Source organism: Mixophyes fleayi, chromosome 7 (genome assembly GCF_038048845.1).
Source record: "Mixophyes fleayi isolate aMixFle1 chromosome 7, aMixFle1.hap1, whole genome shotgun sequence".
Classification (NCBI taxonomy): domain Eukaryota; kingdom Metazoa; phylum Chordata; class Amphibia; order Anura; family Limnodynastidae; genus Mixophyes; species Mixophyes fleayi.
The window spans coordinates 6,638,822-6,707,011 of record NC_134408.1 but is presented as its reverse complement, the minus strand read 5'-3'; the positions used below and the strand labels follow the sequence as shown (position 1 = coordinate 6,707,011).

Below are 68,190 nucleotides of genomic sequence, written 5' to 3'. Positions count from 1 at the left end.
GTCCCAAGTCCGTAGAAGAACTTAAGAAGCGGCAAGACTTACAAATTTCATACTGCTGCAAAGTTAACGTTTGATTATGTTTCCAAAATCCTGTACCCTCTAGAGGTTCCAGCCACCTCATTATTTAAAACAGACGAGAAAACAATTATTACTATCTTCAGAGAATGTATCTGCATAGTAAAACACACTAAATTAGTTTCATTTTATTAGGAAAAAACTAAAACAGAAGGAATAATAAATTCACAGGATCAAGAGGTCATCTGTTGCTACAAAAAATACTGGATTTCTAAGTAAGTTACATAAGCAAATTTGTAATTAGAAAAGCAACATTGCTAGAAATTCTATGCTTCAGTACCAGGAACCTGGTACTGAATTCAAAAACAGGTTTATTTACCAGATCTGTCAAAGTAAAGAATATATACATATTACATGTGGGTATCACTCTCAAACAAGTTTTCTGCATTATGATTATTTTAACACAATAGTTCTACTTTGTATTTAACGACATAAGCAAGTTTTTAACATAGGATAAAAAGTTATGACTTTAACCAGTAGATGGCAGTAGAACCCTATCTAACAAAAAACAAATGTCTTAAAAAAAAAGATATACTAGTAAAGGTTATAAAGTCATGGCTCCATATAGTTATAATAAAAAAGAAAACAGAAACTTGTGTTATACATCCAACTTGTACCAGCTTCAAAGCCAATTAACAAAAATTATCTTGTACATCTAATTTCAGAAATTCTTTGAATATGAGGCAGTTACTTTTCTGCTTAACATCATCGTTAACATTTATTTCCTTCTGGGTGCTCCGGTTTCCTTCCAACCTCCAAAAACATACTGGTAGATTAATTGGCTGCTATTAAATTGACCTTAGTCTCTGTGTGTGTGTGTGTGTGTGTGTCTGTGTGTGTGTGTATATTAGGGAATTTAGACTGTAAGCTCCAATGGGGCAGGGACTGATGTGAGTGAGTTCTCTGTACAGCACTGCGGAATTAGTGGCGCTATATAAATAAATGGTGGTGATGATGATTGTTCTTCTCTAACCATCAAACCATGACTGACACTCAGAGGATATTTCTCATTTATTTTTCTCAGGACAACCTACCAGATTGGCAACAGAAAACAAGACCTACATCAACCACATGCAGCAAACCGTGCAAACTCCATAATCTAATATGCTGCATGATTTTTAACAATGTGTGGAGAGGGGTAGAAAGAGGAGAAAAAGGAGGGGTATGGAGTAAAATAATGGGGTAGGGGAGTATCCCATAGGCTGCATTTTAACTATCATTTTGTTTTGTTTTTTGCTGAATTCCATATAAAATTCTTCTACTAAACATACAAGGCCGTCAGGAAATCAGCACCAACATATATCTCCTCCCTTGTCTCAGAATATCTCCCAACTCGACACCTCCGTTTTGACAAGATCTGCGTCTCTCTTCCACTCTCATTACCTGCTCCCATTCCCGGTCACAGGACTTTTCTCAGGTTGCACCCACTCTGTGGAATTCTCTCCCTCATGCAATAAAACTTTTCCACTAGCTTCCAAACATTGTCCCTGACAACTCACCCCTTCAGACGAGCTTATGAAATTCCCGAACCGCCCTCTTATACTGCCTCGGATATTTTACCTGATCATAATTAACTCAACTTTACATTTATTCTCCATCTGTACTCAAGCGAAGATCTAAACCCCAAACTAAAATTGCTGTCTATGACGACATATAGCCCCACTAAGCACTGTTACCCAGGGTAGTCTGGCTGGACCAATATGCGCTATATGGAGCTTAAACTCATATATCAAATTTTATTTCTGTGATTGTTCCAAATTTTAAAGCACTGAGAACTATGCTGGCACTAAATAAATAATTGTTAATAAATTATAAATACATTAATTATTTAATTATTGCAACCCATGTAATCTTCTGCCCCCAGACCGAACATATACACATTCATTTCCTGAGTAGTCGGTAGTACAAAACAACTGTCAGCAAGAAGGTGTGCTACATATAAACACTGCAGAGTCCAAAGCTTGTAACAGAAGAAAGAAAAAAAGAAAAGTGTTCTGATCGGGGCACTGTTAGATTCTGCTCCAAATAACTGCTCTTGTGTATATATATATATATATATATATATATATATATATATATATATATATATATAGTAGTCTGCCAGGATTAGGGTTTAATCTGGTTTTAGTCTTCAGAGCACACAGTCCTATGATGTTTTTATTAAGGGGATGTACTTGTTAAAGCAATTTCTTTTATCCTTCACATTTACGAAAGTCTCTATAGAACTATATAATTTTTGTACCCAGACACATCTAATATGTCAGACACAAAAATGTATCTCCAAGGGAAACCATAGTAACCTAATATCTCACTAATAAATGTATATTTTATAGTGATGTTTAATATCTACATGTAGGTAAATGTATAATCTGATGATTGCATGTATTATTATGATTCTGCGATGTTCAAGAAGAAACTCATGGCTTGTATAGGAATTTCTGGAATATATTTCAATAGGCCATGTTTCACACCCAGGTATGAAGTTCAACTCTATTAGTATATACACTGCCTTTCTGAAGTGACCTCATAGGGAGGGTGGCTGTGGGGGGAATCTGATCTTTTAAAACCACTTTGAGGTTAAAGCATCTTTATTCATTTTACCTGGAGAATAATTCAGATATGGGGATATGATTCATATTTCTTATTTATCCTGCAACACAGTTATCATCACAATCATCATCATTTATTTATATAGCGCCACTAATTCCGCAGCACTGTACAGAGAACTCACTCACATCAGTCCCTGCCCCAATTACCCTACTAGTATGTTTTTGGTGTGTGCAAGGAAACCAAAGCACCTGAAGGAAACCCACGCAAACACAGGGAGAACATACAAACTCCTCACAGATAAGGCCTTGGTTGGGAATCGAACTCATGACCCCAGTGCTGTGAGGCAGAAGTGCTAACCACTGAGCCACCGTGCTCTCCTGTTATGAAATTGAGTAAGTATTCCTGTTTCTTTATTTTCAATTTTAAGAATCTATTTTTCCATCAGAACTTTGGATAACCAGCTAATGACAGACTTTCCAAAAGAACAAACTTAACAGTAGTATTATACAAGTACCAAAAAGCATGTTTTATGTGCCCTCAGCCTCAAATCATTACTGATTATACTGCATATATGCAGGGGGGGGAAACATTTTTTGAAGGAAAATTTCTTGGCTTTCCTCGCTAATTCTAAAACCTCTCAGGGTCACTGGGCACAGCCTCTTATCTCATGGTGCATTTTAGATTTCTAACACTGAAAGAGGAGGATGGTGCTAAATATATGGACTTCTATAAACACAATTATGCATCACAGTACAGTTGGTTGCACATAAAAATTAACTGCACGGTGGCGAGTAGTGCTAGGGATGGAAAGTTATAAAAGACAAAGAAGCTTCACGTAAAATGCTCGTGCTTGGCAGACACTACATTTTTTAAATACATCCACAGAAATACAATCTATACAGAAAGCATGTAATGTGCGACTTGTGATTTGAGACTTGCAGAGACGTGCAGAGAAACGGAGTATACAGTTATGTCCTACAAGTAGAGGCAGCTCTCTGCTGGATCAGCAGATAGAAAGGCACCTGTGTGAGGTGCTACAGCCATAGATGACAAATCACCAGATAACTATCTGATCTAACTGTGGGAAAAGCTGATCTGTAGGGTGAGATAGTGCTCTCTAACGGCCACAATTATTGGAATGTGTCCAACATCATCGCCATCGTTGATATATAGGACGTCACAGATTCTGAAGTGCTGGAAAGTCGTCATACAAATATAACATACATGACAAATAGGGAATGAGCGATGTGGGAACAATTACAGATACGGGCACGAATTCCGCTCGTGTGGGCATAGCGCTCACGATTGACGAAGGACAAACCAGGTAGATGGGCATTGGATGGACATAAGGCATAAGGTAGGGAGAAACTTGCCTGTGAGATCTTACATTACAGATGAACCCTTTCTGGTCTATTAAACTAAGGTGTCAATGATCCTTGCCTTTATTTTGGTGTTGTCTATGATGTTTAAACTTAATGTAAGCAGCGATTGTTTGACATATTTTCACAATATTTATGTTTTCTAAACAGGTTACATTCTGATCATTCAACATGGTATGTTTCAAAATCAAATTGTAAAAGAATTAACAGGTGCGGGTGATAATGAATCCAGTACTATCATCTTGGGTACAAGGTTTTAATCCAATAGTCATCGGATAAAAGCTGATTGGAGTGTGTGTCTTGTAATTGTGCAATTAAAGAATAATGTGTGTCAAACAATAATTATTATTTCATGAATGTTTCATAGTATATTATAACTGGGGTCTAATACAGTTGCCTCAATCGTGTATTTTTGTGATTGTAGAGGGATGCAATGGTTTGTTCAGAATCATATAGAGGTGCATTTGACACTGTTTTCCTGCACCAATATGATTGCAGTCTCACAGCACTATTTACCAGGCAAATGTATGAGATTTGATTGTGAAATAATGTTGAAAATAGAGATGTGTGGCTCTGAATCTATTGAATCTGACAATTCTGAGTTTTAACAATCCAAGTCAGAATTACCTGCTCACCTTGGCAAACCATCACTTTTGTGTGACATCGAACTGTCGCAAGCTTTGCAATCAATTTTATAGCAGAAGGAGTCTTCCAGATTAGTAATTTAGCTCCAATCTGTATAATTTTGCAATAAACTATCTAATAGGTGGAAAAGATAAGTGTGGAATACACCATATGATTTTAAACCGGGACTGAGAATAATGTTAGATAATAAAATAATTAAGGGACTATGTCACGAACAGCTAACCCACCTGAGCCTGCATGACATGTTTGCAGCAAAGAGTTTATCACAGCTCGCCCACCTGGGCTGTCTAACAATGATTAAAAATATATTTTCATATCACATGCTCATTTTTAATTCCAGAATTCTGCCACCGCCAAGGTTTGTTTCAAGAGCAGAACTCTTACTGGAAGCATTTGGTTACTCTCTGATCTATTTCAAACTACAATCATAACTTAAATCAATCAGAGTTATCAGTAACTAAATTATACTCTATGTTTCAGTTATGTAGTATTGAAATGACCAAGCTTAGCTAGCACATGAATTTGTTAAGAACACAAACACAGAATATTAGTATTTGAAAAATTTAGTTTGTGCCAATCATGAGCAATTTAAGTGAAACTTCTTTGCCTTTTGTAACTTTCCGTCCCTAGGTCACTACTCACCAACATCCAGGTCAGTTAAGTCTTATATGCAACCATTCGAGCACTGCACGGCATGATTGCGTTTCTAGAAGTTCACATATATTGTACCATCCTCCTCTTTCAGTGGTAAAAATATTAAATCCACCATGAGGTAACAGACTGTGCCTTGTGATCCTGAGTCGAGGTTTTAGAATTATTGGCAAAAGTTAAGAAATTCACCAAACCATTTTCGTTCCCCCCTCTCCAGAAGCTTTGGATGGATAGCCAGCTAGTGACAGACTTGCCAAATAAATAAACTGTACTTAATGGTAGTATCATGTAAGTACCATGATCATCATCAGCTATTAATATAGTGCTACTAATTCTGCAGCGCTGTACAGATAACTCACTCACATCAGCCCCTGCCCCATTGGAGCTTACAGTCTAAATTCCCTAACACACACAGACACAGACAGAGAAACTAGGGTCAATTTGATAGCAGCCAATTAACCTACTAGTATGTTTTTGGAGTGTGGGAGGAAACCGGAGCACCCAGAGGAAACCCACGCAAACAAGGGGAGAACATACAAACTCCACACAGATAAGGCCATGGTCGGGAATCGAACTTATGACCCCAGTGATGTGAGGCAGAAGTGCTAACCACTAAGCCACCGTGCTGCACCAAAAGCATATATATGCCTTCAGCCTCAAATTCTCTATTGATTATACTGTATATATGCATTTAGTATGTGCACTGTAAACAGCAGATTATTTTGTGATGCATATTACTAAGTAAGGTTATATGAGACTAGATACAGCACACTTTCATGTGGGCACATTTCATGAGATCTATAAACAACAAGTATCACTTCTCCCAGTACAGAACCTGCCCAGTCATCACTACCTAGGAATAATAATGTTCTTCACCAGCAGAAAGGAGGCTGCAATATGTCTGCATTCCTTTTATAAATGGGCAAACTAATGTCCAGGTGACCAGAAGTAAAACAATTCCATGTTCGCAAAGACAGTGATAAATAAATAACATGTCAATCTAGTAACATTGTTCCCCACAAGAACTATAAGTCACTTATCACTGAGTACATATAAAACACGCATGTTGTCATTGGTTTCACCCAAGCTTAACACAGGTCTGTAAATTGTGTTGTCCCCTGCACCTCACACACTTCCCAGAGATGATTACATGTCACAAAACCCAAACATACAGACTCATCAATCTGCTCCCAACTCAAAGATATAATCACAGAGAGCAGCGAAGTGGCCCAAGTGACAGCACTTTTACTTATGCTTAATGTTGAAAGCATTTGTTGGAAATAAAATAAATGGTTAAAAACATGGGCGCAAGGGGACGTAAGTATGTGTGATGTACGCCTGGCATAAACCAGACACATATGCTTCTGTCGCTGACAGGCAATTGTGGTGTCTTTTAATGAACCTGCAGTTTGATCTGCAATTGCGGCCAAATCTGCATAAGCGCCTTTGTATTTAATAGAGAGTGGGAGATATATTTGGGGGGATTTTAGACAGACCAGGTGGATTTATTTAATCAACCATTTCACTCATGCCCGATGGGTCTTGTTGTGACAGCATCAAAGAACAATCCTTTGAGACTTTGCAGAAACTTCTTGCACTGCTCACAGGAGATACAGAGATGGGGAAAGAGGCTCCGGGGAACCCAACATGTCTCTAATAAATAACAGCCCATCCGGACAGTTTTCTCAGATAATGGGGCATTCCTACACCATGTGATGCAAGGAGACTTTATCTCAGGTACACTGGTGAAACATTATATCCCAATACCTTTAGCTGGACTGTTACAAAAATGGTGAACCCACATCAACTTTTACTGAGTCTAGTGATAAAAGAACAGTCTTAGACTAATTCACTCTGAGACCCGAGATCCAGATACATTTCTCCATCTGATCATACAGAAAGTCTCAGAATCCCAGAACGTGCACCGTCTACATAGGAAGCAGGCAGAGGAGTTTGCCTCCAACAGCAATTCAGCTCTACAGATCATACAAGTGTAGTGGGAGGTGATGGGGTCAGCTTATGCTATCTACTAAGGCTCGTTCAGTGACTGGGAAGGAGCCATTCAGGGTTACCACGTTGGGTTAAGTATGGTCATGGTAGTCAGCATCGATATGCTGACTACCACTGAAGGAACTAGCTCAGAGGGTGTTTAAGGCAGAACGTGATGTAAGGGAACAACTTATTGATCCTGGTGCTTGTAGACTTCTACTGTTCAGGTGTTAGAAGCTGTGGGTCAATTCCAAATACTAGAATATCAAACATGTATCGTATTCCGTGGTTCGGACTTCTAATACAGTTCATCTACCCAGCAGCAGTGTGCAGATATCAAGGTCCATAATCAGGGGAGCGTTGGCAAATTTCAGCCCGGGGGGAAAGACTTGACTCAGCAGCCTACTTTAAAGGAAAAAAATGCAGGTGGCCCAGTGACCCAGTCCAAGGTAGCCCATTATGGGATTGGCCCGGGGGTAGATTCCCCCCTGCCCCACAGCCCATCCTGCCCCTGTCCATAATGACAGAGAGGGTGGAGGTATTTGTCCAATATTCAGAGTGGTTTGCTCTCATTGGGGGGTCATGTAGAGTCAGACTTAAGACTAACTCTTAAGTGCAAAATTCATTTTTGTTTACAGCACATGCACCGTATCTCCTCCTAAGTGCAGAGAGGTGGAACAGGGGAGAAAATTAATGGGCAAGCGCAGTGCAGTAAGGGAGTGTTAACGCGAAGAGGGGGAAGTAGCCCAAGCTGCGCCTCTAGGAAACGGATCTGATAAAGCTATTATCGCCCGGTGCAGGATCTGTGCTAATGATGTTGACCATCAGCAAGAACCTACATGTATGTTAAAAATTTTATTTTTTTAAAAAAAAGTGCCCCCCCCCTCCAAAAAAAGCATAAACAGCCCGAGTGCTGCCAACCTAGGCTGGCACTGGCAAAATTGGTGGGACAAAAAGCATTGGGTCCCCCTGCCATAGTGACCAGCAGCCCCAGGCTGGATTTACTAGGTGAATCGGGCCGGCAACAAAAATGTTGGCCCCATTCCCCCTTCAGTCCTGTGCTGAATATGTACAAAATAGATCTCAATAAGCATTTTATTCATGGAGCACCACGGGATTCCCCTGGGGAACCCCACCAAGATTTCACTGGGGACGTTTATTTCTCATACTCTGCTACATATTTTGGACCTCACCATGAATTTACTAATTTCCAAACTATTGTGGACCATGTTTTGCTATATTATGTCACAATGTATATTATACCGCACACTTTACCATGCATCTAAAGCACCTTCTTTACATCTCATTATCTGATACTTCTTTATGGGGATTGTTTCCATATCCAGGAGGAAAGATCTCCACGGATATCTCCAATGTATATTCCCCATCCCCCTCTAATTCTTACCCATATCACCGCACTCCTTATATGTCATTTCCATTACACTTTATACCAGTGACGGGACACATAGTAACCTTATCCTCCTTAATAAGTAAAACAAAAATAATTTAGTTAAAAAAATGAGCATCTATCTGTAATAACACATCAGCAGCATTATAAACAAGTGTTACAACCTATAACAAACACATCTGACAACACAGCAGGACGGAGCTGGGGCCGCAGGTGAAGGCTCAGAGGGCCACATGTGTCCTTGGTGCCGCCTGCTGCTCCTCTCTGCTTTAGATTGTAAGCTCATAAGGACAGGACCCTATGTACCGCTATATACCTTGTCTCTATGCCTACAATTTGCTACTGCAATTTCTCCATATTGTAAAGTCTGGCATGATATGTCAGTGTGATATAAATACTGCTTTATACATAATATTAATACCAGAGGTAAATGGCAGAAATTCCTATTCTTGGTTTTCCAGAAAGAAATTTCCATTTTCATTCAACATTGTCTTAGATGTCCCCTACTCTCAAACCTGGAAATCCCAGAGAGCTGCCCTGCGAGGCGAGATTAGGGGTTTGAGTGGGTTCCAGAATATCAAAGTACTGCCAAATCTTGTTATGAACCGGGCAAAAATATAAATCAGGCCATGCTATTCTATTATTCGCACAATGCAGCCCTGATAGTGAGATCTATGGGTGACCCTCCTCCATCTGAGGTGCACAGTGGTTTTATTTAGAGATGCTCAGGCTCAGTTCCCCGAGAGCCGAACACACCTGAACTTAGCAGATACGAGTACCGAGCCGGCTCGGTACTATCGCGCGCCCTCGGAAAACGAGGCAAAACGTCATCGTTGTGTCGTCGGATCTCGCAAGTTTTGGATTCTATAAGTACCGCCCTCCACGGCGATTCAGAGCCATTTCACAGAGGGACACAGAAGGGGTAGCACAGTTCTTGACAGTCTGTAGAGCAGTTGGGCAGCGTCATAGGTAGAATAGAAAGAGGAGGGGGTAGCAGTGTTCTTCAAAGTCTACAGTGTGACATTCAGGAGAGCTCCATTGCTCTATTGCTAATTGTCATTTCTGAAATACAAATAATAGGTCTGGCAGGATTGGTCTTCTAAATCTGCAGTCATATTGTACTGTGTTATATAGGTAACACACAAAGAGGAGAGCTCCATTGCTCCATTGCTAGTGGTCATTGCTGAAATACAAATAATAGGTCTGGCAGTTTTGGTGTAAATCTGAAGTCTTTGTTTGAAAGTGTATGAAAATAATATTGTGACCTGTAAGGTTGTCAAAATTGACTGCAAATTACTTGAAATAAGTGTTATTGAGGTTAATAATAATAATATGGGGGGGGAGCAAAAAATTGTGATTTTAGCAACAAAGAAATAGGGATTTTAGAAAAAAAAATTGGGATCCAAAACACAAAGTTAATACAGATCCAAAACCAAAACCAGAACACGGGGGTCAGTGAACATCTCTAGTCTTATTACATGTTCTACCTAACCCACACTAACAGTGTTATCATTCCTGTCTCCAATTACTGTTTACAGCCCATTAACGGTCATGATAAATCCACAGATAACATGTTCTAACACAGGACACCTACAGGCGCTCAGTCGGAGGGACCTCCGAGCTGTCAATTTACATTTATTTTCAAATAAATGTTATGATTCAAATTATTAATGTTCTGGGAGGGGTCTGTCTTATGCATCTATTAGAAAAACATACTGGGGCATTTTCTGGTCTCATTCTCTTGCATTTGTGTCCTCTCAGATGAAGATCAGACTCGGAGGATTCCTGCTGACACTGTGACGAGAACCTGAGGTAAATGGAGAGCTATGTACAGTATTATATATCCAGGATCAGAGGCCAGAACACAGCTCCAGTTAGGAATAATGTGCAGGAAATGAATGGATGTTTAATCTGTATAGGGACAACATTATACGGGGTTTGTAACAATTCCTTGTCTCTAAGCAGATGAGGATCTCTAAGTAAACATATAGAGCCTGATACATTTAGGAAAGTAAGGCAAAAAAAATGTTTTTTTCCTGGACAAAACCATGATACAATACAAGGGGTGCACACTAGTTTATTATTTTGCACATAAGGTAAATACTGTCTGCTTTTTCATGTAGCACACAAATACTTCATAGTTTTATTTTTACACTGAAATGTAAAGTTGATCTAGGACATGCCCTATCCCAGCTATAAATCTGCCCCCACATTTTAAATTTACCTCCCCATCCAATGCAACATGGTTTAGCCCAGGTGCAAAGTTACTCTTTGTTTTGCTTTATTTTTCTTAATGAATCGGACTCATAATCTTCAAGTTATGAATATAGAAAGTGATAAGAAGGGAACTATGAGGCTATTAATTATATATATTTATATGGTCATCAAACTAATACGGTCAATGCGAGGAAATGATGTATTCTCTGTGTATACTGTCTGTATCTCACTCACGTATACATTCATCCCCATACGTGAAGGAATTGTATGTCTTTGCTATCAGTAGTCTATGTCATCTCATATAACTGTGTTGTAGGATACATCTGTCTGTATTACTCTAGTTTATTAGTATTTATGCTACGTGTTGTATGTTTTGTGATATGACTCTGGGTAATGAATACGATAGGAGATGTAGGATGGAATTGGTGAACCAGTTATTGATGACTCTATTAGTCCGTATTTGAAGGTGGTACATTATGTACAGTACCTCTTCCTGCATACAGAACACGTATGGCTTCACCCACATGGATGCATTGTATAGCCAGCTAATCATGTATACATGAATTGTCACCTATGTGCTAACATACAGTCCTACAAAAAGTATTGTCAAGTACTGGTTCCATTTCATACATGTCATTTTTCATGTCTTAGATATGGGAGATACCTTAATCCATCATGCCAAACACATTTGCATTTTATTTAATGATTCAGTGTAACGACTCTGCATAAAAAATACTGCATATAAGAGACATCCACTGATGTCTGTGAGGGTGAAGGATCATTAATATGAATTATGACTTTTATTTATTTAAAATTTACTTAAATCTTTTCTGACTGCGGTCTGCAATGATGATTTTTTTTTGGGGGGGGGTTATCTAAAAGCAAACGGCTAAAAATTAGCATACACTGAAGCTGCTAACAGGGCAGTTTACATACATTGACTATGTTGGTGACCTTAGGATGAAGATAATAACCCCTTTTTCCATGCAGGAGGAGATGTATTGTAATTCTCACCTTAGTCCTTTTTACTTTGACAATTAATTCCTTTTTATTTTGGTGGGTTTACAATGTTATGATCTACCCAAGAAGCAGACAACCTATGTCTCTTCAGCTGTTGTGGAACTACAAGTCCCATGGGAAGGTACAGGACAAGCTGCTCTATTATGTCTTTAGAGTAGACTAACGAGTTAGCAAATTCCCAGCGCACCAATTCTCAGTTAAATTTCTCCGGTAGTTTGTAAGCTCAACCTCTCTGCATCTACATAGATAGTGTTATAGGATCAGCAGCTAGATCAGCACACATGGGGTTTATGTCTGTGGGATCTTAGCAGATTGATAACGAATCTCTGTAGTTTGTGCTATCAGCCTGCAGCTCTCTATGCTAATTTACCCATCTGGCTGCCAAAATATTCTGGGAACATTACACCTGGGGTCGTCTATATAAGACTGGACTGTTTCTAGCTGGGAAAGAGGTTTTTAGTTCTGTGAGTCAAGGAATGTATATGTTAGTCACACATATCATAAGACTGAGTGGTGATCCGGTCACTTGTAGAGACGCAGAAAGGGTGATTCACTGATCATTGCCCAAAGGAGCAAATCTGCATTAAAATCTCAGCAAACAATCAGACATAGGCTCTCACTAGACCAGTGTTGACTAACCTGTGACACTCCAGGTGTTGTCAAACTACAAGTCCCAGCATACCCTTCCAATAAGCTGCAATAAGCTGCTATATATTGGCAAAGCATGCTGGGACTTGTAGTTTCACAACACCTGGGGGTAAATGTATGAAGCTCCGGGTTCTTCAACACCTGCAAGTTCGGCGTCTTCAGCGCTTAAATTTAAAGCGGCGCTGCCTTGTAAAGGGTGCTGAAGAACCCGGAGCTTCATACATTTACCCCCTGGAGTGTCACAGGTTAGCCAACACTGCACTAGACAGATAGGGTCTGATTCATATCCGGGCACAACCCGCACACAACAAGCGTTTTTTAAAAAGAGCAGAGAACTTGTGTATGTCCGACATATTCAAATCCAAACGTATCTCAAGATATGTTTTGATGTGAATCGGGTGTAAGTACTCTCTGCCTAAACGCTACTGCCGTATATAGATACACACAAGAAACTGCAGTATACGAACAAACGTCTGATCACTAAAATTCACAATAGAACACACCAAAAAAAGTTTATAAAATAAATGAACAACGCTTAACAGTATTATCAGTAATTAAACTATGGATTCATTTTTATTTTTATTTTAACATTAAATACATGAATTAAGAAGTTTCTAACATGTGCTGTACGTACAATGGATTTGTACAGTCTGTCTTACGTCCTTACACATGTTCTGTGCTAGCTAGTGGCACACACATGTAGTTTGTAATACGAAGACGATGCCGTGTCCATCACTATCAGTCGGCACTTTGTAGTGGGTGCAAGGGATGCGGCTGAAACCAGGCGCAGGACTTGAATCAGCTGCATCTATGTTGGCATACCCTTGGGACGCCCTTACTGTGTGTGGCGTACGTTCATCCGACCCTTCCCTCCCCCGTTCCATCTCTCAAGTCATAGGCTGTAGGAAGTGTCATTTGTATATGGAATTGCGTTCTTTGACGTAAGATCCGTTTCTGAGCACACGCTGACCTATTTCAAGCAAGATATGGCACGCAGCATAGGCAAACCGAGGGGGGTTTCCTAGTGCCTGGAAACCCCCTCCAAGCCTGGGAAACTGTATAATTGAGGTGGCTGGACCCTGCTCCCGCTTCACACGGCTCTGCTTGAAAAGAGAGAACTGCGTGCACCTAACAGTAGCGCACGCAGCATTGCCCATGTACATTATGGGGATAGGAAGAGTATGAGTGCAGCCAAGCACTGTCTAATATTATAGCCACGCTCCCATGCATGCTGGTCACGCCCACTGGTGGCGTGGTGTGGAAACCCCCCTCTACAAATTCTGTGTTTGCCCCTGCGCAGACTTACATCAGGGCCATAATATCTAAGTATTGATTGTATTTAGTGCATATTTGGAATAAATAACCCTTTCTGGAGCTACACATGCAGCCATTATAAAGGACTAAAGCAACGAGTAAAACATTAAGTAGATTTACTAAAACCTCTAGTAAGAAAAAGATTCTGCTATCATTTATGTAGAACATTCTAATCTAGACAACAATAGCTGGAATCTGATTGGTTGCTATGGGCAACACCTCCACTTTTTTTCTTTTTTAGATGCTTTAGTAAATCTATCCCTAAGAGACCATTAGATGTTACATCCAACTCGTGTAAAACAGAGACTGATAACATGTGCAATCATATAACTCCCCAATACCATACAATTACATCATTAGATATGTATTAGATGGTAACATCTGCTGTGCAGTTTTGTTTAGGATTTTGTTCTCTTATCAGCAGTTTGTAGTGTTCATCATACTTGTCTACTGTCCGACTCTCCCGGATGGGGAGTCATGTGGCAGTGCAGTGGGAGGGGGGGGCGTGGTGCTGCCAATCATTTCCCGGCACCACAAGCCAAGGTCATGGGCAAGATGCGGGAGGGTGATCCTTGAGAGTGGGCAAGTATGACATTGGTTTATTAATCAGGGCCATCTTAACAACATTGTGGGCCCCCGGGCAAAGAATGGCACCGGGGCCCTTATCTGTGTGTTATTCTAATTAAGAGCCCTGCCTATCATCATCATCATCATCATCATCATTTATTTATATAGCGCCAACATATTCCGTAGCGCTTTACAATTGGGGACAAACGTAATAAACTAATAAACAAACTGGGTAAAACAGACAAAGAGGTGAGAAGGCCCTGCTCGCAAGCTTACAATCTATGGGACAATGGGAGATTGACACATGAGGTTAAGTATACATTTTGCATCTTGGCCCAGCCAGACTGCAAAGGTAGGGTGACTCATAAGCTAAATGATCCTGTCACACAACAATGTTGGTCCGGGGGTAGTTGTCTTGTGTGAAATTGTGTAACAGGCTAAAGGTAGTGAGGTTAAGATGGTGGTTGAGGAATATTATAAGCTTGTCTGAATAGGTAGGTTTTCAGAGAACGCTTGAAAGTTTGTAGAACAGAGGAGAGTCTTATTGTGCGAGGGAGAGAGTTCCATAGAGTGGGTGCAGCCCGAAAAAAGTCCTGTAACCGGGAATGGGAGGATGTACTGAGGGTGGATGAGAGACGCAGATCTTTTGCAGAACGGAGTTGCCGAGTTGGGAGATATTTTGAGACAAGAGAGGAGATGTATGTTGGTGCAGCTTTGTTGATGGCCTTGTAGGTTAGTAAAAGTATTTTATATTGGATTCGGTAGAAGACAGGCAGCCAGTGTAGAGACATACAGAGTGATTCAACAGAGGAATAGTTATTTGCAAGGAAAATCAGTCTTGCCGAAGCATGCAAAATAGATTTTAGGGGTTTGAGTCTGTTTTTGGGAAGACCAGTAAGGAGGGAATTGCAATAGTCAATGCGGGAGATGATTAGTGCATGAATTAAGGTTTTAGCAGTGTCTTGTGTGAGATATGTGCGTATTCTGGAAATGTTCTTTAGATGTATGTAACATGATTTAGATATAGAGTCAATGTGGGGAACAAAGGATAGGCGTGAATCAAGGATTACACCTAGGCAGCGAGCTTGTGGGGTGGGATTTATGGTCATGTTATCAACAGAGATAGAAATGTCAGGTATGCTCTTGTTGGCGGGTGGGAATATTATTAACTCTGTTTTAGAAAGATTAAGTTTGAGTTGACGAGAGGACATCCAAGATGAAATGGCAGAAAGACAGTCAGTTACACGGGACAACACAGATGTCGAGATATCAGGAGAGGATAGATAGATTTGGGTATCATCCGCATAGAGATGATACTGAAAGCCAAAGGAACTTATTAGATTTCCAAGAGAAGCGGTATAGATAGAGAACAGCAGAGGACCTAGCACCGAGCCTTGTGGTACTCCAACTGATAGGGGAAGCGGAGCAGAGGTGGCTCCAGAGAAATTAACAGTGAAAGAGCGATTAGAGAGGTAAGATGAGAACCAGGATAGAACTGTGTCTTGAAGACCTAGGGATTGCAGCGTTTGTATGAGAAGAGAGTGGTCAACTGTGTCAAATGCAGCCGAGAGATCAAGGAGAATTAGGAGAGAGTAATGGCGTTCAGTCTTAGCAGTGATCAGATCATTAACAACCTTGGTCAGCGCAGTCTCTGTGGAGTGTTGAGAACGAAAGCCTGACTGAAGAGGATCCAACAGGTTGTTTGCGGAAAGAAAGCATGTGAGGCGAGTGTAGGCAAGTCTCTCTAGAAGCTTGGAGGGGCAAGGGAGCTGAGAGATGGGACGGTAATTTGAGAGAGAGTTTGGGTCGGAGTTTTGTTTTTTTAGAATAGGAGTAATCACTGCATGCTTGTATAGTGATGGAAAGATGCCAGTAGAGAGTGAGAGATTACAGATTTGAGTTAGAGGTGAAATGAGCACAGAAGACAGGGATCTACCAATTTGCGAGGGAATAGGATCAAGAGGACAGGAGGTAGAGTAGGAAGATAAGAAGAGCGTAGAAATTTCCTCTTCATTTGTGGGGTCAAATGAAGAAAGGGTGTCAGAGGGTAGTGGGAAGGAAATGAGCTGATTGCTTGTTGAGGAAGAGGATACCATTTCTAGTCTGATCTTATCAATCTTGTCCTTGAAGTAGGTAGCAAGATCCTGAGCACTGATAGTAGATGGAGGGTTCGGGGTGGGAGGATTGAGAAGATGATTAAATGTATTGAAAAGGCGTTTGGGGTTAGAAGCCTGAGCATAGATAAGAGATTGAAAGTATGTTTGTTTTGCAGTGTCCAGAGCATTTCGATAGGAGTGGTAGACAGAAGTATATGTGAAGAAGTCATTAGAGCTTCGAGATTTACACCAGTGACGTTCTGCTTTACGGGACAGTTTTTGAAGATTTCGTGTTGCTTTGGTGTGCCACGGTTGACATCGAAGTCGACGTGTAGTATGAAGTGTCGCTGGAGCCACTTGATCAAGGGCCGTTGCTAAGGTTAGGTGAAAATGAGGTACTGCCATCTCAGGGGATGAGAATGTAGAGATAGGGGAGAGAAGGTGTTGGAGAGAGGTGGAAAATTGTTGAAGATTAATAGAATTAAGATTTCTACGAGTATGAGGAGGCTTGGTTGAGTTAGACAGTAGAGAGGTTAGAGCAGTGGGGGTGAGAGTGTAGCTGATAAGGTGATGATCCGAGAGGGGGAAGGGTGTATTAATAAAATTAGAAACTGAGCATAGTCTAGAGAAAACAAGATCAAGGCAGTGGCCATCCTTATGAGTAGATGATTCAATCCACTGGGAGAGGTCAAGTGAGGATGTTAGAGAGAGTAGTTTGGAAGCAGCTTTGGAAGGTGGGTTATCAATGGGGATGTTGAAGTCACCCATGATGATGGTGGGGATGTCTGAAGATAAGAAGTGAGGGAGCCATGCAGAGAAATCCTCAATAAATTGTTGGTGTGATCCAGGGGGACGATAGATCACCGCAACACGTAGGGAGAATGGATTAAAAATGCGAATAGCATGTACTTCAAAAGATGTGAACGTGAGTGATGGGACATTTGGTAGAACTGTGTATGTGCACTGTGGGGAGAGAAGTAGTCCAACCCCACCTCCTTGTCTGCCTTCAGGTCTGGAGGTGTGGGTGAGATGGAGGCCACCATGTGAAAGTGCTGCAGGTGAGGCAGTGTCTGATTGCATGAGCCATGTTTCTGTTATTGCCAGAAGGTTGAGATTTTTTGAGAGGAAGAGATCATGAACGGAGGTAAGTTTGTTACAAACAGATCGTGCATTCCAAAGGGCACAATTAAAGGACTTGGGAAGAGAGGGTAGACAGGTGATGTGTTTGAGGTTTGCTATAGAACGGTAGTGTTCTGATGTATGTGTGTGTGAGGAGTGTGGGGGACCTGGATTAGGCGATATATCACCAGCTAATAGAAGCAGAGTGAGCGAAAGATAGGCAAGGGGATTGTAAGATGTGTGGCCTTTTATTTTCTGGCGACAGGTGGAGGCTGTACTTGTTAGAGATAATAAATAGGACAACAGTTCATGGGTGTTAAATAGAGGTGAGTGGAGTAATGCAGGTGCAATATGAACAAATTTGTGTGTTGGTGGAGGGGTGAAAGATGACACAGTTCTAAAGATCATGCCATGAAATGAGACTAAGAAAAGCAATTTGTGAAACATTGTGATAAAAGGGGTAAAAGCAACAAGCAAGGGTATTTTAAGAATTACCTCTTAGCAGTCTTCCATATAAATAGACAAGTAGTGCAGAAATAGGCTGTGGCAGATGTTGCTTATTGCTGAGAGTAAAAGCAAGGCAAATGTAGTCCAATGTTTGTCCAACTGTGTTGTCTAACTGTGCATTTTCGTCCACTTTGTGAGAAAATCCCACTTAGTGCAGAAATCACACACGTCTAACCCCACATACGTCTCCCCATGGGGCCCGGGGCACCTGTCCATCGTGCCTAGTGGAAAAGATGGCCCTGTTATTAATTACAGGACACAATCTTATATGGAAGTGATGCAACATTACAGTGAGTTTGTAAAGTGTGATTTTTCAAATCAGCATTTATAAACAGGTAGATATACTCATTGCACATTTTAGGCCAGTCCATGTTAAGGGATCACTAAATCTGATTCCTTAAGGAAAGTCAATGCCGTTTCGTGCATTATTTTGTGTAAAATTGTTCTGAGCATGCTCAGAAATTAACTATACGCCAGTGAACGCAAATGTGCGCAATTCATCTTCGAACGCAAAGGACACTTCAGACAGACTACGATATCAAGGGCGGGGCAGTGTAGGGGACGTATGCAGGTAGTCAATGTCCAGTAAGGACGTGCCACGTTTGAGAGCCCGCACATCCATCTGATGCAAGTTGTGGGCATCTCTCAGGTATGTTGTTTCAGCCGCATCACTTGCACCAGCTACAGGTCAGGTGAAAGTGCCCATTCATAGTGATAACGGTCCTGTATACAGCTAGACCATGTGTTTGCAATCAATAGCAACAGTAAACAATGCATCTTAGTTACAGTAGTCATTAATAAAATCCTGATTAATGTATTTAATCAAAGAAAAAAAAAATTCTGGAAGTTCTGATGGGACTTTATATATACAAATGCATTGTGCGTATCCTGCCACTTGCCGTATAGGCAGAACTTACTACGGAAAAGGTAACCAGATTAGGACCTGTCCAGCTGGAAAGGTACAGATAGGAGTAATGATTACCTTGAAGGATTTTCCTCACAGGTGCACAACACGGGTCGCTGTGTCATGTTTGTTGTGAACAAAAGGATTGTGGGATCTGGTGGGCGGGGCTTCTGACGCTGACTAACAGCCGGACAATAGCTAGGGCTGGTTGGTGTAGTTAGCGTCAGGAAGCCTTGGGACATATAACATTTGTGTTATGGTGTTTTTATGTAGGAATAAAACAGCAATTGAAGTAAGGAGTCACTTATTTGGTCATTTCTAAAGTACTTACACCCCTATTCAACTAGAAACATTTATCGAGACCCTCTTCTTGTTGAATACGGGCGTACCTGCTTGCATTTTCCATCCATTTAAAAAAATATTGCAAATTGCATTCACTTTGCATTCCCCTTGAATCAGACCCACAATTATGGGGGGGAATACATTTTCCTAGACTACTTGTTACTAATCCCATTGAATAGTAGATTAGTCATAGAATACTAAAAATAATTTAGAACATATATATATATTGATATTTTATTTGATGATATCTATCCATGTCTTCCAGGCGTATGACATTCCAGAAACACCATGGATCCTGGAAACGAGGACTTTTATTTTGGTAGCAATATAAATGGGGACACCACTGAGGAGGAATCAACTAATCTATACGGGGAGATAAATTCAAAGAAAGTATCAGGAAATACAATAAATGCAATAGATCCAGTTTGGGAACCTGACCAACAACAGCTCGACAAACAGGATGACACCCCCGAGGAAGACAATATGAATCTACATGGGGTAGAAAATCCGGAAAATCCAGAGGAATTATTAAATTATCCAATAAATGCAACAGCTCCAGTTTCGGAACTATATAACCAACAGCTTGATGAGCAGGAGGACACACTCGAGGAGGAACAAATGAATCTACATGAGATAGAAAATCCAGAGGATCCAGTTTGGGAACCTGACCAGCAACAGCCCGACAAACAGGAGGACACCCCTGAGAAGGAGAATATAAATCTACATGAGATGGAAAATCCAGAGGAAGTATTACATGATCCAACAAACACAATATTTCCAGTTTGGGAACCTGACCAACAACAGCTCGACAAACAGGAGGACACCCCCGAGGAAGACAATATCAATCTGCATGGGGTGGAAAATCCAGAGGAAATATTAGAATATCCAATAAATCCAAAAGATCAAGTTTGGGAACTATATAACCAACAGATTGATGAGCAGGAGGACACACATGAGGAGGAGAAAATTAATCTACATGAGATAGAAAATCCAGAGGAAGAATTAGATTATCCAATAAATCCAATAGATCCAGTTCGGGAACTATATAACCAACAGATTGATGAGCAGGAAGACACACAACAAGAGGAGAAAATGAATCTACATGAGATAGAAAATCCAGAGGAAGTATTAGATTATCCAATAAATGCAATAGATCCACTATATAATCAGCAGGTTGATGAGCAGGAGGAAACACACGAGGAGGAGAAAATTAATCTACATGAGATAGAAAATCCAGAGGAAGTATTAGATTATCCAATAAATGCAATAGATCCACTATATAATCAGCAGGCTGATGAGCAGGAGGACACACTAAAGGAGGAGAATATTAATCTACATGAAGTGGAAAATCCAGAGGAAGTATTAGATTATCCAATAAATCCAATAGATCCAGTTTGGGAACTATATAATCACCAGGTTGATGATCAGGAGGACACACTCAAGGAGGAAAATATTAATCTACATGAAGTGGAAAATCCAGAGGAAGTATTAGATTATCCAATAAATCCAATAGATCCAGTTTGGGAACTATATAACCAACAGGTTGATGATCAGGAGGACACACTCAAGGAGGAAAATATTAATCTACATGAAGTGGAAAATCCAGAGGAAGTATTAGATTATCCAATAAATCCAATAGATCCAGTTTGGGAACTTTATAACCAACAGGTTGATGATCAAGAGGACACACTCAAGGAGGAAAATATTAATCTACATGGTGTGGAAAATCTAGAGGAAGTATTAGATTATCCAATAAATCCAATAGATCCAGTTTGGGAACTATATAACCAACAGGTTGATAAACAGGAGGACGCACTCAAGGAAGAGAATATTAATCTACATGAAGTGGAAAATCCAGAGGGAGTATTAGATTATCCAATAAATGCCATAGATCCAGTTTGGGTACCGGACCACAGACAGCTTGACAAGCAGGACGACACTTCAGAGGAAGAAAAAATCAATCTGCATGGGGTGGAAATTCCAGAGGAATTATTAGATTACCCAACCAAAGCAATAAATACAGTCTTGGAACCGGACCACCAACAGCTCGACAAGCAGAACGACGCCCCCGAAGAAGAGAATATTAACCTACGTGGGGTGAAAAATCCGGAGGAAGTATCAGATACGGCAATAGTTCCTGTGTGGGAATCTGACCACCAACAGTTTGACAATCTTCAGGAAGAAATGTTACCGAACATTTCGCAGATCCCTGAATATCTATGGGACTGTAAGTATTGAGTATAAATGAGCTTTTATTACTTTTTCTCTCTTTCTGTCACACTGCTGGTTTCTATGATGACAATAACTGTACAAGCCCATCGGGTGCATGATCATGTTGTGTATACTTAGATCTGGGGGTAAATGTATCAAGCTGCAATTTATTCGGCGATTTAAAATCGCTGCAAATTGCAAGAGATAACCGGCGATTTGAAGTGCAAAGTCGCCATATGTATTAACCAGCGATTTTGACTTTCCTATATCCAATCTCTGCCGATTTGTGTTGACTTTAACACACCTATATCTCCCATGTTAAAGTCAAACTCACGGGACATTGAACACAAACTCAACCGAGTTTGAACTCAAAGTCGACACATACAAGACGCTGCTTTCTATAGGCGAGATTAGTAAACACATCACTGTTACACTGCAGGACAATGTTAATATAACAGGAAGAAAAAAAGATGGTTCGATAAACCATTTTTTTTTGTTGTAGAGAGGAAAAAATGATTATGAATGTTCTTGCGGGAGACAATTTATTTTAAGAATAAATGAGTGTCCCAAATGTAATTATAGATTAAATGTAAGTGTTTTTGTTATTACAGTGGCTTACTATTTCATCATCATTAGGGCAATATTTATATTTTTATGATATGGCAACAGTTAAAATTTCCTGATGGGGACACCATTAAAATTACATACTTGTAGCACTACAAGTGTCAGCATGCCCATGGCCACTTGTAATGTCACAAGTCTGTACTTTAAATGGTGACTGCAATTTGTAGCGATTTTAAAAGACACACATCTCTGGCGATTTTACATAAATTAGCGATTTAAACTCGCCTGAGAAAATCAATGAAAATTCTAAATTGCAGTTTGATACATTTACCCCTGGTCATCTGCCAGCGGTCCCCATCAGGGACAGTCAACATGGCAGTAAGATTGCAAAACATGGGAGTTATACAACCAAGAAAAGTGGAAAAAATAAAACTTTAGTTGTTGGCATTAGGTTAGATAAATAAAATAACAAAAGGACACTTGCTTATTACTGGCCCTCTCTGCAATCTAGTGAGTCCCACAATGTTTTTAACAGTTCAAGCAGGTGATCTTCTGTCCTGCCTGGGGCAGGCTATTCTCAAATTACTTGGATCTTTAGAGACATTGCAGAGCTGCCTGAGAGAGTACATTATACCTCACCTAACTCCACCCAAAATAATGTTTTTATACTTTAATATTAGCTTAAATCAGCTGGGCACACACAATTTTGAGTCCCAGAATTTGTTTTTAGGACCCTCTGCAAGATGCGCAATATATTTTATTGTGAGCCTCCACATTTAGGTTTTTAAGAGCGGGAGGGGTCTCAACTCCTTAAATCATGGTGACAACATTGCACACTTCTATCCTCTCTCAAAGCTATAGTATCAGGGATCATGTTCTTTTCACACCACTAGAATGCTGATATGTCTCTGATTTGCATACTAGTGCAAATGAAATTATGTGGGAGATTAAACAAAAAAGCAAAATCGTAAAATAAATAAATCAAGAGGGAGCATAACAGCAAACATGGAATATAGTATTTTTTTTATATAATTGTAGCCCCTCAAAACCCAGAGGACAATAGACATTGTCTTCCAATCTCAGCCTCAGGCACTTGCATCCGTACCCTATAGTCCTGGTAGAGTTTCTGGCACCTTCAGAGCGATAGCTGCAAAGTTAATAGACAAACAAGGAAGGATTGTACATACTAGCACTAATGTCACATGGATTGCGTTATGAAATATATGCCCAGGCAGGAGATGACACAGTATACGATACTAATAACTGGTTTATACAGGCAATAGTGAGGCTGGCTCTAGAACAGTGGTAGTTGCAGGAGCTTTCTCCAGATCACACTGACTACTTTAGTGGTCCAGAGTTTTTCTACTAGGCAGACTAGGTTTGGTACCCAAATGGCCCACTTACACTCTCGTCACACTCTGCAGAGTCGGAGCATTGACAGTAGGGCTCGAGCACTCTTCTTCCTTGTTGGATAGTACATGGATTGTTCTTCACTTTGGTAGGAGGCTCAGACATCCAACAACTCCTAAACTAAGACAAGTGACTACTCCTTTTTAGGAGAAGCCGCCAAAACATATATAATATACTTTACAAGTTAGTTTGTACCTTCCACTTACAATCTCTCATCCAGACTCAGAAACAGACACTGTCTTTTTAATGAAACAATTTTCAGTTGATAACTTTGGAAATATGGTATTAACAGTCCAAGCTTTATCATTTAAAAACTTTACTGAAATATATACGGGTTCTTTTACTCTCTGCTCAGTCTTTGAATATTTATGCCATTTCCATTACTGGTTTTATTTCCTCCTTAATTAACTTTATATCTTTGGCTACATATTACCTAAACTTTCCATACACAATGCTGTCAGCCACTGATTGGCTGAAATAGCTACGTACCTGGGACTTCAATGACCACCAAGTGGAGATGATTGATATCTGTCCTAGCCAAACGTGTAGTTGGTCAGTTAATGATACATATGTGCAGTGGTGAACTGGAAGCATTATTTGGGCCAATGGGCTCCATTCATCTGGCTTTACTGCAGGATCTCTCCAAGTTTGGGATCCACGTGTCTGACCAAATTAGACACAGATCCAGAGATTTGGCGATGAAACTGCAAAGAGAGTCTCTAATAAGGTTCAGGACTATAGCCTGGAGAACTCAAGAGAGGAAGAATTTTCAGTCCTAAGCCCCGTCCACCCTGACGGACATTGACCATCTTATCATCCTGCCAATATCATGAAATGTGAAAATTTCAACAGGAGTAATTTTCTGTGGTGAGACTTTATGGTCATTGACATCACTAGCATGACATGAATGGTGGACATCCTATACCATGGCTGGTCATCATGTCCTCATGCCTCCTCCACAAAAAGATTAAGAACTGACTAGTGAAAAAAATAAGAAGTCACGGGAGTGAACTTACCCGATTTATACTGCAAATGGGTGGCGAATCGACACTACTTACGAGAGAAAAATGTCCAAAATTGAATATTGTCTTTAATCCTTGACCATGATGAACCTAAAAAAAATGTGTGCATAATATACATTTTGTAATTCTACACCACTGTTTCCTAACTCCAGTCCTCAGGGACCCCTAACAGTGCAGGTTTTCCAGGTCACAAGTGAAATAATTACACCACCTGTGGATCTTTCAAAATGTGTCAGTTAGTAATGAATACACCTGTGCTCCATCAAAGAGATATGGAAAACATGCACTGTTAGGGGTCCCTGAGGACTGGAGTTGGGAAACACTGTTCTACACCAAAAGATTTCCAAGGTTGATAATCAAATTCTGATGAAGAGCAATAATGTCTAGTATCACCTGCGTAAGATTATTTTAGATACAGCATATAAAGGTATTTGTATATGTTACAGTTTTTCTTTATTTCCACAGTCAAAATAAAAATCTACAATGAAAAATTAAAGGAATTAAACATGGAGCGGTTCAAAATATCAAAGCTCAGTCTCACGGAAGTCCTGAAGATCGGACAAGAAAATCTAAAGAAGATTGTGCCTCAGAGCTTAGAACACATCCCCTGGTTCTTCCTACAGAACCTCATGGCACTAAACGGCAGTGCAAGAAACACACGACTTGACCCATCATCAGACACCAGTGGACTACAGGATGAGGATATGGATTTCCTGGATAGTGTGGACTTCGCAAATTCCATCCACCCTCTGGATGTTCTGTGTATTCTTCTACACTGTTCAGACAGTTTTCTGCAACAGGAGATTGTAACCAAAATGTCCATGTGTCAGTTTTCCCTCCCTCTCCTGCTCCCTGCTAGTAATGGTTCAGAAAGCACCTTCATGCTGTGGGCAATGAGAGATATCGTGAAGAGGTGGAGACCTCAGTCATTAACAGACAGCAAAGGATGCAGAGAAGACAACCTGGTGAACATTCCCATGCCCGTCTTTTCTTTTGTCAGACTGGGGAAATGTAACGTGTCCAAATCAAAAATACTTAATTACCTGCTAAGCCCACCTCAGCAACACCATGACTTCTTTGTCCATCAGAATATGGAGGGTGCAAATATTTCCAAGGAAGTTTCAGAAGGATTAGTGGAAATCGCCTGGTTCTTTCCTGGAGGCAGAGAAAACTTGGATCTATTTCCAGATCCAATTGCAGTGACCAACCTCCGTGGTGAGCTGGAGTTCAACTGGGGTCAATTTAGCTATCTAACCAAGGTATCAACGGCAGTGTTTATATTCATGGAGGACATCGATGAGAGACAGTACAGTATTCTATCAAACATTGAAGACACAAACACAAACTATTTCATTATCGTTGCTCCCTCATCGAGATTGATAAGTAGAGAGACCCAGAAGCGTATAAAAACATTATATCCTATACTAAAAATCAATAGAAAAAATATTTTGGTGAAGACCAGCTCTGTTAATGATGCAGAATTAGTGAAGAAATTACAGATTATTATAGCAGATCTAATAAAGTCTTCCGCATATTACATTACTCTAGAGGAGATGTCACACATGGCTGGAGATCTAGGCATACATGTGGATGAGAATTCAGAAGAACATCAGAACACAAGGAAGATCACTCTCGAGATTAGTAAATGTGTAAAGGATGTGGTGCAGTACAAGAATGAAACAATGACATTACAAGGGGCTCTTTGGAAACAGCTAGCTAAAACCGAAAAGGAAATCTGTCGGATGAAAGGATTAGGTAACGATAACACAGAGGATTACAAAGCAAAATTGGTTAAAAAATGTTCCGACCTACGTAAGAAGCAAAGTGAGTTCAGTCTTCCTGATGGGATGGTCAGATTCATAGATGCAATGACTAACTTACCACGAGTTGAGAAACATTTCTTTCTGAAGTGGCTGAAGCTGCACCTTGACTCAATTTCTAGAAATCACTTGAGTGCACTACAGGCTGAGTACAAAGAGCAATGCTGCAACATGAGCACTAATGTGGACAAACTAAAGCAACTGGATCAGTTAATATCAAACAGTTCTTTAGGAATAGAACATTTTATAAGAGAGGTAGGACAGTTTTATGAGGCTGAATGTTTCTTGGCAAAGGACCGTATAGATGCAGAAAAAGAACTATGCAAACTTCCAGGAATAGCTGCTGATCTCCTGCTGGATGGGTTCCCATTGGAGCTGATTGATGGAGACGCCTCCAACATCCCCCTGCAGTGGATAACTGATGTCCTGACTGAGCTGGACAACAAGACAGGAGGACACTGCAGGATGAGAGTAATAACTGTGCTGGGAGTGCAGAGTACGGGGAAATCCACCCTTCTGAACACCATGTTTGGTTTACAGTTCCCTGTGGCCAGTGGACGATGTACACGAGGAGCCTTCATGACCCTTATTAAAGTGAAAGAGACCTTCCAGGAGGAGCTCGGTTACGAGTTCATTCTGGTGATTGACACTGAAGGGTTGAAAGCACCTGAACTGGCTGTTCTTGAGGACAGTTACGAACATGACAATGAGATGGCGACATTAGTGGTTGGGCTGAGTGACATCACCATAATTAACATGGCCATGGAGAATACAACAGATATAAGGGATATTCTGCAGATCGTGGTCCATGCATTTCTTAGGATGAAAGAAATTGGGAAGAAGCCCAGCTGTCAGTTTGTACATCAGAACGTGAGCGATGTGTCCGCTCATGATAAGAACATGAGAGACCGGAAGAAATTTTTGCAACAATTAGATGAAATGACAAAGGTAGCATCAAGAATGGAAGAAAACGATAACGTCACAAAGTTTTCTGACGTCATGGAGTATGAGTTTGAGGAACACAGCTGGTACATCCCTGGTCTTTGGCATGGGGTTCCACCCATGGCTTCAGTAAATTCAGGTTACAGCGAGAATATTTTCGAACTAAAAATCCGATTATTTGAAATTATGAAAAAGCAGCTACAATCCAGGAGACCTCACACCATCTCTGATTTCATCAAATGGGTAAAGAGCTTGTGGAACGCTGTGAAATACGAAAAATTTATTTTCAGCTTCAGGAACAGTTTGGTGGCAGAGGCTTACAACCAACTGTCAATAAAATACTCAGAGTTGGAGTGGAATTTCCGCAAAAGGATGCACAAGTGGATGATGGAGACAGAGAATGAGATATTAAATCAGACAGATTCGGATCTAGAAGCTGAAATTTGGGCAGAAATTAAGAAAAACATGCATCAAACATTACAGGAACAGGAAAGCATCATGTTAGAAGCTCTAGAGAGATACTTTGAGAGCGGGAACAAATATGTACATCTGGTTGAGAGGTACAGGGAGGATTTCTTTAGGGGTGTGATGACACTTCGGAATGAAATTGAAGATAATTTAGGAATCCAGTGTGAAGAAGCCATTCGCATACAGAGAGGAAAACACGAGGTACAGTTTGTCCAAAGCAGCTACCTAAAGACCATTGAAGAGAAATCCACCAGTCTCCTGGACAACTGTAGGAATTTAAAACATCAACTGAGCGATGAAGAGCTACAATCTGAGTTTGAGGCCATGTGGAACAAAACCATTTCAGGATTACAGTTCAGCAACTTAAAGAAACACAACATTAGCAAAGAAATGTTGGAACAGCTAAGGAAAGACATGAGACACAAGGCTGGTTACATCAACGAGAAGCTAAATGAGGTAAAAAGTCTAGATGACTACGGGCTGAATGGTTTAAACTTGGACAAGAAATACACTCAATCGAGCTGGCAGGAAAGCATGCCAGAAACAACATATACAGAATACTGGAAAAAGGTGACGGGCCTTGTGAATTCCTTAAAAGACCAGTGCAATCGGCAGGTGACAGAGCAACTTAATATAATGAAGGACTATCATCAAACATACTGCCAAGAGCTTCTAAATATTATAAATGAAAGACTCAACCAGGATGATGTTAGGAATCTTCATCTCACACCATTGTTCGAACTGGACCTAAAACTTCTCCTTCTCGGCCGAACTGCTCCAATGTTCCAGAAGCAGCACAATATTTTCTTCCAGGAGAACAACATGAAGCTCTACCTGGATAAGCTTAAACCTCAATATTTCTCCACATTTAAAAATCTTTATCATCAAAAGGATGAGTCCAAAGTCAGAGCCCAGAAGTTCTGCGAGACGTGCCTGAAGCCAGCTCTCTCGGACTACGTCTATAAAAACTTGGGTGGCGAAATCGTCAACGACATATTAACGAGCGGCGATTCCATCAGGTACAGCTGCAGGACCTTCTTCCAGTATACTCTGCTCAAGGAGCTTTTAGAAGACCATATATTTACACAGTATGTCAAATACAACAATCATTATGAGGTCTTTGTAAAAACGTGGATAACAAAATACATCATCCAGAAATACAAGGAGTCCACCTCTTTAGAATCACTCAAAACAAATATCCTTGCAACAATCTCAAAAAAAGTAAGAAAAGTACTCAAGGATCCCCAAGTACGAGAAAGTTCTAACGTGTCACAATGTTTAAAGACATTTTGTGCAATGTTAAAAAAAGATTTGGTCATAATGCAGAACGAGATGAAAGTAATTATTTATCAAAACAATGCAAGTGCTGGGCAGTTTGTAGTCGATATTGAGGAGTTTCTGCCCGACATTGAGAAGCAAATCACTACAGAGATTAAATATTTCACCATTGAATATGTGCTTTCCAAGGCAACGCTAAAGCCTCAGGATGAGCTGTTTAAGAAGGTGTTTGGATGCGGGAAGCAGTGTCCGTTCTGTAAAGTCCCCTGCGAAGCCGGGGCCGCGGACCACAAGGAGCATTTCGCATCTGTCCACCGCCCTCAAGGGTTAGGAACGTACCGATGTACCGAATCCAAAATGCTCTCACATTCTATATGTACAACCGATGTGGTTGGAAACAAAACCTTCTTGAATTCAGACACTGAGTGGAAGCCTCGTCTTTACAAAGATTACCGCAAGTTTTACCCCGACTGGACCATACAGCCCGATACCACCATCAGTGTCTCCGATTACTGGAAATTTATCTTCAAAGAGTTTAATCAACAATTTTCAGATCACTACAGTGCTAAATCGGCTGATCTACCGGACGATTGGTACCGTATCACCAAAGAACAAGCTCTTGACAGTTTAAAAGAATCCTTTAACATGAAATAAAATAAAGAACACATCATACATTACTTATTTCAGAGCAGGAGAACTTCCAGGAGCCAGGTAGCCAATGGACTACCTTTTCTTTCTTTTTTGAGTAATTTCTATCAATGTCAATGGATGTACATCTTCCCTGGCTCATCGCCTACATTATTTTCTCCCAGCAGAACACACAAAAGCACTTATTCATTACAGGTGTAAATAGACCTCACCAGATCATCATGCCACGGACCAGACTGGTCTCCAGAAACGTTCTACTGATGGACCTATACGTATAGTCCTTTATTATTCTATTGACTTATCCAAGAAATTAATGATCAGACCAACATTTCTACAGGGCCCAGAGTTCAGAGACTTTAGTTTTATTTCTGGAGGGGGGAAATTGACTGGAAATATTAGATAGCAAATGTATTATGGGTTTAAAATGCAGTCGTCAATCTGAACATATAATTATTACCACTACTGTGACCCTCGAAACAACAGCACCATTAACATCACTATTGTATTATATATGTCTGTGTACAATGGGTCATGAAATTTAATATTACATGCAATAAATGGGCAAAGTTTTTCTCTTTGTTTTCTTACTTTAGAAACTATTATGAGTAGACCACCAAAACTAAACCACAAGTTGCCCCACCTAAAGGCATACTAATAACATTTAGGAATATATACTGTATGTAAAATTTTCCATACCTTAAAAGATCACCAGATATTTGAAACTGTATTTATATTTACTGTCGGGCCAAGTAGATGCTATTGGTCTCAGCGAGCAGCCTTTTTTTTTGCAAGAGGCTAAGGCAACAAGCTCAGTGGCGGATAAGATGAACGTAATACATTGCCCCACGTGGAAGTGGAAGTGTTGTCCATAACAGCCAATCAGATTCTAGCGATTATTTATCTAGTACATTCTGGAAAATGATAGCCTTTTAGAAAGTTTGATAAAACGACCCCCTAAGTTTTGGGCTGGATCTAACGATCTTCTGATTATTGGGAGGCCTGGTACTCTTCAACGGTAGGTTGACCCAGCCATCTGGACATATTATCTAGTGTAACATACCCTGCATATCCTACATGATGCTAACTGTGGTCCTTTAATGAGGTTATAGGCATGAAATTTGTATGTATAGAAAAATAAACTCCCTCCTTGGACATTTTACCCCCAATATCTTCACTCCTGCTAAGCTCCTGAAACTTGATTACAAATAGATGTCTGATCATAAATAAACTGGTTTATTTCCACCATGAAAACATGGAGCTTTTTACCTGCTTATAGAATTGCCGTAGATTCTAATAAGTCATTGTAAAGTCTTTTAACAGTAATTCTGCACGAGGTCATCAAATATTGTGTACGAGTCATTATTATCAGACTAATTCTGGATAGTTTTTCCTGTGACATTCCCCTTCAATACCGATGTTATCTTGACAGAACTCTTAGAAGGTATATAAAATGGAAAAAATAGTTTCTAACCGCCATTCCTAATAGTAGCACTTTAGTAATATTTAACAGGGTTCCAGTACATATTGGGACTTCTACCATTGGCGCTGTGTGGCTGTCTCTGAAGCAGGCTAGATCCCACACACTAGCGGTAAGGGGTATATTTATTAAAACTTCTAAAAAGTGAAGGTGTTGCCCACAGCAACCAGATTCTAGCCCTCATTCCCATCTTTTTAGTAAATCTGCCCCCAAGTCTTATAACTACAGCCTGTACGTCACATTTCTCCAGCTACAGAGATGAAATTAACGCGATCGGCAGAGATCCCGGCTGTACGTAAGTGTTAGGACACCGCTGTACTATACGAATGCAGAAGTACGAGGGGAGTGGGCTAGTAATGTTTATGGTGATAAACCCCTTTAGAACATTATCCAGTAGAATCAACAATCATGGCAGTCAATATTCTGTACAGTAGACATACTCATTCCTCGTCCGGCCTCTAGTTACCCGAGTCCATTGAGGTAGCACAGCCTTAGAGCGGCACATGTCTGTGTTACACTATCATAGGCAAACCGAGGGGGGGTTTCCTAGTGCCTGGAAACCTCCCTCCAAGCCTGGGGCACTGTATAATTGAGGTGGCTGGACCCTGCTCCCGCTTCACACGGCTCTACTTGAAAAGGGAGAGCTGCACCTAACAGTAGTGCACACAGCATTGCCCGTGTATATTATGGGGATAGGAAGAGTTGGAGAGCAGCCAAATATTGTCTAAAATTATGCATGCTGGTCACGCCCACTGGTGGGGTGGGTTGGGGTAGAAAGCCCCCCTCTACAAATCCTGCATTTGTCCCTGTCTATGTAGCGAGCTGGATCGTTACATTATCTGCATTTGTCTTTAAAGAAACAAAAGTGTCTGCCCTTTTATAAAATAAAGTTATTAGTTATGGTGATTATTACCCTTGTGATTGAATATTATTGTGTACTGACTACCGTGTAATAATATGGATGCACTTTCCTCCACCTATATCAGTCCCGACCCATCTGCAATTTGCTGCCGCTTGACCGGCTGCGGTCGTTCCGATTTCGTCCGGATCTTCTGCCTGGTCCTTCGCACACCCATGTAAATATATGACATATAATATTTTCCCTCTCTCCCAATAATCACATCCCACACGTTGTATAAGAGAAAAACGTTATACAGAAGAAGTGAACATAATATAACCAAATCACTACATACTGAAAAACATTCCCTTTATTATGAAATACCACCGGAAACTGGAATGCTGGGGAGAGATTCCCATTAACCGTTTACTCCGCAGGCAGCTTGACAACACTGGTCCTGTCTCCAGGAGATGTAATCAGGACGTCCGTCTATCTCATCGTACACGGCCGTGTGGGCGGTCTAGGTGCCCACCACCTCGCTGGAGGCAGACATGTAACTTTAAGGCAGGATTGTTCTGGCAGCAGTAGTTCTTGCGCTCATGATGATTAAAAACTTAGCAATACTCAGAAAATCACATTATTGCTGGACAAGCCCTCGACTTATATTCCCTGAGATAATTAATCACTGTGATGGTCTCATTAACAGTATCCACCGCTAACTTTTTGCTTTTCCTAAAAACCACATGACGCAGCTCCTTCATAGCAACCTTTACAAAGAGCGCCCCCTTGTGATCACCAATGTCAAATCGTGCGAGCCTCTTAAAGTAAGAGCTGTCTGACCCAAAACTAGAATTTAAAAAAAATAATCAAAAATTTATTTGTAAAAAAAAAATTACAAAAAAACCCTCAACTCTGCTCTAACACCCTGAGTTAAGCAGTAAGTTGTTGTGGGTCCCACGCCACCCTGGCCTATTGGCGATATAATGCAGGAAATGTCACAGTATTCCTCCTGATGGACCCCAGGCCCCCCCTTTAGTGCTTCTTCCGCTTGTTTTTCTTTTTGCGGGTCTGGGTGGTGAGGCATCGCAGCCGCTTGGCGCTCAGCAGAAGGAGAATGAAGTTAAGGACATAAGTAGTGATGCAGATGACGCAAAAGTCCTCCAAGATGTAGAAGAGGATGTAGGCCAGGTACAGCGAGCCGGCAATGGACAACAGCGAGGTCCCCAGCAATGTGACGGCCGCAGACACCGACCCCACGAATCCTAATACACAGGGAGACAGGTTATAAGGCAGCGAAGGAGGGAACGTGAAACAACCAATCTGTAGGACTGCTGGCGGACTACTGCAATACACAGGGTATGGATTTTATATTCAATGAACAGACTTTCAATCTGCAACAACCTTCTAAGACAACAGGTAGATATCATTATAGCACAACATTTGCAAAAAATCCTTTATTAGCTTAACGATCATACTAAAAAAAAAATGCAACACACTTGATTATTTAGAAACATAGAATTTGACGGCTGATAAGAACCGCTTGGCCCATCTAATCTGCCCATTGTTTTATTACCTATGGTAACCTCAAACCCTATTTGATGATTAGTTCTTTGTAAGGATATCCTTATGTCTATCCCAGGCATATTTAAATTGCTCTACTGTATCAGCCTCTACCACCTCTGATGGGAGGATATTCCACTTATCCACTACCCTTTCTGTGAAGTAGTTTTTCCCCTGAACCTACTTCCCCCCAGTGTCAGTACATGTCCTCGTGTTCTAATACTTCTCTTACTATGTAGAATGTTTCCCTCCTGCACCTTGTTATAACCCTTGATATATATGGAAGTGTCTATCACGTCCCCCGTTCCCATCTCTGCTCCAACCTATACATAAAGATCTTTTAGTCTTTCCGGGTACATTCTGTGCTGTAGGCCATGCACCATTTCAGCTGCCCTTGGTAGCATGCACCTAATGTTATCTGTATCTGAAGACTACGGTATATTACACAACACACAGGGTGGAATTAAATACAGTCCGACCTCCACCATCATCTGCCCGACGTCAGCAAGTTAAAAATCGATAGCGCAATGGGGGGCTGGATCTACGCAGAGGACGGCATGCAATCCCAGTACCTGGACAGGGTCATTTTCCAATACAGGTAATGTTAGGTAGCGTAGATTGTAAGCTCTTTGGGGAAGCACTCTTATCTTGTTTCCTGTCATTGTGTGTTGTTTATTTGTATCATGTGCAATGCTGTGTAATACAGTATGTTGGTGCTTTATAATTAACAACTAACAGTAAAACGTAGGCATCTGTATGTATATTGACTAGAAACCTGGTACCAGCCCATCATTGTCTACCAAATACAACATTGGTACAAGACAAAACAGTACCAAGAGTTGTATCCTGGGGCAAATGGCCAATGTCAGGTAAGGACAACATATCTCTAACCTTAACTTGCTGCGTTATCTGACTGCAGATTACGAAGGTCATTGTAGTAAATCAATATCCAAACGCAGGATTATAGACACGTGTTATAATTCTACTTGGAGGGGCGGCTACTTACCCAGCGCGATCTGTAGGGCGTAGAACAAGACTCCAAACACACTGTTCGGCTGATTCAGCAAACTCTTCGCCCCAAAAATATTTTCCACCAGCCCAAATCCACGACCCCACCTGCAATGAAGTGAAAGAGAAAAGGAAACCTCGCAAAATGAGATTAAGCTCAGAACCTGAAACACAGATGTATAACGATACGTTTATATTATATAATAATCCCACATCTGTATTTACATTCAGTCAGACACATCCTGACCGATGCTCATCTAAGTACAGGGTTAAGTCCAGACACGTTATCTAGAACAGATGGGGCCTGGGGAAGAGGGGGCACCTGGTGAACTCAGGAAAACGAAAAAGCGGGTTCATTCAGACCTACTAGCGGGACGTTACCTGTACTAACCTCTGCTATGTACGTATCTGTCCATCTACCTAGTACAAGCGCATGGACTGTTTGATATAACTGCAATGAGTGGTAACAATAAGAACACACACAGACAACACAACTACCATCTAGAGCACCAAAACCACTGCGCTTGATGGAAGTCATTGAGACTAGCAAAATGATGACACGCGTTAACCCTACATCCCCCAGACATGTTCCCCCAATACCTGATCTCACCCATTCTGTATTACTGACAGTAAGTCATCTCCTACCAGATGTCTGTATCATTAGAATCCTCTGTACCCATAATATTCTCACCACCAGAATGGAAGATCGATGGATCCCATTTACTGCAATACGTCCCACGCAATGCCACCACTGTGGCTGAGCAGGCACTCACACTCACCTGCAGGTGATGGACATACTATATCTGAGAAAGCACTCACACTCACCTACAAGTGATGATGGACACACTATGGCTGAGCAGGCACGCACACTCACCTGCAGGTGATGATGTAAGCACTATATCTGAGCAAGCACTCACACTCACCTGCAGGTGATCATGCACACACTATATCTGAGCAATCACTCACACTCACCTGCAGGAGGTGATGCACACACTATGGCTGAGCAGGCACTCGCACTCACACTCACCTGCAGGTGATCATGCACACACTATATCTGAGCAGGCACTTATACTCACCTGCAGGTGATCATGCACACACTATGGCTGAGCAGACACTCACACTCACCTGCAGGTGATCATGCACACACTATATCTGAGCAAGCACTCACACTTACCTGCAGGTGCACATGCACACACTATGGCTGAGCCCACACTCACACTCACCTGGAGGTGAAGACCTTGGAGCAGCTGATGGACGGGTTGATGTCACACAGGGCGGTGTAGCCGTCATCCCTCTCCCGGGAGGTCTCCACATGATAGGCATAGACCGACAGGGTGATGCCCAGAGCACAGACCAGCAGCCGGACCCCCCGCTCCCAGCCGGGCACCGCAGCCATCCTCTGTGCACAGCTGACGTGTCCTAACTGTCCGTCAGCGCCGGCCGCTCCGCCCATTGGTGCACGGCGCCGGAAAAGGCGGGACTGCGGCAGGGGGATGCCGGGAGTTGTAGTTTATGTCTATAATACAGAATATCACATAGACTATATCACTCTGTAACTCATCACTGGGCTCCAGCACAGAAGGGCCCTCTGTAAGAGGGGCCACACACTCCCCAGACCCCTGGGACTCATGTACCTGCCTTCTAGTACTGGCCAGCAGCCCAGTACCACTTCTGGTCTGTACACTGGGTGCAAATCTCAGTATTATATCATCTATTCTATAATATAACTATATATTTATAGGATATCAGTGAGCGTTGTGTGTGCTCTCCAGCATGCTGGGCTCTGTAGTTCCACCACATCCAGAGAGCTACAGGTTGCCTTAACCTGGCTTATAGTAGATATTTATTCAGCATCAATACTGGTAATTATACGTAATGTTATTGGAGCAACTAAAGCCGTACCATCCAGTGTCAGCGCTGCCTCCAAGGTAACTACAACATTTTCCTTATTGCAGTTATTGTGATTGGACACCCAGACCTTTACCCCCGTCTCACCGTCTTTACTATACTGTGTCCACATACGTTGCCATCTACACCTAACCCAACGCTTCCTCAAACTGAACATGTCCAAATCTGAGCTTATCACCTCCCCCTGCTAATGCCACTATCCCTCACAGTCAATAACGTCGCTCTCCCCCGTTCCCCATGTACGCCGCCTGTGTCATCCTCCCCCACCGGCTTCACCCCTCACATCCAGTCACTCACTCGTCGCCTCCTCCGCAACATTCATCATTTACTTATATAGCGCCAACATATTCCGTAGCTGTTAGGAGCCCCGGCCACCGCCCCGGCTTACTTCTGCCTCCTCCTGGCGTCCCGGCCGTCTCCATGACAACTGAGACGTCACTTCCGGTATTCGGCCCGACCGCATCGGCCGGACGCCGAATTAACAGAACTATCGCGCCCCGGCAACACAGAACAGCCAGGTGCGCGCGTTTCAGCCTGTGGGCTAATTAAACAGCCAGTAATTAATTAAGTGGTGCCTGAGGATGTTTACAGGGCAAGGCCCTGATTGGCTAGTTTCAGTATTTAAGGGCAGGAAGGGCTTAGCGTCCCTGCAGGTTATAGCGTTCCAGTCCTGCACTGTTGCTGTCTGCTGTTGGATTTCTGTATTCGTGATCTACCGTTGTGACCCTCTGCCTGGACCTTGGACTTCGCTATTTGCCTGTGAACCTGACCTTTTGGATTGTATGTTGGACCTCGCTGCTCGCTGTTTTGCTTCGGACCTCTGACCTCGGCTTGCCTCCAACCAGCCGCTCCAGCCTGGCTAGCGTCCCCGATTCCACCTGCGCTGCGGCCATGTTTGATGAGCTTTTACTACTTTGAGCCTAAGACCTCGGGGCATCTAAGTACCTGTGAGCACATAAAGCTCTATGGAAAAGGCGGCTGCTATAGGTGATCTCTACCCTACCTGTTCTAAAAACTCATCTAGGTGGTCCTAGGCCATAACAGTAGCGCTTGTCAAAATGTGTCCCTTCCTCACTAAAACCCTGATCCAGTGGCTGGTTATTTCCTGCCTAATGTAACCGCCTCACCGGCCTCTCTCCCCTACGATCCATCCTGAATGCTGCGGCCTCACTAAACTCTCCTGCTCCTCATTCCCTGACCCACTCTGTCACTGCCTTCCTATTGCTTCATGAATTCAGTTGAAGCTGCTCATCTTCACCTTCAAATCGCCGCCAATACTTCCCCTCCGTACCCCTGACCCCCAGCACAGCACCTATGCCTCTGACCTTCAGTTCTGCAACCCCCTTTCACTCCCGTCTCCAAGACCTCTCCCGCGCTGCTCCCCACCTATGGAACTCCGTACCTGACCCTACCACTCTCCCCTAATCCTCGAACGATCCCTTATACTTCACCTCTTCAACCTGGTCTACACCCCCCCTCCCCCCTTTTAGACTTTCCTATCGCCTCCCTCTACCACATCCACTGGTGTCTTGTTTGCACCTACTGTCTCTCATGACTCTCTCCCTCTAGATTGCAAGCTCTTCAGGCAGCAGCCTCTCTAGCCCTTCTCTCATGTCTGCAACCTCATCAGACCCTGATGTCTGTGTTTTGGTAAAAAGATTTGTAATTTCGCAGGGATGAGGCAGAGAGGATGATATATAATGAGGCAGCCAAAATCATCTATCTCAGAGAGCGCGAGTTAGGAGCAGGGTAATGAAGAGAATTATACTTTACACGTTTTTTAAATTAATGTTTTCCACCTTTCTGTAGATCCAATAATGTCAAAATCATATTTCCCTCAAAAGTGCACCCAGCTCATAAATCACTATCAATGCTTAGGGACTAATAAGATTTAAATATTTCAGCCCCGCTTCAATCTCATTGGTGATTAGATGGACCAATCAGCTCTTTTCTGCCTTCAAATGATGTTTCTTTGTCATCAAGTGTCAGACAATCCATCAATCAACCTATGTGACTGTATGTTCCAGTCGGCTTCTCACTGTCTTTCTGTACTCTGCTTATACAATTAGCGTTCTGCAATCTTCTCTGACTTATCAGAGGTCAGATGAATCTGTCTCCTCTACTGTACTGACACTTGGGTGAAATATTTTAAGGGTAAATATGTGCAGGAAACATAACTAGCATAATTATACTGATTAATATAACAACAAAGACGGCAGCGAGGCCGGGAGAGAGAGGGAAGGAAGGGGGAAGAGACGTCTGCGAGGCAGGGAGAGAGAGAGAGAGAGGGAAGAGACGTCTGCGAGGCAGGGAGAGAGAGAGAGAGAGGGAAGAGACGTCTGCGAGAGAGAGAGAGAGAGAGAGAGAGGGAAGAGACGTCTGCGAGGCAGGGAGAGAGAGAGAGAGGGAAGAGACGTCTGCGAGGCAGGGAGAGAGAGAGAGAGAGGGAAGAGACGTCTGCGAGGCAGGGAGAGAGAGAGAGAGAGGGAAGAGACGTCTGCGAGGCAGGGAGAGAGAGAGGGAAGAGACGTCTGCGAGGCAGGGAGAGAGAGAGGGAAGAGACGTCTGCGAGGCAGGGAGAGAGAGAGGGAAGAGACGTCTGCGAGGCAGGGAGAGAGAGAGGGAAGAGACGTCTGCGAGGCAGGGAGAGAGAGAGGGAAGAGACGTCTGCGAGGCAGGGAGAGAGAGAGAGAGGGAAGAGACGGCTGCGAGGCAGGGAGAGAGAGAGAGAGAGAGGGAAGAGACGGCTGCGAGGCAGGGAGAGAGAGAGAGGGAAGAGACGGCTGCGAGGCAGGGAGAGAGAGAGAGGGAAGAGACGGCTGCGAGGCAGGGAGAGAGAGAGAGGGAAGAGACGGCTGCGAGGCAGGGAGAGAGAGAGAGGGAAGAGACGGCTGCGAGGCAGGGAGAGAGAGAGAGGGAAGAGACGGCTGCGAGGCAGGGAGAGAGAGAGAGGGAAGAGACGGCTGCGAGGCAGGGAGAGAGAGAGAGGGAAGAGACGGCTGCGAGGCAGGGAGAGAGAGAGAGGGAAGAGACGGCTGCGAGGCAGGGAGAGAGAGGATAGAGACAGCTGCAAGCTAGAGAAAGAGGAGGATAAAGAGACAGCTGCAAGGTAGAGAAAAAGAGGAGAAAGAGGAGGACGAAGGGCCTGCTGCAATACAAGAAGAGGAAAGAGACGGCTGCGAGGCAAGAAGAAGGGAACGAAGAAGGAAGAGACGGCTTCGAGGCCGGGAGAGAGGAGGACGAAGAGACGGCTGCGAGGCAAGGAGAAGGGAACGAGGGAAGAGACGGCTGTACAACTTGGGCTACTATAAGCTCACACAAAATCTTTTTTTCCTTTAGTTACACACTCTACTAGAGTGTATTGGAGATTACCTGGTGCGTGGAATAACCCCACTCTGACTGTCACAGTGTGGCTGCTATTCAGTACCAGGTACAGGTGCCTCACTGTTCCTTCCTCACCAGACATCAATTGGTTTGCATTGTACACGTTGTATTTTACATTTAACAATGGAAATAAGTGGTCCAAGTTGGAGATACCATTAAAATTACCTATAATGTTTGTCCCACATCAAAAGTAAAGTAATTTCTGCAGCCCAATATCTCTGTAATATCTATGAAATATTTCAGTAGCGTCATCAGTCATGAACAGGATTTTGGTAAATACATGGATATTAAAATTCATTTATCTATTAAACTCTCTATTATTCATTATTTTACAGATAACTTCACTAAATAAATAAAAAATATTTTATTAACAGTAACTGGAAAATTGCAGTGTGTCAGACGCAGGAGCACCCCTGACGTTTCACTGTCTACAGTTCCTGATCGCTCTCCCATGAGGCCTTGCAGTTCCTGGGCACCCCCTCCTATCTCCTCTCAGCCCTAGGCATTGTCATAGGGCTTATAGTTCTTGGTCCCCAGGTCCATAGTCCTTCTAGTCCTTGTTTTGCTCAGGGCTACTGATCTGGCAATTTCTATTACATCTTGGGCCATGCAAAATAAGAAATGATTGGTTCTATCCTTGGCAAGAAAAGTGCATACTGTTACTAAATCACTGGGATGTGAAGTAATGGCATTGAATGCTGTGTGCAGAAAAGGCCATTCAGTCTGTGAGTAGTACAGGATCTTGTGTGTGGAGCAGATCTCTCCAGTCTATGCTGTAATAAGGAGATGTCAGTTCCCCGTACAGAAGAGAGGCTGCAAGTAGCGCAGGATCCTGTGTGTGGAGCAGATCTCTCCAGTCTATGCTGTAATAAGAAGAGACCAGTTCCTGGTACAGAAGAGCAGATATTACAGATAGGGAGTGATGGGTCTACTCCTGTTTCTCAGTCATCTCCAGTCTTTACATTGACTCCTCCCAACGTTGTGTCCCACCTCGTATTCTCTGAAGCTTCCTCACCCATCGTGGAGGTCGGGAATGTCGGACAAGATCATGGGAGAGCCCAGCTGCAGGTCCTCCTGTAGGGAAGCCATGTCTGCGGGATTCATACGATGAACTTCCAGCCAGTCGGCTAAGAGCGATGCTGAAAGGGGAGCAGAGTCCACCAGGCTGGAAGCAGAAGAGAAAAACAGATTGGAACAGGGCATTTCTTACGTCTATTGATTACAGTACAAGGAAAGTGCATGTATTATAACAGATATATAAACTCCTGTAAATAATTGTTTTGTTGTGCTTTTTTTTTTTTTTAAAATGGTGACAAAGTGTTAACTTTCCTTTGAAATCCTTACAGACCTCTCACGACTCTCGGATGCCATATCAAAGGACTGGTTCAGGAATTCCTCCAGGTCAAAGCCCACGCCGTACCCAGCTCCACTTCCTTTGGGGGTGACGGAGAAGACAGGAGGGAGGACATCCTCTACCTGGAAATGTTAAGGGGTGAAAAAAATAAATAAATCAGAGAGCCACCAGCCGGGCACCACTCCGATACACAATGTACTTAACAAACATCCGATGGGGCACATAACACATCAGGGAAAAGTAATGCAGTCATTCACGGTGACCAAAACAAATCTAGAAAGAATACAAATAGATTGGAATACATAAAAAGCAAAGAGTGTTGCAGCCATTCTTTATTGCGATAGGAGAGCGGACAAACAAGGGGCAGTACTTGTGCCACGGGAGAAGAAGTAAATGCTGCTCTGACCTGTGACTTTGAGAGCTGCTGCGTCACCAGGTGGATGTCTGGAGAGATGGAGCTGGAAGCGTCGGGCGAGCTGAAGCTGGAGGGCGGGAGGGGTGTAAGATCTTGAGATTTGCGTTCCTCTTGAATGTGGCACCCAGGCCCACTGGAGAATGGCATCGCTGGAACTTGCAGAGGTTGTTCAAGATCGACGTTGGGGTTGCGAAGGAAGAGGGCAGGGTCCACGGGGACTGAACTCCTCTTCCCATCACCTGTGTCTGGTGCAGGCCAGCCTTCTGGATGTCCTCCTCTGTTCCAGGTTGGGTTGAGCCTGGCAGGAGTGGGTAAAGGACCAGGGAGGACTTGCCCTCTAGGAATAAATTTGAGATCTGCTGGAAGCTGGGCAGGTACCGGAGGAGTCACCTGTTTCACGTGGGGAGCCAACACCACGGGGCCAATCTGGAAGGTCGCAGGGGCAGGAGGGACGTAATGAAGCAGATTAGATACAGAGCAGGGGTTCAAGCACCTGGGCATGAACTGGATATTTGGTGCTACGGATGGCGCGGTGATGGTTCCGTTCTTCTGGCTGCCAACCTCCGGTACTGGATTGAGGTTTGCCACAGCAAAGACCGTCGGCTGGGGCAGAGGCTGGGTGATAGAGCAGATATCAGGGCACGCTGCTGGCTTTGGCACTGTTGGGTTTTGGCTGGTAGGAGGTGGCGGTTGCAGCTGCGTCTGGTCAATCATTCGAGTCCAGCGTTCCAAGAGGTTCTTGTCGTTCTCGCTCAACACCAGACCTCCGAATCCTTCGGCTTTCTTTACCTCTCTGCGCTCCTTTTCTTTCTGTTTCTTCTCTTTCTCTCGGGCACGCTCCTGGCGCCTCTTCCTCTTTTCCTCACGCGCGCGCTGTCGCTCCTGTGCCGTTATGGGCTTCTTCATATCATGCGTCTCAGGAACCGAGCAGGGGGTATCTGCAGGAAAGACAGGAAGGGCTGCCGCTCTCAGTGTTACCTTGTAATTAATTTACTCATGACCAGTTACTTTGCATGGATCCAACACGAGTTTAAAAAACCACTAAAATTCCTATACGTAAAAGGTTCGTAAAACACAACATGCTCTAAAGTGAACCTAAACACAATATATTGTAACAACTATATGAAAATTCCATGAGAGGGCTCAAGCTATATATGGTACAGTAAAAAAATGGACATAACAATCACTAACATCACTGGAGAGAATGATTATAATATATATTATATACACACTTAATGCTCAGTTATTAAGTGAAAGGTGTAATAAACGTTATGTGTAAGCATAAGAATGATTGTGATCCTCAGTGCGAGATCTGAAAGTGCCCTCAGTAGACGGGTTACTGTGAAACGCGTACCTCTATCTTACCTTTGGATTTATTCCGCAGCAGGGCAGCTATTAATGCCTCCTTAGTGCCATTTGATATAGTGCCCTCTCTCTTCGGTACAGGCTCGGGATCGGCTTTGATAACAGGAGCCTCCTCCTTGACCGTCTCCCGCTGTGTCGCGGTTTCTCCACTCTCTATAGGAGAGGTCAGGTCAATGGTTTCTGGCTTCTCCTGAACCCTCGGCGACTCCATGGGGAAATCCACTCTCTCTCTGGCTGAATTGGCACTGGGCATGTCCACATCTAGTTCCTGAGATGGTGGTGGTAGTGGTGGTGACTGAAAGTCATCTTCTCTGATGGCACCGTCTGCCACTGGGCCCTCCACGGCCGGCTTTAAGGCGGGTTTAAAGCTGATCTGCCGCCGGATCCCCTCTCTCCTACGGTGAAAGCCATCTATCTCAGCCACAATCGCCTCTTTAATCTGTTCCTTAGTAAGGACCCTCTTGTCGAAGTCAAAGTCAAAAGCTGGGACACATTCTGGCTCATCGTCTGGGTCGTGATACTTGGACAAAAAAGGGTGCCGGAGGGCTTCCCGTACGGAGATCCGGTCACGCGGATCAAACCGCAACATTTTGGACAACAGATCCAGAGACTTACGGTCTCCTTGAGGGTAAAGTTCAGTCCACGGTATCGGCTGGCGAGAAGGCAGGCTTTGGATGTATGCTCGGACTCTCTCTGCTCCAATCGCCCGGATTACCTGACTAGACGGTGTGCCAAGCACGGTCATAATAAGCTGCAGCTGGTGAATGTAGTTCTTGCCAGGAAAGAGCTGCTTGCGTCCCAGCATTTCGGCAAAGATGCAGCCCACAGACCACATATCAATGGCCTGAGTGTACTCATGCAGGGACAACATAAGCTCCGGGGCTCTATACCATCGAGTCGCCACGTACTCAGTCATAAAATATTTGTACTCGTCGGGCTTCGTACAAAGCCCTCTCGCCATCCCAAAGTCCCCGATCTTCAGCTCGCAGTTTTCATTGATAAGGAGGTTGCTTGGCTTCAGGTCTCGGTGAAGGACATTGGCAGAGTGGATATATTTCAGCCCTCGCAGCAGCTGATATAGGAAGTATCGGGCATGTTCTAAGGTGAGTGGTTGTGAGGAGTGGATGATCTGGTGGAGGTCGCTCTCCATGAGGTCTAGCACCACGTACCTGAGGATTGGAGAGAAGTCAGTGTCACCTGCAGCAAAAGTCAAAGGGATTGTCCACTCAAATTTCTTATGCTACAGCATATGGGCTATACTTTTAATTTAATAAGTGGTCTAAACTGTTTGCTCTCATTTTCTAGCTTGTTGCTGCTCCTCACTAAGGCTGCAATTTGATTTCTCCAATATTTGAGGCAATGCAAAGAAAGATACGGATATCACAGAAAACACCAGTGTGCCATGAGCGACGTGTTCCATCCTGCATTGTACCTTACTAGGTGTACGATAGGCAGTGAATGTGGGGAAATAGACAGCTCAGTTCTTACTTACAGCAACTAGGTTAGGTTAATGCAAGCATTAGTAGTAGCGGTGCTCAAATTGTGCAATGATGTCAACTACACTGTACTCTGGGGTGAAATAAAGTACAAAATAGAAGAGGTTCCATTCTGTAATATTATCCAATTCCTGTGGTTTATGATTGGTGGCAACCAACCATCCTTTAATAAACTTCAGTGCATACCATAGACTCTGTGCTGCTGGGGGACCCTGCTCCTTCCAGTATATAACTCTCAGTCTGTGGCTTCCTGCTGCCTCCATTCCCCTCCTCACATCATGTCACTGCCCCTGTCACATGCAGCCCTGTCCTCACTAACACATCACTCATCTCCTGATATACTCTGTGCTGCTGGAGGACCCTGCTCCTTCCACTATATAACTCTCAGTCTGTGGCTTCCTGCTGCCTCCATTCCTCTCCTCATGTCACTGCCCCTGTCACATGCAGCCCTGTCCTCACACATCACTCATCTCCTGATATACTCTGTGCTGCTGGGGGACCCTGCTCCGTCCACTATATAACTCTCAGTCTGTGACTTCCTGCTGCCTCCATTCCCCATTTTTGCTCTACTATTTAGACAAGGGATTATCTGCACCCCCTACATCTGCCCCCAGATAAAAGAAGGGGCTCATACACAGATTTGAATTCCGAGTAAGGCACCGATGGCTTGAGGATGTCTTTGATGGCGATAACGTTGTCATGTTTGAAGTGCTTCAGGATCTTCAGCTCCCGCAGAGTGCGCTTGGCGTTCGTCACCATGTCGAAGGCGTTGGGGATCTTCTTAATGGCGACCTTTTGGCCTGAGAATTAAAGACATGTGTAAGTACTGATGATCCACACGGTCGTTCTACATCGTTGCATGGCCGAAGTCACCTCTCTTACTAATAACTACAGTTAGGATTAAACAACGTAAACGTTGAAGGATACGGTACAAGATATAGATTATGCAGTTATAAAATAGATGTTAAATTATATAATTTTATACAAGATCACCGGTCATCAGAGGGATAATTAAATTAAGTTATTCTAAAAATGCATTTGTCCAGAATTATTTCATCCTCTACCCCCAGGAAGTCTATTGATCTAATATACAGCAACATGGTCCTTCTACAGAAGTTTAGACGTCCCACTGCTGGAGAGAACCATCTTACCGGAGTCTTTCCTCCGAGCGGAGGACACCACGCCGTAGGCCCCAGTGCCGATCGTCTCAATGATCTCATATTCATCGCCAACTTCAAAGTTGATGTCGAAGGAGCGCTCCTTGAGGATGGCGAGGTTCTTGGCGGCGGTGGAGGTGCAGGCAGCCGGCTGGAGCTTGGAGTGTTCCCGAGCCTGCGCCTCCTCTCCTTGTTTCTTCTCTGCCATGGCTGGCTGTGAGCGGGAGAGAGCGGGGTGAGAACTGGCGCGCCAGCGATCGGTCACACGGACCAGACGGTGATACTAGCGGGGACACCAGGAGACAGAACAATACTCACAGCAGAACTAACATTCGTCAGACTTTCAGGGGCAGATCCTCTGCCTGCGCTTAACCAGTGGTGTCAGAGGTGCAGAGACGCTGGAACACACTGTGGGGGGGGGGAGTAACATGGGTACGTCATAAGATTTCTGTAAGTAGCATGCAATGCACACGGTCAGTTCTGTGCTGTGGTCTTCATATGTTTATACATGTTAGAAATGGGTACCGTATATATACACGCGTGTGTACCTGTATATGCAGACTGTTATGGGTGTCAGCTGACATAAGTGGAGGAAATACTCATAATACCGTATGCTCCAACGTCAGCTTTATGTGCGCCAGGTCTTTGTGAAGGTGCCCCCCATTTACCTCTTCCTTAATAATAATGAAAGGCTAGTGACACCCCAATAGGGACAGTTCTAGGATTCACTCCAATAACTGCCCCTGATGATGATGGGTCAGTGACACCCCAAAAGGGGCAGGTCTAGGACTCACCACAAAACTGCCACTGATTGTGATGATAGGGCAGGTCTAGGACTCACCCAATAACTGCCCCTGATGATGATGATGGGTCAATGACACTTCAATAGGGGTTGGTCTAGTACTCACCCCAATAATTACCCTGATGGTGATGATGGGTCAGTGATCAGGACAGTCCTAGGGGTCCACCCACGTGACCGATCCCCTAATAATGAAGCAGTGTGTCTCAGACACCCTAATAGGGCAGGTATAGAAAACACCCCCAGCATTAGCTGGCCCCACCCTACAGTGATGTAAACATACCCGTCCCGCAGCTTGTCCTCCTTGCCCGCTCTCCCCACACACGGAAATCAGGGACGCTGCGGTCCCTTTAAGAGAAGTTACCCGGCTGCCGAAGCGCAGCGAGGTCCCCGGATGTACACCGGGGAGGGGGGCGTGGTCAGAGTCACGTCTGTCTGGGGAGCGAACCACCTCCACCAACCAGAGCCTGAGGGCGGGGTCACTGCAGACTGACATCTCCGCAACCAATCACCGCGTGGAGGGCGTGTCCTGTTCCCTGGCAACCCAGCTGCTGACAGCGTTAACCAGATAAGTGCCGCAGTCATACAGGTGACACCGGCAGCACCGAGATACCGCGAGGGGGGGAAAGAGTGAGGGTAGGTGGGTGTGTGGGTGATTGGGGGTGTAGGGAGGTAGCTGAATTAGGGTAAAGGTGTGAGTGAGGGTGATTGGGGTGAAGGTGTGAGTGAGGGTGAAGGTAGGTAGATGGGAGTGAAGGTGTGAGTGAGGGTGAAGGTAGGTAGATGGGAGTGAAGGTGTGAGTGAGGGTGAAGGTAGGTAGATGGGAGTGAAGGTGTGAGTGAGGGTGAAGGTAGGTAGATGGGAGTGAAGGTGTGAGTGAGGGTAAGTAGGTGGGTGTGAGGGTGATTGGGGTGAAGGTAGGTAGATGGGAGTGGAGGTGAAGGTGTGAGTGAGGGTGAAGGTGAAGGTGTGAGTGAGGGTAAGTAGGTGGGTGTGTGAGTGATTGAGTGAGGTGAAGGTAGGTTGAGGGTAGATAGATGGGAGTGGAGGTGAAGGTGTGAGTGACGAGAGGTAGATGAGGGTAAGAGTGATTGGGGTGAAGCTGTGAGTGAGGGTAAGTAGGTGGGTGTGAGGGTGATTGAGGTGAAGGTAGGTTGATGGGAGTGGAGGTGAAGGTGTGAGTGTGGGTGATTGGGGGTGTAGGGAGGTAGCTGAATTAGGGTAAAGGTGTGAGTGAGGGTGATTGGGGTGAAGGTGTGAGTGAGGGTGATTGGGGTGAAGGTGTGAGTGAGGGTGAAGGTAGATAGATGGGAGTGAAGGTGCGAGTGACGAGAGGTACATGAGGGTAAGAGTGATTGGGGTGAAGCTGTGAGTGAGGTGAAGGTAGGTTGATGGGAGTGAAGGTGCGAGTGACGAGAGGTAGATGAGGGTAAGAGTGATTGGGGTGAAGCTGTGAGTGAGGTGAAGGTAGGTTGATGGGAGTGAAGGTGTGAGTGACGAGAGGTAGATGAGGGTAAGAGTGATTGGGACTGATAGTGTGAGATTAGGTAGGTGGGTGCAGAGCCGTAACTTAGAATTCTAGTGCCCTGGGCGAGAAAGATAAATGCCGCCCCCCTAGCCCTCAATTTTAACGAAATTAACCTAAAATATTCCTAAATTGCGCCCCCCTTCAGCATTGCGCCCTGGGTGGTCGCCCCTGTCGCATTGCCATATTTACGGCCCTGGGTGGGTGTGAGAGTGAAGGTGTGAGTGTGGCTCGGTAGATGTGTGGGGCTGATTGGAGGGTAAAGGTGTGAATGGGGGTAGGTAGGTGGGTGTGAGGGTGATTGGGGTGAAGATGTCAGTCAGGGTGATAGGGAGTGTAAGGAGGTAGCTGTATGAGGGTGATAGGGGGTAACGGTGTGAGTAAGGGTGATTAGGGTGAACGTGTCAGTGAGGGTAGGTAGAGGGTGAAGGTGTCAGTGAGGGTGGTAGAAAGTGAAGGTGTCGGTGAGGGTGATTGGGGTGAAGGTGTCGTGAGGGTGGTAGTGGGTGAGGGTGATAGAGGGTGAAGGTGTCGGGGAGGGCGGTAGTGGGTGAAGGTGTCGGGGAGGACGGTAGTGGGTGAGGGTGGTAGGGGATGAAGGTGTCGGTGAGGGTGGTAGAGGGTGAAGGTGTCTGTGAGGGTGGTAGAGGGTGAAGGTGAGGGTGGTAGGGGGTGAAGGTGTTGGTGAGGGTGGTAGAGGGTGAAGGTGAGGGTGGTAGGGGGTGAAGGTGTCAGTGAGGGTGGTAGAGGGTGAAGGTGTCGGTGAGGGTGGTAGAGGGTGAAGGTGAGGGTGGTAGAGGGTGAAGGTGTCGGTGAGGGTGGTAGAGGGTGAGGGTGGTAGGGGGTGAAGGTGTCGGTGAGGGTGGTAGAGGGTGAAGGTGTTGGTGAGGGTGGTAGAGGGTGAAGGTGAGGGTGGTAGAGGGTGAAGGTGTCGGTGAGGGTGAAGGTGAGGGTGGTAGAGGGTGAAGGTGTCGGTGAGGGTGGTAGGGGGTGAGGGTGGTAGAGGGTGAAGGTGTCGGTGAGGGTGGTAGAGGGTGAAGGTGTCGGTGAGGGTGGTAGGGGATGAAGGTGTCGGTGAGGGTGGTAGAGGATGAAGGTGTCGGTGAGGGTGGTAGAGGATGAAGGTGTCGGTGAGGGTGTTAGAGGGTGAAGGTGTCGGTGAGGGTGGCAGAGGGTGAAGCAGTGACTGGGGTTACAGGAAGTACAGTAGAAGTCACACAGTGAGGTCTATCAGATAAGGTTCTAGGCCAATTGTTTTTATATTGTTCCCAGAATGACTTACTATCTTTTTTATCAAGTGACATTAATTATCCATTTAAACTTTTTATACTGTAATAAATTACTGCATCATTTCCACAGGAACAGCTGAGTATTATAGGTGATAAGAGTCCCCTACTGAAGATTATTAGTATAGGAGAAGTCATGTCTGTGCTTCTATATCTGTATACCAGTGATAGGTTCATGGGGGGATCATGGGGGGGGTTATTCTTAATAAAAGTAATACAATAATACATTTAATCTAGAGACACCTATCTGTAATAACATATCAGCAGCCATTATAAACAAATGTTTAAAGTTGTAACAAAATTCTCCTCCACTCTGGTTATCTCATTGTTTGTATCCCCCCCCCCACGTCGCTGTCTGTATTCTCTCCCCCATGTCACTGTCTGTATCCCCCCCCCATATCTGTCTGTATTCTCTCCCCCCATGTGTGTCTGTATTCTCTCCCCCCCATGTCACTGTCTGTATTCTCTCCCCCCCATGTCACTGTCTGTATTCCCCCCCTATGTCACTGTCTGTATTCTCCCCCTATGTCACTGTCTGTATTCTCTCCCCCCCCCCCATGTCGCTGTCTGCATTCTCTCCTCCATGTCGCTGTCTGTATTCCCCTGATGTCACTGTCTGTATCCCCCCCCCCCCGATGTCACAGTCTGTATTCTCCCCATGTCACTGTCTGTATTCTCTCCCCCCCCCCCCCATGTCGCTGTCTGCATTCTCTCCTCCATGTCGCTGTCTGTATTCCCCTGATGTCACTGTCTGTATCCCCCCCCCCCCGATGTCACTGTCTGTATTCTCTCCCCCATGTCACTGTCTGTATTCTCCCCATGTCACTGTCTGTATTTCTTCCCATGTCACTGTCTGTATTCTCCCCATGTCACTGTCTGTATTCTCCCCATGTCACTGTCTGTATTTCTTCCCATGTCACTGTCTGTATTTCTTCCCCATGTCACTGTCTGTATTCTCTCCCCATGTCACTGTCTGTATTCTCCCCACCATGTCACTGTCTGTATTCTCCCCCCCATGTCACTGTCTGTATTCCCCCCTATGTCACTGTCTGTATTCCCCCCTATGTCACTGTCTGTATTCCCCCCTATGTCACTTTCTGTATTCCCCCCTATGTCACTGTCTGTATTCTCCCAATGTCACTGTCTGTATTATCTCCCCCCCATGTCACTGTCTGTATTATCTCCCCCCCATGTCACTGTCTGTATTATCTCCCCCCCATGTCACTGTCTGTATTCCCCCCATGTCACTGTCTGTATTCCCCCCATGTCACTGTCTGTATTCCCCCCATGTCACTGTCTGTATTCTCTCCCCCCCCCCATGTCGCTGTCTGTATTCTCCCCATGTCACTGTCTGTATTCTCCCCCCCCCATGTCACTGTCTTTATTCCCCCCATGTCACTGTCTTTATTCCCCCCATGTCACTGTCTTTATTCCCCCCATGTCACTGTCTTTATTCCCCCCATGTCACTGTCTTTATTCTCCCCCCCATGTCACTGTCTGTATTCTCCCCCCCCCATGTCACTGTCTGTATTCTCCCCCCCATGTCACTGTCTGTATTCTCCCCCCCATGTCACTGTCTGTATTCTCCCCCCCATGTCTCTGTCTGTATTCTCCCCCACATGTCACTGTCTGTATTCCTCCCATGTCACTGTCTGTATTCCCCCCATGTCACTGTCTGTATTCCCCCCATGTCACTGTCTGTATTCCCCCCATGTCACTGTCTGTATTCCCCCCATGTCACTGTCTGTATTCCCCCATGTCACTGTCTGTATTCTCTCCCCCCATGTCGCTGTCTGTATTCTCTCCCCCCATGTCGCTGTCTGTATTCTCTCTCCCCCTATGTCGCTGTCTGTATTCTCTCTCCCCCTATGTCGCTGTCTGTATTCTCCCCCCCCCCATGTCGCTGTCTGTATTCTTTCCCCCCCATGTCGCTGTCTGTATTCTCTCCCCCCCCATGTCGCTGTCTGTATTCTCTCCCCCCCCATGTCACTGTCTGTATTCTCTCCCCCCATGTCGCTGTCTGTATTCTCTCCCCCCCCATGTCGCTGTCTGTATTCTCTCCCCCCCCCCCATGTCGCTGTCTGTATTCTCTCCCCCCCATGTCGCTGTCTGTATTCTCTCCCCCCCATGTCGCTGTCTGTATTCTCTCCCCCCCATGTCGCTGTCTGTATTCTCTCCCCCCCATGTCGCTGTCTGTATTCTCTCCCCCCCATGTCGCTGTCTGTATTCTCTCCCCCTCATGTCGCTGTCTGTATTCTCTCCCCCCCATGTCGCTGTCTGTATTCTCCCCCCCATGTCGCTGTCTGTCACTCCTGTCTCTGTCTGTGTCCTGGGCTTCCTTTGCTGTCTCTCCCACCTCTCTGTGTCTGTCTGACACTTCCCTCCCTCCTCTGTATGTTCCCTGTATCCTCTATCCTCTAATCACTGTAGTCCTCACCCTGTCTGGCTCTATGTATCACAGACATGTTAATATTCAACCCCCATATTTTCTTGTCAGACTCCCAATTCTTCCAGGCAGCCCTCCCTCCTGCCCACAGCTCGCCCCCTCTCTCCTGCACTCCCACCCCTCCTACCCTCTGATCCTCTCCACCAGCTCTTACCCAATCATCGTTTTATCCTTTCCCCCGGCCCCCCCTTCCTCCTCTTACGCTGTGGTCTCCCCTCCCCTCGCCTCTTCCTCCTTCCCCATTATCAGAAACATAACATTAACCCCTAATCTTCCATCCTGAGTGACACAATGTAACACCACTGATCCTGTGGACACGGGAGCTTGCCATCTAGTATTGCTTAACACGTCAGGGTTTTGCCTCAGCATTCTCCTCTCCTTTGTCCACCCCTCCATGCTTTGTTTGCATCTCCCCCTCCTTTTCTCCAGCCCTCCCTTGTTTCTCCCCCTCCCTCTCTCCCCCTGTTATTGTGTGCACTCCCCCCTCGCTCCCTCCTCTTTTCCCCCTCCCCCCACCCTCCTCCCTTCTCCCTCCCTCCTGCAGCTCAGAGACAGACGCATGAGGTAGGGAGGAAATAGGGGCGAGAGGGACACCCAGGGAGAGAATAGGGGTCAGAGAGAGAGAAAGAGACAGTTAGGGCTAAGGGGAATAATAAAGAGACAGAGGGGTCAGAGGTAAGAGGAGTACAATAAGTGAGAGGCTGTTAGGGTGCAACTGGCTAGGAGACTGCAAGGCAAACAAGGAAGAGAGACAGTAGGGGATAACAGGGAAGAGACAGGCTGTTTAGACAGACAGCAGAGTTAGACAGTGTGAGGTGTGTTCAGAGACATCCTGTTGCCTTAGGTCACGTGGTAGGTGACAGACAGACATCTATCTGTGTATACAGGAGGGTCAGACTGCAGTATCCGCAATGGCTACCAGCCCTACGCCGCTGCCGCTGCTGCCATCCCTGAGCTGCGCCATGTGCCGCGACGTGCCACGTGAGCCCGTCACCATGTCCTGCGGCCACTGTCTGTGCAGGGGATGCCTGGAGCGATCATGGAGGGGCCAGGAGGCTTACCCGTCATGCCCCAAGTGCCGCCCTCCCCCGGTGCAGAGCCCAGATGGGGTGCAAAGGGGTCTGTGCGCAGAACACGGGGAGAAGGTTCAGCTGTTCTCCACCCAGGATGGGAGGCTCCTGTGCGCCCGTTGCAGGAGGGCGGCGGAACAGCACCCCACCCACACTCTGATCCCCATCCAGGAGGCTGTGGGGGGCTACAAGGTGAGGACGTTTGTGTGTTATGTACAGATATGCGCAGGCCTGCAGCATGGTGTGTGCACGGCAGACAAAGGACTGACTGAAGGTCATAGGTCAGCTGAACACTGAGGCTGGTAGAGGCTGCATGCTCTGCTAATCCACACTGCACATAGCACCCATAGCTGGAATAACATCTGTGTAATATCTCTCTCCCCAGGATGAGCTCATATCGGCCATTGCCCCTCTGGAAACCCGCCTGAAGGAGCTGCAGCAGATGCAGTGCGCCCAGGAGCAGATGATTGCCCAGCACAGGGTATGTGGCAGTAAGGAGTGGGGGGCACCCCCTCCGTTATTGGCGATTGGGACATAACCATATACACACTATCCCCCCTGTTTGGACATTTATGTAATCTGTTCCACGGGTGACTGTGTAGAAAAGATGCTGTAACCCATAGCAACCAATCAAGCGCTTGCTTTCATTTTGTAATCTGCAGACGAGCAATAACTTGTAATCTGATTGGATGCTGCGGACAGAACCTCATTTTCTGCACATCTCTGTATGGAACAGTTTATAGAAGTGTCTCCTATTGCTTTGTTTTACAGTCTTCCAGTCATAGAGCCTAGATGTCAGTGCTTTATATAAGGAGCTGCTGCTAACATTCATCTACAGCTAACGTAAAGGGGAAGCATTTCTATGCACACCAGACTTCCTGCCTGTAGGTCTATTAAAGGACAAACATCATCTTCAGTCACAATATGGGACCTGTATACTTTGTATGCACATTTGTAACTATTTAATCAGATTAGGAAGAATAATCTAGATACAAATTGTCTTCTATGAAATAGCCAGTACTGTAACACACAATTACACAATATGTGCACAAGTGTCTGGAAGTTATCAGATCGGACGCTGTTTCAGATACAGTGATGAAGAGGAAAGGGGGGGAGATATTTTCCTGTGCACATCAGACTTCCTGGCAGTAACCCGCTGCATCTGACATCTTTTAGGCTATGTACCCACGGCCAATGGCGAGTTTACCTGCACTGCGTTCACAAGAACTCAGAATAGTGATATATTGATCACCATGAAGAATGCTTTGTTTATAGAAGGACCCTGAGTCCTACTTTTTCTCTGATTGATCGGACCAGTGAGTCCAGATAAAGTATTTTAAGTCCCGGTAAACACGGTGCATAGGCAGCTCACCATAGACCCAGGATTACAAGCACTTACCCGTCCTTTGCAGAATATGCTGCATTATAGGGAATGGAAGCTTGTACTCTGCTACATAGCAAATATAAATAGAGCGTTAAACATCTAGTGATATGGAAATGTTTGCATGTTAGTAGTAGCACTTTTATAACGCAACATTGGTTTTAGTGGCTTATTAATGCTCTGTGAACATAAAGTGCTTGACTAGCCTGAAAACAGCAGACATTGGAGAGGTGTTTGTATCCAGAAGAGGCTTAGGGTAACTCATTCAGAAATCAGTTTTCACGCTGCTGATACTTTTGTCGAAATCAATGGTTAGAGGACTCGGGACAGGTCTGTTTTTGCAAAACTGCAAAACCAGACATCATCTGTATCGATAGAAATACAACGTTAGTTTGGTTCCATGGTTACAGATGTCGCTAAGGATTGTCAGATATCCGCAACACGTCGGCCATATTGAATGAACGGTCGTGTCTGACTCTTCCCACTGCAGACTCCAGGCAGAAGTTCTATTTCAGGTCTCAGGACATACTCCAGTAACTTGTGGTATCCAATGTAGCGATATTATTTAGGTGAGATCATTCTTTATAATTCTCGAGTGGGGTTATTGTTTAATCTGCCCATAGACCGTGGCATGGACAGCCAGTGTAGGAGCCGGAAACGGCCGCAGTCATTATCAGCATAAGATCAGGGTCAGTCCGGCATCCTGATAAAAGCGAGCTGACGGTGTGTGGTCATTGGACGTCCACAGCCAGAGCCCCCGGAGTGATGTATGTGGATGATTAAATTGAACAAAGATCCAAGCCACTAAAGCAGCCTGCTAACCTGTGGCTCTACAGATATTGTGAAACTATAAGTCCCAGCATGCACTGCCAGCTATCAGCTGTCTATCTACTGGCAAAGCATGATGGGACTTGTAGTGTCACAACACCTGGAGAGTGACCGGTTGGCCAGGCCTGTGTGTGGGCAGCTCGGTGTCCTGGCAGGGCATGCTGTTACTTGTAGTTCTACTTGCAGGGTGCTGAACACTAACGCTGCCGAGCACCCAGTAGGCGGCTGCAGTACAGATTATTGATGAATTACATTATTAAGGTTGGTAATATATTCTTTGCATTGCAGGGAAACCTCCTGAACACCAAGCACCACGTCAGCCTGGAGTTTGAGAAGCTGCATCAGTACCTGCGGGAGAGGGAGGAGCGGCTACTGAGGGAGCTACAGCAGGAAGGGGATGTGATCCTGGCTGAGATGGAGGAAAGTCTCAACAAGATCAAGCAGAACTGTCAGGGCATCCTGCAGACCATCAGCAGCACCCAACCCCGGCTGTACGAGCAAGACCCCGTCTCCTTCCTCACGGTGAGTGTCCACGGCTGTAGTGTAGTGGTGTGTACAGGGACAGGCAGCCACGGCTGTATGATCAGGACTTGTGTCCTTGCTGTGAGTGTAGTAGTGTGTACAGAGACAGGCAGCCACGGCTGTATGATCAGGACCTGTGTCCTTCCTCACTATGAGTTTAGTGGTGTGTACAGAGACAGGCAGCCACGACTGTATGATCAGGACCTGTGTCTTCCTCACTGTGAGTGTAGTAGTGTGTACAGGGACATGCAGCCACGGCTGTATGATCAGGGCCTGTGTCCTTTCTGTGAGTGTAGTGGTGTGTACAGAGACAGGCAGCCACGGCTGTATGATCAGGACCCCTGTCCTCTTCCTTACTGTGAGTGTAGTGGTGTGTACAGAGACAGGCAGCCACGGCTGTATGATCAGGGCCTGTGTCCTTCCTCACTGTGAGTGTAGTGGTGTGTACAGAGACAGGCAGCCATGACTGTATGATCAGGACCTGTGTCCTTCCTCACTGTGAGTGTGGTGGTGTGTACAGAGACAGGCAGCCACGACTGTATGATCAGGGCCTGTGTCCTTCCTCGCTGTGAGTGTAGTGGTGTGTATAGAGACAGGCAGCCACGACTGTATGATCAGGACCTGTGTCCTCCCTGTGAGTGTAGTGGTGTGTACAGAGACAGGCAGCCACGACTGTATGATCAGGACCTGTGTCCTTCCTCGCTGTGAGTGTAGTGGTGTGTATAGAGACAGGCAGCCACGGCTGTATGATCAGGACCTGTGTCCTTCCTCGCTGTGAGTGTAGTGGTGTGTATAGAGACAGGCAGCCACGGCTGTATGATCAGGGCCTGTGTCCTTCCTCCCTGTGAGTATAGTGGTGTGTACAGAGACAGGCAGCCACGGCTGTATGATCAGGACCTGTGTCCTTCCTCGCTGTGAGTGTAGTGGTGTGTACAGGGACAGGCAGCCACGGCAGTGTGATCAGGACCTGTGTCCTCCCTGTGAGTGTAGTGGTGTGTACAGAGACAGGCAGCCACGGCTGTATGATCAGGACCCCTGTCCTCTTCCTTACTGTGAGTGTAGTGGTGTGTACAGAGACAGGCAGCCACGGCTGTATGATCAGGACCTGTGTCCTTCCTCACTGTGAGTGTAGTGGTGTGTACAGAGACAGGCAGCCACGGCAGTGTGATCAGGACCTGTGTCCTCCCTGTGAGTGTAGTGGTGTGTACAGAGACAGGCAGCCACGGCAGTGTGATCAGGACCTGTGTCCTCCCTGTGAGTGTAGTGGTGTGTACAGAGACAGGCAGCCATGGCTCTATGATCAGGACCTGTGTCCTTTCTGTGAGTGTAGTAGTGTGTACAGAGACAGGCAGCCACGGCTGTATGATCAGGACCTGTGTCCTTCCTCACTGTGAGTGTAGTGGTGTGTACAGAGACAGGCAGCCACGGCTCTATGATCAGGACCTGTGTCCTTTCTGTGAGTGTAGTGGTGTGTACAGAGGCAGGCAGCCACGGCTGTATGATCAGGACCTGTGTCCTTCCTCACCGTGAGTGTGGTGGTGTGTACAGAGACAGGCAGCCACGGCTGTATGATCAGGACCTGTGTCCTTCCTCACCGTGAGTGTGGTGGTGTGTACAGAGACAGGCAGCCACGGCTGTATGATCAGGACCTGTGTCCTTCCTCACTGTGAGTGTAGTGGTGTGTACAGAGACAGGCAGCCACGGCAGTGTGATCAGGAACTGTGTCCTCCCTGTGAGTGTAGTGGTGTGTACAGAGACAGGCAGCCATGGCTGTATGATCAGGACCTGTGTCCTTCCTCGCTGTGAGTGTAGTGGTGTGTACAGAGACAGGCAGCCACGGCTCTATGATCAGGACCCCTGTCCTCTTCCTTACTGTGAGTGTAGTAGTGTGTACAGGGACAGGCAGCCATGGCTCTATGATCAGGACCCCTGTCCTCTTCCTTACTGTGAGTGTAGTAGTGTGTACAGGGACAGGCAGCCATGGCTCTATGATCAGGACCCCTGTCCTCTTCCTTACTGTGAGTGTAGTAGTGTGTACAGGGACAGGCAGCCATGGCTCTATGATCAGGACCCCTGTCCTCTTCCTTACTGTGAGTGTAGTAGTGTGTACAGGGACAGGCAGCCATGGCTCTATGATCAGGACCTGTGTCCTCTTCCTCACTGTGAGTGTGGTTGTGTACAGAGACAGGCAGCCACGACTGTATGATCAGGACCTGTGTCCTTCCTCACTGTGAGTGTAGTGGTGTGTACAGAGACAGGCAGCCACGACTGTATGATCAGGACCTGTGTCCTTCCTCACTGTGAGTGTGGCTGGCTGTCAGCACTGTGTACCTGGTCATGTTCCCTGTATGGTAAACACATCCCTGGCTGGCTGTCGGCACTGTGTACCTGGTCATGTCCCCTGTATGGTAAACACACCCCTGGCTGGCTGTCGGCACTGTGTACATGGTCATGTTCCCACCTGTGCATGTTACTTTACATTGGGCTGATAGTTGATGTCTTTCTATTCCTCTAATTATTTCTGTTTATTTCCAGGACATAAAGTCGTGCATGGACATGTAAGTATCCGCTGGGTTCTGTCAGATAGGGCTGTGGGGGTGATAACGGGATGATGTGACCTTCTCCTCTCTTCCAGCTGTTACGGGGGGTACAGAGATGGTTTTCCAGCTCAGAACGTGGTGGCTCCCAGGGACTTTGGCTATGGAGGAGTGAAGGATCTGATCCAGTACACGGCCTGGAAGGACATGAAGTCTTACATAGCTCCTGGTGAGCACCGCGTGCTTTAAATGTCTTTATTTACTCTTAATCTAGAGCCAGCTCCAGTTGTAATGTAAATACCACAGCTTCCTCCAAATATCACAGCTTCCTCCAAATATCACAGCTTCCTCCAAATATCACAGCTTCCCCCAAATATCACAGCTTCCTCCAAATATCACAGCTTCCCCCAAATACCACAGCTTCCCCCAAATACCACAGCTTCCTCCAAATATCACAGCTTCCTCCAAATATCACAGCTTCCCCCAAATATCACAGCTTCCCCCAAATATCACAGCTTCCTCCAAATGTCACCTTCCCCTGTACCTCTGTCTTGTGCGTGTCACCTTCCCCTGTACCTCTGTCTTGTACGTGTCACCTTCCTCTGTACATCTATCCTATCAGTGTCATTTTCACTTTACATCCGGAATCAGTTTAACAGTTTTACTATCACCTGTACATCTGCCTTATACATGTAAACATGTGACCATCACATACACCTTTATTTATATCAGACATGTCAGTTTGACTGTTATCCGGTAATGTGCAGAGTATATATAGTCTGTATTATATATAATATATGTCGTTGCTGCTACTGAATTCTTATACCTTTTCCAGCCTTGCCCAATATAATCATGGACCCCAGTAGTGCTCATCTTAACTTGGTCCTCTCTGAAGACCTGACCTGTGTCAGATACAGTGACACCAAACAGTCTCTGCCAGAAAACCCTCGCCGCTTTGATTACTGCTGTTGTGTCCTTGGTACCGAAGGATTCACCTCTGGGCGACATTACTGGGCGATTGACGTTGGCAACAAGACCAAGTGGAACCTGGGTGTGGCCAAAGAGTCCGTTAATAGACGTGGTGGAATTACCCTTTCTCCAGAAAATGGCTTCTGGATACTTTGGCTGAGGAACGGCCATGAGTTCAAAGCCCTGGATGTCCCTTATCGAGCTCTCACCTTGAGGAACAAACCGCAAAGAGTCGGGATCTACCTAGACTATGAGGGCGGCCAACTCTCCTTCTACAATGCCGATGACATGTCTCATATCTACACCTTCGTTACTTCCTTCTCCGAGACCATCTACCCCTATTTCTGTCCATGCCTCAATGATTCTGGAAAGAACGGGGGGCCGTTGAAAGTCCTTCACCACACACCTTAACGAGATGATGGTACGGGTAATGAGGGACTGACGAGAGATTTCATTCCACTCCAACTATTAGACCACTGTTGTCCAATGTCTTAGACGTTATCAGGAACATGTTGACACCCAAGTATACTTCTTCTGTATCCTACTAGCTCAATCATCCTTTTCCTCCTAAGGGCACATATTATGCTATTGACTTATCAGTATGTTCAATTAATGCATAGAAAAAGTACAGACGAAAGGAGTTGTTTCATGTCGTTATCTTACACATAAATATCTCAATAAATATATAACTGGATTAAGTAAGAAGTCTTATTTCTGGCTTGTTTAGGCAAAGTCAAAACATAGCCTACGATCAATCCGGTTATCTGTCTATGTCTGAACATGCCTCATTCACCAAACCGCATTACTTATTAAAGTGTGAATGTTTCAGTGTCAAATCCCCTCTTCTAACCAGCACAGTGTGTAGTTCCCTCCCAGTTGGAGTGTATTAGTATCACAAAGCAAGTAGAGGTGAGGCGTTTTGCCTCCAGATTTTGGACTTAAGTCTACCCATTGTGTCTGTAGCGTTACACTGTAATGTTGGCCAAAGCACTAAGGGGGTAAATTTACTAGAACTTCTATAAAAGGAAAAGTGGAGGTGTTGCCCATAGCAACCAATCAGATCCTAGCTATCCTTTATCTAGTACTTGTAGTGGGAAATTAATCCTGGTGGGGGGGATAATACGTATTATTTTTATGCAATAATATGTCTCCAGGTGGGAATTAAAAGGGCAGTAGAAGTAAGTAAGAGACTTTTAATAGCCGTATTTTCTGCAGGACAGAAATTTTCAGTATAATATATGTGATATCATAACTCACTTGTTATACTGGTATTGTTTACAGGACCTGATATGTATAATCACCTCACTTGTGTATTATGTTGTAGTACAGTGGCTGTTATCCAGATACTTATGAGGTTAATGACTTAGCAGATATAATATATATATGTCTTGTGGCTACATAAACATGGAGGTGTGAGCCCTGAAGCCGCAGACAGCAGAGTAAGAGGTTCCTCTGGGATATCCCTGTGAGACAATCTCCACACACACTATATGATGAAAGTAAATGATTTATTGTGTATTCATTGCTCAGCGGTGTCGCACATTACACACATCGCAGGTCACACCTTGGAGCTCCGTCTAATCACTGGGCTGGACCCTTCTCATCTTCATCTGACTTGCCCGAAGGGTCTTGGGCAAATCCAAATCCACCCAGGTTGTCCAGGAAAATGCATGTTGAAGGGGTTTTGTTGGGGTGTAGCGGGCGTTCAGCCCGGCCTCAGCACATCCCTCGGAGTGGTACCAGAAGCCACCCCCCCAGTACTCTGCGCAGTGCTGAAAGTCCTCATCCTGATCCTTATCAAACGTGGAGAACTTGTGTCCAGCGTGAGAGCCCAGGGCGTCCCCTGCAACATGGAGAGACAGCATGTGACGGGAGGAAGTCGGGATGTGTCCTACGTACTGCAAAGGTCGTGTTTACCTGTCCTGCAAGATTACACTAAAATGTATGTAGTGTAGCTGTGTTTAGTGCTGTGACTGTGCAGGGTTTAGTGTCACATTATTATCTATGACTGATGTGTGCGGTACAGTGTTTAGTGCAGTGTAACTTACTGTGCGAGATGTCACGTGATGTGCAGGGTGTAATGTGACTGGTTGTGTGCAGTGAGGGATGTACGGTGTACGCCATAACGCCACTTGTCCTTCTGACTTCATTGTGAAACTATCATATTCCAATCACTTACATTTTCCATGGCATCACTTCTAATTTCCCCTTGGACCACCCATTGTGTGATTGACGATATGTAGGGTACAGTGTGTGATAGTGTTGTATGTCTGTGCGTGATACGGAGTGACAGTGTTTTGTGTGACTGACACTGCTCGGGGACAATATATAAATGCTACAGAGACCGTACTGGGTTTGGGCTAATTGTGATGTGTGTACTGGAGACGTGTGAGCTTGTCAGAAAGTGAGTGATTTAGTCAGGTAGTAGCCGGTTGTGTGACGGTCAGCCGGAGGCTGCAGGCTCCCTCCTCCATCCACTGTGCGGAATTTGTAAACTAAACAAACTGATAAGAACCACTGACTTTTCCATGTGCCACTGCCTGTAGAGTTTTCCTAGTGCCCACCCCACTCCCATTCTGCTAACTGGAGATGAACATCTTTAGGTGATACTTAAGCTAGGTACAGCTACAGTCAATCACACGATATACAACCATAAGGTCCGATGTTACATTAGTGTGTACGCTCCCACGATCATGTTTTATCGTCCCAAAGCTCATTGTATCGTTTGATTTGATTTTATAACCGGGCTAAAAATCTCTATAATCGATGGAACGATGTCGGGCAAATTCTGCAGTGTTTACGCACCAGTAGTGTCCATAGATCTCTATGGAGTGTGCAGAGTCAGGATCTATTCAGCCAATGGATATGACTGATGAAGAGTACAGATCTGAAGGTAAATCGTGTATAGTGTGTACACATGAATCAGCATTCTGATCGCAACTTTTAGTGACTAAAATCGTTAACGATGTCGCATCAGGAGGACATTTCTGTAGTGTGTACCCTTAGTCTTCCAATAAAGGTGTTGCTGTATGACCCTGAGCTGTTACCCCCTTTACCTGCTCCCTCATCGGTGCATGCCCCCACATACAGCTTGTACCCATCACTCTCGGGGTTCAGAGCGTGGCTGGAAAGGCTGAAGTTCATGTACCGAGCAGAGACTCGGTGCCCATCAAAGTCTTCTAGTTCCACCATCAACTCATACGCGCTGTGCATCGTCAGCCGGTAAATGTTCTGCAGCCCTGAAAGACGCATGCAGTGAATAGCGGGTTAGTCTATAGCTAGAGATGAGCCAAATCGGGGCAAAATGTTGCACAAATCAAGTTTTTGGCGGAACAGGCCATTATTAAAAAGTTCCGTCAGTGCAATCCTGGACTTCTGCTCTGTATTTAGAAACTTGCATTTCATATAATGCATAGAGCTGGGTGACGATCATCAGTTCATTACATTGTGTGGTAGGACTGGGAACAGATTGGGCCAAATTCCGCTGGCAAAATGTGACATTTTATGGCCAAATGCAGAAAAGGGTGAAAATTTTGCCAAACAATGTTTAAATCCTCTCTACTCATGGGCTGTAGAAATGGTGAATTGTAGATAAAAATGTGATATTTGTGGAGTAAATGAAAGCAGCTCACTCTTATCAGTGGGTACAGTATCTCAGTATCAGCCCAGACACCATATTTAGTCTTTAAAAAGAGTCTTCTAAACAAATCGGTAAATACTACAGAGATAGAAGATCTGAGAAGCGGGGTGTTTACCAAGCCAGTACTCTCCGTCCGCGTTCCCAAACCCATTCACATAGTCCTGCCAAGATTTCTGGAAATCCACTAAGCCGTCCAGCCGTTTCTGAAACACCTGCAACAGAGAGTACAATTATTAGGTATACAGAGATCGAGATGGTCGGGTACAAGTTACTACGGTGCTTGAAGTATGCCTCAGCGTCAGAGCTAGAGGCAACTTTGGCGCTGTAGAACTCGTTAAAATGATATGCATGTTGCATTGCACATGACAAAGGCAACTCTGCAATGTAAGTATGGTTGACAACTACATTCTACATGAGCATGTTATTACAGAAAACACACACCAATCAGCCACAACATTAAAACCATCTGATGAAGGTCCCCCTTGTGCTGCCAAAACCGCTCTGACCCGTGGAGGCATGGACTACACAAGACCTCTGAAGGTGTCCTGTGGTATCTGGCACCAAGACGTTACCAGCAGATCCTTTAAATTCTGTAGTTATGAGATTCCCCAGATCTCCCGATCGAGCATCTGTGGGATGTTCTGGAAAAACAAGTCCGAGCCATGGAGGCCCCACTTCGCAACTTACAGGACTTAAAGGATCTGCTGGTAACGTCTTGGTACCAGATACCACAGGACACCTTCAGAGGTATTGTGGAGTCCATGCCTCGATGGCTCAGAGCTGTTTTGACGGCATAAGGGGGACCTGCACAATATTAGGCAGGTGGTTTTAATGTTGTGGCTTATCGGTGTGTGTTTGCTGTAATACCATGCTGATGTAGGATTTATTCGTCGACCATACTTACATTACAGAGTTGTTTTTGTCATGTACAATGCAATGTGATAGCTGGTGATATGAAGGTGCAAGGAGGGGTCATTCAGGGCTATAGGTGAGCTCCCTCCTGAATGACCCCTGACCCCATGTGCTAGTGACGTAAAGGTGCAAGGAAGGGTCATTCGGGGCTATAGGTGAGCTCTCTCCTGAATGACCCCTGACTCCATGTGCTAGTGACGTAAAGGTGCAAGGAAGGGTCATTCGGGGCTATAGGTGAGCTCTCCCCTGAATGACCCCTGACCCCATGTGCTAGTGATGTGACGGTGCAAGGAGGGGTCATTCAGGGCTATAGGTGAGCTCTCTCCAGAATGACCCCTGACCCTATGTGTTATTGAGGTGAAGTTGCAAGGAGGGGTCATTCGGGGCTATAGGTGAGCGCTCTCCAGAATGACCCCTGACCCCATGTGCTAGTGACGTGAAGGTGCAAGGAAGGGTCATTCGGGGCTATAGGTGAGCTCTCTCCTGAATGACCCCTGACCCCATGTGCTAGTGACGTAAAGGTGCAAGGAAGGGTCATTCGGGGCTATAGGTGAGCTCTCTCCTGAATGACCCCTGACCCCATGTGCTAGTGACGTAAAGGTGCAAGGAAGGGTCATTCGGGGCTATAGGTGAGCTCTCTCCAGAATGACCCCTGACCCCATGTGCTAGTGATGTGACGGTGCAAGGAGGGGTCATTCAGGGCTATAGGTGAGCTCTCTCCTGAATGACCCCTGACCCCATGTGCTAGTGAGGTGAAGGTGCAAGGAGGGGTCATTCGGGGCTATAAGTGAGCTCTCTACTGAATGACCCCTGACCCTATGTGTTATTGAGGTGAAGTTGCAAGGAGGGGTCATTCGGGGCTATAGGTGAGCGCTCTCCAGAATGACCCGTGACCCCATGTGCTAGTGACGTGAAGGTGCAAGGAAGGGTCATTCGGGGCTATAGGTGAGCTCTCTCCTGAATGACCCCTGACCCCATGTGCTAGTGACGTAAAGGTGCAAGGAAGGGTCATTCGGGGCTATAGGTGAGCTCTCTCCTGAATGACCCCTGACCCTATGTGCTAGTGACGTGAAGGTGCAAGCAGGGGCCATTCAGGACTATGAGCATACATAGGTCAGGATGATTGTGGAGCGGGACAGTGACAGGTTCCTTTAAAGATTTGTCCCTTTAAATCCCCTTTAAGAAAAACCCCTCATTCTGTTCTCACCGTCCAGACCATGCCGTTGGCCGTCATGTCACAGTACACAGGCAGAGGGCGCTGTGCTCCTTGTGGGTATATAATGTATACACCACTGGTGTGATGGTTTCTATCCCTGACATCCTGACAGTCCATAGGAAACCATTCTACCTCCGTCTTCTGTTGGGGACCTGCGGAATAAACACATCAGTGGATTACTGGGGACATCAGGAAAGAATGAAGGAAAGAATGAGAGGTGCAGAGATGAAATCACTCAGTGAATGCAGGAGGACAGGAGGGAGAGGTGGAGAGTGCCAGTTAATGAATGAGGTGTATAATTCGATCATGGCAATAAATGGTGATAAGACTTATGTCAATGTGTGAGAGATCATTGGACAGACAACCACTGCAACATAATTAATGGTTATTATAATAATTGGTTATCATAATGAATAATTATTATAATTCATGCTTATAATGAATGACTAGCATGAGCTGTAGATCATGTATGAGAAGGTCAGAAGTATAATCTCTTGGCCTTATGTAATAACCATGTAATCTGCCATAGCTTCCAGCAACCAATCAGATTCTAGCTGCCAGTTTTCAAGTACAGTTCAGACAATGACAGCTAACAGCTGATTGGTTGCTATGGGTCACAGTAAAACTGTGCTCATTGTACCACGTTAGCAATTAAGCCCAACTGAGCAGAAGACAATGGGTGAGATGTTTTATATATCAGACATTAAGGCTCAGTTACAAAGGTGCAAATGTGAAATCTCATAAGCACAAATGCACCTGGCTTTACGGGGATGTGCACAGGTGTATGGGCCAAGATGGTAGGAGGTGGGCACATCGTGGGTGCTGAGCATGGACCAGGGGCATGAGGGCACCTACTTTTGAAGCAACATGCAAACAAGATTTTGTTCTGTGGGAGGTGATTATTTAAATGAATCCAGTGGAGGAGAAGGTGCCGTTATCCTGGGTACCACATCCTACTGGAATAACTCTTGTCCTACTAGACGTATGACTTCTGCCTGAAATCAGCAGTTCAAGCAACACTTGTAGCCATAAAAATAAACTGTGAACTGCGTTGGCTGTTTCCATGGTTACAGGACAAAGTGTCTGTTAATCACTACGTCAGCCAATTGGCAGCAGCAGTCATGTCTGAGTCGCCCAACTGCCAATTTTGGGTATAAGTATAATAATACTTAATAGGGGTTATCCCACTATGTTGTATTGTCCATTATGGCTTTAATTGCACAAACTCATTTGACAGTTAAATTTAAGCCATAAATGAGACTGAAATGAGCTGTATTTTCTGCACAAACACAGATCATATAAATGTCTATTTTTACACACAAGCCAGAGTCACTTGCACTTTCTTGTGCATAGTTTTTAGTACAAAAAAATGCCCCAATTCACAAAGCAAATTCCATCAGAAGGTTGCAGCCAGCAGTCACTTCCACCTTCGCACACTATAGAGATGAGGGCGATGGCACAAGAATAGGCTGGTGCTCAGAGAACAGCATTTCAACAGACGGCACCTTAAGGGGCTGCAGAGTCGAGGTTCTCACCAGCTTCCTCCTGCTGTCCTACCTCCCCCCAGTCATCTGCCCTCACTGTCTGTGTGTAATAACTCATCTGCCCTTTCTCCTGCAGTCATGCCATTTCCAGACTGCTGCAGCTTGGATAGAGGGCATCACCAGCCTACCAGTACCCCCTGTTCATGCGTCACCATACTGGCACTGATAGGACTACAGGAGAAAGGACAATCTCTGTGTGAGCAGTACGTGACTATAGAGGATGATGCACCTGGATGAAGACCACAATTCTGTAATTAACCCTTATTGAGCTGAAGAGAGCGAGCGACAGACTATTTGTAGGCAATCAGTGAGAGAAGGCGTGAGAGGAGATAGGGATGTCAGCCATTGATTGGAAAGCATTGAATGAAAGGCATTACAAGCAAAATTTGCATTGAACCAGTGTAACCAACCGACAATTAGCTGAAGATATGTCCTGTAAAGGTTATACTATAAGTGGTGGTTGTTGTTATTTTTATGCACATTTTGTACCTAAATGCAATGTCAGTAAATGAGCCCTAATGAGCTAAACAGAATGAATGAGCATGTATCCATGGATGACACTGATTTAAAGGGAATTAGTGGAGAACATTGACAGGCATAACATTAAGTTATAAATCAGAAAAATATTTCCATTTATTGTACATGAATAATACCCCCTATCGTCTTGTCTTTTTTTTATGCATGTCAGAACAGCTCTGTTTAATCAAAAACTAAATAAGGCATTGCTCACTGCATGCTGCCGAGTGCTGGCATATGTCTGTAACATTTCACCCCGCACCCTTAGTCGCTGACTTTATTCGTTGAGAGTCCTGTAAGTCATAATATATGCTCCAATTTGTATTTTACCTCTTTGCCTCCATGTAATACAGACAATAAGTGTAAAGCGCCCCTAGTGTAATATATTTTTCTAGACTATCAATATATAATCTCTTATCTTTTTCACATGTATAAACAGATATCTCATACAGGGTTTTAGAATAAGTGCATTCGTTATTCAGGTTAATTCAACTTTAAAGATATTTCAATGTCATATTTTCCCGCTAAAGGATACAGATACAAAAAAAATAAATTGTATTATTGATCTTACCCAAGTCTTGCAGTGATTCACCAGGCAGGGTGCCGGTCGGGCTCCCGGTGATTCGGTGAATATGGCAGAGGGCAAAGATTATGAAGATCTAGAGATAATGACAGATCCATCGGAGTTAGATAATTACAGAGGATGGTGGGTGAGCGGAGGAGGATGAATGACTTACCTTCATGGCAGTCTAGCTACTGTCTGTTGTGATATGACATTAACAAGCAACAGACAGATACATATATACCCAAAGACAGGACCGTTAGAGGAAGGACATTTGGGGGAATGAAAAGTTTGGGGAAAACCAGAGGTGGTGCTGTTATCAGAAAGTGTCCGTTCATTATACTCAGAAACTGCAAGTCCCATGAAAAAAACATCTGTATAGTTAGTCATGCTGCTGATAGTGACACAATGTACGTCCTTCTAGGAGGATTTTTTTTAAATATTTTATTTTACAATGAATAAATAAAAATATTTGATGTAGATTATTAGAGAATTCTACAGGTAGATTATTATTACTGTTATAACCAGTAGCAACTGCTTGTGTACTCTTCACTCTCTCACACCCAGTTTATCAGCAGAGTGATCTGTAAATAAACTGTTAAGGTTTGTGCAGTAAAATCACAGTTATTTCATCATCATTTATATAGCGCCACTGACTCCGCAGCACTGTACAGAGAACT

General features: G+C 44.7%; 5 protein-coding genes across 10 annotated transcripts; 2 read left to right on the top strand and 3 right to left on the bottom strand.

The window, feature by feature from the left end:
• Nucleotides 1–25,111: 25,111 nt before the first annotated feature.
• LOC142098589 (up-regulator of cell proliferation-like) lies at nt 25,112–29,800 on the top strand. The gene has a single exon (XM_075181424.1). The coding sequence runs from the start codon at nt 25,145–25,147 to the stop codon at nt 29,798–29,800; it is 4,656 nt and encodes a 1,551-aa protein (XP_075037525.1). The 5' UTR covers nt 25,112–25,144.
• Nucleotides 29,801–32,461: 2,661 nt separating this feature from the next.
• LOC142097195 (vitamin K epoxide reductase complex subunit 1-like protein 1) lies at nt 32,462–36,145 on the bottom strand. Its single transcript, XM_075178842.1, has 3 exons — nt 35,901–36,145; nt 34,676–34,785; nt 32,462–33,371 (listed from the first exon to the last, which is right to left on the bottom strand). Exons 1-3 carry the CDS (start codon nt 36,128–36,130, stop codon nt 33,142–33,144), a joined length of 570 nt encoding a protein of 189 aa, XP_075034943.1. The 5' UTR covers nt 36,131–36,145; the 3' UTR covers nt 32,462–33,141.
• Nucleotides 36,146–40,318: 4,173 nt separating this feature from the next.
• MAPK7 (mitogen-activated protein kinase 7) lies at nt 40,319–47,196 on the bottom strand. Of its 4 annotated transcripts, none has more exons than XM_075178833.1 (8): nt 46,839–47,196; nt 46,075–46,164; nt 45,751–45,970; nt 45,234–45,399; nt 43,104–44,272; nt 41,730–42,697; nt 41,318–41,445; nt 40,319–41,134 (listed from the first exon to the last, which is right to left on the bottom strand). In XM_075178833.1, exons 3-8 carry the CDS (start codon nt 45,962–45,964, stop codon nt 40,981–40,983), a joined length of 2,799 nt encoding a protein of 932 aa, XP_075034934.1. In that variant the 5' UTR covers nt 45,965–45,970; nt 46,075–46,164; nt 46,839–47,196; the 3' UTR covers nt 40,319–40,980. The 4 variants fall into 4 exon arrangements, with proteins under 4 accessions (XP_075034934.1, XP_075034938.1, XP_075034936.1 ...); XM_075178837.1 differs by having other exon boundaries at nt 41,730–42,676; nt 46,839–47,193; XM_075178835.1 differs by lacking the exon at nt 46,839–47,196 and adding an exon at nt 46,305–46,822.
• LOC142097193 (zinc-binding protein A33-like) lies at nt 47,067–59,818 on the top strand. Of its 3 annotated transcripts, none has more exons than XM_075178839.1 (7): nt 47,067–47,144; nt 52,701–53,075; nt 53,269–53,364; nt 55,381–55,614; nt 58,150–58,172; nt 58,250–58,380; nt 58,987–59,818. In XM_075178839.1, the coding sequence occupies exons 2-7, from the start codon at nt 52,725–52,727 to the stop codon at nt 59,529–59,531; spliced, it is 1,380 nt and encodes a 459-aa protein (XP_075034940.1). In that variant the 5' UTR covers nt 47,067–47,144; nt 52,701–52,724; the 3' UTR covers nt 59,532–59,818. The 3 variants fall into 3 exon arrangements, with proteins under 3 accessions (XP_075034940.1, XP_075034939.1, XP_075034941.1); XM_075178838.1 differs by having other exon boundaries at nt 47,132–47,191; XM_075178840.1 differs by lacking the exon at nt 47,067–47,144 and adding an exon at nt 51,659–52,377.
• A 791-nt stretch (nt 59,819–60,609) lies between these two features.
• Nucleotides 60,610–67,793, bottom strand: LOC142097194 (microfibril-associated glycoprotein 4-like). Its single transcript, XM_075178841.1, has 6 exons — nt 67,686–67,793; nt 67,520–67,607; nt 64,880–65,040; nt 62,876–62,972; nt 62,177–62,359; nt 60,610–60,963 (listed from the first exon to the last, which is right to left on the bottom strand). The coding sequence occupies exons 1-6, from the start codon at nt 67,689–67,691 to the stop codon at nt 60,698–60,700; spliced, it is 801 nt and encodes a 266-aa protein (XP_075034942.1). The 5' UTR covers nt 67,692–67,793; the 3' UTR covers nt 60,610–60,697.
• Between the last annotated feature and the right edge of the window lie 397 nt (nt 67,794–68,190).

Bases quoted from the DNA above. Each gene is read 5' to 3' on its own strand.
- LOC142098589 (XM_075181424.1), top strand. From the start codon at position 25,145: ATGGAGCGGTTCAAAATATCAAAGCTCAGTCTCACGGAAGTCCTGAAG.
- LOC142097195 (XM_075178842.1), bottom strand. From the start codon at position 36,130: ATGGGCGGAGCGGCCGGCGCTGACGGACAGTTAGGACACGTCAGCTGT. The intron at 34,786-35,900 runs GTGAGTGTGAGT...ACTTCATTGCAG, and splicing joins TCCAAGGTCTTCACCTCCAG to GTGGGGTCGTGGATTTGGGC. The intron at 33,372-34,675 runs GTAAGTAGCCGC...CCTGTGTATTAG, and splicing joins CGCCCTACAGATCGCGCTGG to GATTCGTGGGGTCGGTGTCT.
- MAPK7 (XM_075178836.1), bottom strand. From the start codon at position 45,964: ATGGCAGAGAAGAAACAAGGAGAGGAGGCGCAGGCTCGGGAACACTCC. The intron at 42,698-43,103 runs GTAAGATAGAGG...TGAGAGCGGCAG, and splicing joins GCTGCGGAATAAATCCAAAG to CCCTTCCTGTCTTTCCTGCA. The intron at 41,135-41,317 runs GTCTGTAAGGAT...TTCTGCTTCCAG, and splicing joins GCATCCGAGAGTCGTGAGAG to CCTGGTGGACTCTGCTCCCC.
- LOC142097193 (XM_075178839.1), top strand. From the start codon at position 52,725: ATGGCTACCAGCCCTACGCCGCTGCCGCTGCTGCCATCCCTGAGCTGC. The intron at 53,076-53,268 runs GTGAGGACGTTT...CTCTCTCCCCAG, and splicing joins AGGCTGTGGGGGGCTACAAG to GATGAGCTCATATCGGCCAT. The intron at 58,173-58,249 runs GTAAGTATCCGC...CCTCTCTTCCAG, and splicing joins ATAAAGTCGTGCATGGACAT to CTGTTACGGGGGGTACAGAG.
- LOC142097194 (XM_075178841.1), bottom strand. The intron at 62,360-62,875 runs GTAAACACCCCG...TGCGTCTTTCAG, and splicing joins GGACGGAGAGTACTGGCTTG to GGCTGCAGAACATTTACCGG. The intron at 60,964-62,176 runs GTAAAGGGGGTA...TCCATGTTGCAG, and splicing joins ATGCACCGATGAGGGAGCAG to GGGACGCCCTGGGCTCTCAC.